We start from the raw sequence: 72,089 nt of genomic DNA, 5'->3' as shown, positions 1-72,089 counted from the left end.
TCTGAATGACATGATGTTTTCGCCTCCGTAGCTAGGAGAATGCAAACAAAATTTCCAAGGGCAAAGAGATAAAGTCTCATTTTGTACTTAAATTCTCTAAATTCACCAAAAACATGGTTTGAACTGAAAAATAAAAAAAAAAAACCTTCAGAGATTTAGAAAGAAACTGTTTTCTAATCACTAATAATTCTCATTAAATAAATTATTTTCTATTTATTACTAAAGTATCATTATATAACAGAATGCTTTTCCAAATACTTAAAATAGTTTATTAAACATTATATTATTATAAATTATATTATTATAATAGTAATAAATTATAACACAACAAATTATATTATTATAAATAATTATATTTGTAATATTTATATTATATTATAAATAAAAATATATTAAATGTTAAGTATCTAATATTATTTTATATTTTAAGTGTGTGTATGTTACATATATATATGAACAGAAATACCATTATATGAAATAGCATAACTTTATTTTAATCAAATAACATTTATTGCCCTTTCTGGAAGCATACTTTTAGAAATGTGTTTCTAAGGAAAAATGCGATCAAGAGGTTTATAGTTTGGTTGAAGAGAGAGAACACATATAAAGGAATAAGGATATGGAGAAACAGAACAAGGGGAAATTAATAGAGAATAAAATAAAACTTGCTTTAAATGATGAGGAAACCGTGAGGGTAGCTGAATTAGCTGACTTGTTTGTGACCAATAAAACCATTATTTCCAAAAACAGCAAAACTCTATTATGTCTATCCTTTCCTTAAGATAGAAGTTCAGAGTTTATGAGACCAAACTGCATAGCATCAATATTTAACTGTATTTTGCAATCCAAATAAGAAGTTTTTGAAGTGGTTCCACACTGCCATTTATGTACCCTGAAACTTCCTGTCACAAATAGGAATATATTACGCATTTGAGTCCAAAGAGGTAAGGTTTATCCCTGAGGTTCTTCATGGGGGTGACTTTCCTCCTCCAGGGGACATTTGGTAACATTTGGAGACATTTTTCCTTGTCACAACTCAGGGCTGGGGGGCAGGTACTACAGACATTTAGTGGATAGAGGCCAGGGATGCATAGAACAGTGCCCAACAACAGTCATCCAGACCAAAATACTGATAGTGCTGACGTTGAGAAAGCCCCAGTCTATCCCCATATATATTTGCTAAACGCTCAAAAGAAAGGTTGGCTCAAAGGAAAAGACTGGCCCCCAAATTATGGAGTTTTTTCTTCAATCGTATGTACATTTTAGATGAAATCAAATCATTTTTTTTTTTAGATTTCCAAATCATTCTTTATTTGAATCTTAGTATTTGAATCAGTTTTCAAAAGCTTCCTCAACATGTACCTCTTACTATGGTCCAGCGAATGTTCTTAGTGTCTCACAAATAGGGAAAGGTTGTATTTAATACCATACTATTGCTTTTATTGTTTTTTTAAACTCCAACCATTTGTTTACTCCTATATCTTTCATTCCTATTTATTCAAATATTTTATACCCTCTGATAATTGGGGAAAATGCCTTTTCTAAATATAACTCCCAAATGTGAACATTTGAACTTTGATTATCTCTACCACATACTTTATTTTTATTTTTAAAAAAATTTAAATATTTTATTTATTTTTGAGAGAGAGAGAGAGAGAGAGAGAGAGAGAGAGAGAGAATGACCAGGGCAGGGGCAGAGAGAGAGAGAGAGGGAGACAAAGAATCTTAAGCAGGCTCCAGGCTCTGAGCTGTCAGCACAGAGCGAGATGAGATGCGGGACTGGAACTCATAAACTGTGAGATCATGACCTGAGCTGAAGTCGGACGCTTAACTGACTGAGCCACCCAGGTGCCCCTCTCTACCACATATTTTAGCATTTAATCATTTCTCATTGTCCTTTGTTGTTTTATGCCTTGCTTTTTATCTAGACTATATGCTCTTGAGAATAAAGATGAGGCATCCTTCTTAAACTACGTGATTCTCTTGGTATTTTAAACCTACATATGCAGGATACAGACCAGCATATAAAGACCAGCATATACACATATATAGACCAGTATATACTATAAACATTGATTAAATTCCCACTTTTTTATTCTTTTTTTATTCATTTTTTTAGACTGATAGGAAAACAAAGGGTGAAAAAAAGATAAGAAGGAAAAGAATAAAACCAGGAGAAGAATGGGCCATGCAACAAGTTTAATAATTTTTTTTCAGTGATCTTTGAACATGTGAGTTACACCCGAATTAACTTCCATTTTACTCTGTCTCAACCTGTACTTATGAAGGTTGGAATAAGTTACTGTTTTCTCAGTAATGCCAATTGGGTAAGAGGCTAGCATTTTCTCTGTATTCACTGGAAAGAGCAAACTCTATTCCGACACTGGCAGTGGCTGCCCTCAGCTCTGGAGACAAAAGACCTGGGTCTGAATCCTAGATTACCCACTTAGCTGTGACATCAGGATCAGGGAAGTCATTTAACTTTTCAGACTCGGAACGCTGCATCTATTACATAGGAATATTAACAGTGCCCAGTTCAGATGTTTGCTGTGATGGCTCAACAAGCTAAGTGATGAGGAGGGCTCAGAACAGTGCCAGGCTAAGAGTGAGGGCTCAGTAAATGCTAGATAGCCTCACTACTAAAAACATAACCTAATCCTGTGATCCCTCAAGATCTTATCTGTTAACACGACCTTAGATCTTAGATCTTCAATTTTTCTTAGCATTTCAAACATATGTTATAATGTCTTTTAAAGGAGATTATTTTCTTCCACAATTACTCAAGAAGTAGCAATTTATGGTTTATTGTTGTGCTTCACACTGGGCAGATTCACATTATTCTCACGTGTATTTTACATTTTTAAATCTATCTAACCTAAAAATCCAAAATAAAGGATAAAAATGTTCTTAATCTCGCATACTATAAATCTGCTTTTGTGTGTTCGTAAACACTGGGTTCATGGTGAAATAAATTAGCGCTGTAAAGTACACATATGTCAACAATTACTGAGTGCAGTAATTTAAGGCCTGATTCACTAAACTTTCCTTTGGCCAATAAGCACTCTTGCACAAGAAATGTGATTTAGGGAGGAAAAGGGCTGAAATATAAATATTGCACTGACTCCATCTTTCATATTCCAAAGTGCTATAACTTTCAGGGTACCACTTCCTATACTTATGGCATACCCAATTAGCTCCCTCCCACCGACATTTATTTATGTCATCATTTTCCCTGGATTAGTTCTGATTTATAAATAAGCATGCTTGTTGAAAGCAAAGTAGAAGTGTGATTTAACCCAAGGTAAGAAAAATGTGTAGGTTTAGTTTATCAAAACTTATAATAAGCACTGCTGAAAAAACTTCACCCACACAATAACTGGCAAAGTGTTTAAGCTTAACCTGTTTGATTTAGAAGGGTTATTAATTTGGAATCCATTCTTCTGTTTTGAAATGTAGAATGTTCATTGACAAATGCTGACTTCCAGTGGTGTAACACAAAACTCCTCAGCATGGCTGGAATATCTGACTTCCTAATATTTCACCTGGATTACATTTTTTAATTTATGGGAATCATTTTGAAAGTATGACTCTAGAAGTATGGCTCTAAGAACTTTATATGTTAAAGATAAATAGCATATGTGCAATCCTACATATAAAAGGGAGGAGGGGACATCACTATATTATTCTAGACTAAAGGGAACTTGAAATCAGCAACAAACTCGTCTAAGTCAGCAACTTAGGTAATAGATCCTTTATAGGTACTTACTTTCCCTCACTGCAAAATAAACACAAATATACATACAACAACAACAATAGCAACAAAAAACACCCAGAAAATAAAATGGTTGGACTGTGTGGAATTTATTGTTACAATTTTTTACTACCAAGAGAATTGGAAAATCTAACTTAGTACTCTAACCATATCAGCAAATACAGGTTAATTCATGCCTACATTAATGAATTATTGCTGTCGCCTCTTTATTTGTAATCTTTACTTACCTGTAGTCTATGCAGTGCATTTTCCCCAGACAATTTTCCCTGGAAATGTTGATTTCATTTCATTCTTCTGCTCTAAACATTTACAGCTTATTGTCTGTATTATCTTGAAAAAGTTACTTTTCCTGATTCTCCATTTCTTCATCAGCAAAATCTCCTGTAAGGGTTTAATGAGATAATGTACACGAACATTACAAAAGCCAAGTAAATGTGAGCTTTATGTGAATCTGAAATATTTCCATTTCAAAGAGAAGTATATTACCCTGCCTAATCAAAAATTCAAATAGGCAGAAATCCAATAGAATTTGAATGAACTGTATTAAGTTGCATTATAATGGTGTCTTATAGATATCTTTTTCCCATTTTTCTAACACCACTGATCTTGATACTATTTGCAGATTAATTTTCTTAAGCGATGTCTCTACAAGGGCCAATCCTCTATATAAAACCTTTCCATGGTTGCTTTTAAATTGCTTAAGTAATGAAGACAAACTCTTATCAATTGTAGTCAAGGCCCTCTATAATATAATCCAACTCCATCTTCCATATCCTCTCCATAGAATCTAATAATTGGAGCCATATTGTACCACAGGTTGCCCTCAAATATTCAGTATTTTCCTGCCTTTGCTTATATTCCTTGCTCTCTGCCATTTGGATCTGTTGAACTTCTGCAGAAGCAATTTCTTAATAACTATTTGATGAACTGAATGAAAGTTAATGAGCTAACTATAATTTGTTCTCTATGTCTATAAGATAATCTGTTATATTTCCTAAAGATTTACAATCCATTGACTCTGAGTGAAAATAAAAATCAGTTTAGTATTTTAAAAAGTTCAGAATTTACTTTTGGAGTGATTGACTAACTTTTCAGCCAGTTGAGCCTGTATCAAAAAGACATGCCCATTTACTAATGTGTCACTTCACGCTTCTCTAGGATTGCCTTGGAGTCCATTTACTGCTATTAATAAATATAAAATATGGAAATTGTGTAGCCCATTTTCACTAAGATTTAGGACACTGGAGGTAAATAACAAACTCATCTTCTAAGCAAACTCATAATTTTATTAAAGCTACTTGCAAATACATGTGTTCTTTCTAAATTTGGATTTTAAAATGAAAAAACATTTATATATACATATATATGCATCTATATATACATTATATAGATATATATATATACACACATCTATATAATGTGTATATATACATCTATATAATGTACATATATATACATCTATATAGATGTGTATATATATACACATCTATATAATGTACATATATATACATCTATATAGATGTGTATATATATATATATATATACACATCTATATATATGTGTGTGTGTGTGTGTATATATATATATATATATATATAAAATACGAAATGAGGGGTGCCTAGGTGGCTCAGTCGATTGAGCATCCGACTTCAGCTCAGATCATGATCTCACAGTTCGTGGGTTTGAGCTCCGCGTCAGGCTCTGTGCTGACAGCTAGGAACCTGGAGCCTGCTTCGGATTCTGTGTCTTCCTCTCTCTCTGTTCCTCCCTGCTCTCACTCTATCTGTCTCTCTCTCTCTCTCTCAAAAATAAATAAAGATTATAAAAAAAAATTAAAAAATACAAAATGAGATTGAGAAAGCAAGAAGCAAGAAGTCTGGTGTGAAGGTCACATGTAAGCAGTCTCATTGCTATGCTCAGATATGATTTGTCCAAAGAGATCACAAATTGAAAATTGAGCTTAAGCTAAAAATTAATCTGAAAATACTGCTCATATAATTCACAGACAAGAATTCTGGCATGTTGAAAGAATACTGCATGTGCAAGAGAGCTTGATCACATTGAATAATTATTATTTAGGTTATATCAATCCAACTCTCTTATGGTCTGATTTCCTCCCAGGCAAGTCCCTTATACATAAGTCTGCATGTGTTTAGGAAGGAACAATTGAGTGTGTGAACAGCCATTTAGCATTCTGGACAGTAATGATTTAGTTATCTTACTTGTATATTTAGTTCAAGATAATTTATAAATAAATCTGAAAATCTCTCTCTCTCTCTCTCTCTCTCTCTTTTTTAACAAGGACTGGATTTATTAATCTAACCCTTACCAAATGCCAGACAAAATGCTAAGGACTAAGGATAAAAATGAATAATAAGGCAAAGTCTTTGCCTACAGGAGCTCACAGTCAACTGAAAAGAAAAACACAAAATTTGAGATTTACAGCATAGTTGTCTCAGGAAATCATCAATCAGGAAAGAAGTTCCATTGAAATTTAGAAGCTACAGATAGGGAAATGCTATTAGAGGAAAATATGAACATCCTGGGCCACTGAAACATTTTTAACAAAGATATATGTACCTATTTTGCAATTTTTGATTTTTTTTCTCAAATGCAGAATTTAGCAAGCTCAGTGAATATAATCATGAGACTACTACTTTTGGCTTTCTGCTAACAAATGACTAGAACAATAAGATTGAAATTGTCCTTATTCTCAATTCCCATTCTTGGTTAACCACCAACACGGAAAAACATCAGGTTAGAATTTCAGAAGCATTATTTCCCTTATTTTAAGATCCTAAGGAAACTGATTATTTAAGATAGTCTTAAGTTTTGGGGTGCTTGAGTGGCTCAGTTGATTCAGTCCAACTCCTGATTTCGGCTCAGGTCATGATCTCACGGTTTGTGAGATAGAGCTTGCATTTGGCTCTGTGCTGACAGTGTGGAGTCTGCTTGGGATTCTCTATCTCCCTCTCTCTCTCCCCCTTCCCCCCACTCTCTCCTAAAATAAATAAATAAACTTTTTTAAAAAGATAGTTTTAAGTGGGATCTTAAAATTTTGCACTTATTTTCATATTGAAGGTTATCTTTGGCCAAAAATGTTCCTAATAAAATAATCCAAGTTAAAAGCAATTGTTAATGCTAAGGGATTTAAGGGCATACAGAGAGGAAACTTCATTTTCTTATTTTACCTACTTCTGTGTTTTTATAATGATTATGTAAACTTTTTGTGATTAAAACTATTTTGTAAAGTGAACATAACACAAAAGAAGGTGACCACTCAGAACTGACATAAAACAATGACACTAACTCCTCTCATTGAAAGCAGACTGGCCTGCAGAAAAATGAACCTGGACCACTTTCTTACAGCATACACAAAAGTAAACTCAAAATGGATGAAAGACCTAAATGTAAGACAGGAAGCTATCAAAATCCTAGAGGAGAAATAAGGCAAAAACCTCTTTGACCTTAGCCAAAGCAACTTCTTATTCAACACGTCTCTGGAGGCAAGGGAAACAAAAGCAAAAATGAACTATTGGGACTTCATCAAAATAAAAACTTCGGCACAGTGAAGGAAACAATTAACAAAACTAAAAGGCAACTGACAGAATGGGAGAAGAGATTTGCAAATGACATATCAGATAAAGAGTTAGTATCCAAACTCTATAAAGAATTTACCAAACTCAGCACCCAGAAAACAAATAATCCAGTGAAGAAATGGGCAAAAGACATGAATAGACACTTCTCCAAAGAAGACATCCAGATGGCCAACCGACACATGAAAAAATGCTCAACATCACTTATCATCAGGGAAATACAAATCAAAACCACAATGAGATACCACTTCACACCTGTCAGAATGGCTAACATTAACAACTCAGGCAACAACAGATGTTAGCAAGGATGTGGAGAAAGAAGATCCTTTTTGCACTGCTGGTGGGAATGCAAACTGGGGCAGCCACTCTGGAAAACAGTGGAGGTTCCTCAAAAAACTAAAAATAGAACTACCCTATGACAGCAATTGCACTGCTAGGTATTTATCCAAGGGATACAGGTGTGCTGTTTCCCAATGTTTATGGCAGTGCTATCGACAATAACCAAAGTATGGAAAGATCCTAAATGCCCAGTGACAGATGAATGGATAAAGAAGATGTGATATATATGTACAGTGGAGTATTACTCAGCAATCAAAAAGAATGAAATCTTGCCATTTTCAACTATGTGGATGGAACTAGAGGGTATGATGCTAAGAGAAATTAGTCAGTCAGACTAAAATGAACAAATCAGGAGACCATAGATGCTGGGGAGGATGTGGAGAAATGGGAACCCTCTTGCACTGTTGGTGGGAATGCAAACTGGTGCAGCCACTCTGGAAAACAGTGTGGAGGTTCCTCAAAAAATTAAAAATAGAACTATCCTATGACCCAGCAATAGCACTGCTAGGAATTCTCTCAAGGGATACAGGGATACAAGAGTGCTGAAACATAGGGGCACATGTACCCCAATGTTTATAGCAGCACTTTCAACAATAGCCAAATTATGGAAAGAGCCTAAATGTCCATCAACTGATGAGTGAATAAAGAAGATGTGGTTTATATATACAATGGAATACTACTTGGCATTGAGAAAGAATGAAATCTTGCCATTTGTATCAGTGAGGATGGAACTGGAGGTTATTATGCTAAGTGAAATAAGTCAGTCAAAGAAAAACAGGTATCATATATTTTCACGCAAATGTGGAATTTGAGAAACTTAGAAGACCATGCGGAAGGGAAGGGAAAAAATAGTTCAAACAGAGAGGTAGGCAAACTATAAGACACTCTTAAATACAGAGAACAAACTGAGGGTTGAAGGGAGGGCGGGGGAGAGGGGAAAATGGGTGATGGGCCTTGATGAGGGCACTTGTATGTAAATGATGAGCACTGGGTATTGTATGTAAGCGATGAATCATGGGAATCTACTCCCAAAGCCAAGAGCATACTGTATGCATTGTATGTTAGCTAACTTGACAATAAATTATATTTAAGAAAAAAATAAATTCACAGCCACTTTTCTTGCCTTTGACTTCAACATTCTTCCTCTTTTTTGTGTCTTTTTTCCTAATTCTCCATGAACTAACTCTTCTTCAAAATATTATCTTAAAAGTATACTTTTTATTTCCTCACTTTCTGCTTTGTTCTTTTTTTAAAGCATTTTAAAGTACACTATTTATGCATATAACACAATAAAGAAAAATACATACTTCCTAAGAGAACAGCTTGATTAATTTGTAGAAAGTAAAGGCACCAGAGAAACCACCTGCAAAAGAAATAAACATTAACAGCATTATCTACCCAAAGATATAACTTGCTCTACTGACTTCTGTCACTTTAGATTTATCTTGTTTTGAACTTTATATGATTGGAATTGTATAGCATGTACCTTTGGTTTCTAGCTTCTTTTGCTAAAAATTGTGTTTGAGAGTTTTATCCGTATTGCTTTGTATAATGATAGTTCATTAATTTTTGTTGCTATATGGTATTCCACTGTACCATAATTTATCCATTTTATTGTTGATGGATGGATATTTAAGTCTCCTTTTTTGGTCTATAAATGAATGAATAATGCTGCTATGAATATTTTTATAATTGTCTTTTGGTACATATACATGCATATTATTATTGGATGTGTACCTAGAATGGAATTGTTGGGTCAGAGTATTTGTCTCTCAGCTTTAGAGAAACTGTTAAATTGGCTTTGCCAATTAACAGTTTTGTCAGCAGAGTATGAGAATTCCAATTGTTCCTCAGTTTTGCTGGTACCTAACACTGTTAAATGAAAAAAGAAAACATTTGTATGTCAGTTTAATGGTATTCCAGTAGGCTGGTTTTAATTTTAATTTCCTTGATTATTAATAACGTTGGGCCCTTTTCCATATCGGCCATTTAAATACCCACTTTTGTTAAGTACCCATTCAAGCCATTTGCCCATTGGGAATGTAGGTAAGTTGGTTCTGTAGTGTCCTTACTGATTTGAGGAATTTTTTACATATTCTAGATTCAGGAACTTTATTAAATATATATATATATATATATATATATATATATATATATATATATTATAAATAACTTCTCCCACCCTGTGGCTTGTCTTTACTCCCATAATTATGTCTTTGGATGAAAGGTAGTTTTTGATTTTAAGGAAGGCTTATAACTGATCCTTCCTTCATAATTAAAATTTGTTATCCTATTTGTTATCTATAAAGTAAGGAAGCTATTCTACTATTTAAGCTTTTGCAGGCTTCATTCTTTTACATTTCACATTAGTTCTATAATCCACCTGGAATTTGTGTGTGTGTGTGTGTGTGTGTGTGTGTGTGTGTGTGTGGTGTGTGAGTTAGGAGTCGAGATTTTTTTTCCATTTAATATCAAAAGCTTCATTTATTGAAAAGTCCATCCTTCCCTTGTGAAACTATGGAAACACATTTGCCATATATCACTTAACAATACACATGTCAGTCTGTTTCTGGACTCCATTCAGTTCCATAGATCTAATTGACTATCTTGGCACCAGTTCAAGCTGTCTTCATTTCTGAGTTTAGAGCAAGTCAGTATCTGGTAGAATATGTTTTTATATCTGCTATTTTGTTTTTCTTCAAGATCATCTTAGCTTTTGTAGCCTTTACATTTACATATAGAATTTAGACTCATCTTGTCAATTTTCACTAAAATAACTTGCTGAGTATTTGAGCAAAAATTTTATTTAATCTATAAATTTTGTCTATAGAGTATTGTCTGTGTAGACCATGTCTGTAGATTATTTAGCACTTTCTAAATATATAATTGCATTAACTGGAGATAATGATCATTTCATATCTGCCTTTGTATTACTACATATGTTATTTATTTTTCCCATCCTATTGCACTGGCTAGGATTTTCAGGACACAGTTGAATAGAATTCACAATGTCAGTCTCCTTGCCTTGTTTCCAAGTGCTAAGGGAAGGTTTTCACTTATTTGTCATTAGATATGATGTCTGCTACATACTATATAATTTAATAGATTATAAGCATCTGCTTCTATTCCTGAACTTCTTAGACTTTTTTTTTTAATCATGAATGGCTTTTGAATTTTATCAATGTTTTTTCTGCATCCGTTGAGTTATTCATACGTTTGGGTTTTTTTTTGGTCTTATGTTAATGGATTGAATTAAATTAATGAACATTTTAATATAAAAACGACCTGAATTTTTGGAATAAATTCTATTTTATTATCTCTTTATGTCCTTTTAAATATATTGCTTGATACAATATGTTAATATTTTGTTTATAATTTGCATCTGGGTTCATGAGAGTTACTGATGTAAAATAGTCCCTTCTTTTAATGTTCTTTTCAGATATTGGTGTCAAGTTTGTGCCAGACTTATGAAAATTAGTTGGCAAGTGTTTCCTCTTTTTTATCATTTGGGAAAATTTTGTTTGTATTTTGTTATTTCAAACTCACACGTTCTCTGGAAAAAAAATGGTTAGGTTAATGTTATACCTTCAGTACATGTTTGAAAGAATTCACCTGGGAATTCTAGGTTAGCTTTCTCTATGATAAATTCTCAGTTGTCTGTGATAAATACTGGATTATTTGAATTTTCAACTTCTTTTTCTTGTTACTTAGGGTAAGTTGTTATTTTTTTCTAGAGTTTTTTTCATTTCATCTACATTTTTAAAGTTATTTGCCTAACTCTGTTCTTTTTTTTTTTTTTTTTACCTATTATTACCTGGAGGATCTGTAAGATGTCTACTTTTTCTTTCCTATTATTAGTAATTTGTATGTATGTCTACACCCCATTTTACCTGCATGCCCTAAAATTCTAGGTGTTACATTTTCATTAACATTCAGCCCAAAATATTTTATAAAATTGATTGGGTTTTCTTCTTTGATGCACAGGTAACCCATAATTCTATTGCTTAATTTCTAAATATTTGAGCATTGTATGAGCTATCATTAGATTCTTATTTCTAGCTTAACTCCTCTGTAGTCAGAGAAGGTACTTTGCTGGGTTTTTAATCATTTGATACATGCTGTGATTTGCCTTATTGTCTAGAATGTCAATTTTGGATATTGTTTCTACCTTAAAAAAAGAATATATGAAAAAAGATGATAATATGTATATTCTTTTTAATGCCTTTTATTGCATTTTCTCAACATCTGTGCTTCAATCTCTGATTATTTTCCTTCTATCTGAAAAATTCCCCTTAGTATGTCTCTCAGTATGGGTCCACTGGTAACATATTATTTCAGCTTTTGGGTTTTTTTTTTTTTACCTCAAACATCTTTATTTCACTTTAGTTTTGAGACATTGGATTTAAGTCTTGGTAGGCAGAGTTTTGTTTTCTTTCAGCACCATAAAATATCATTTCATTGTTTCCTGGTTTCCATCATTTCTGATGAGAAGCAAGTTGTCAACCCTGCGATCCCTGGAAGGTAATGTGTTAGGTGTGTGTGCGTGTGTGTGTGTGTGTGTGTGTGTGTCTGTCTGTCTCTGTCTTTAAGTTTTCTCTTAGATATTGATGTCCAGCAGATTGCTATATGCATGTAACTGTAGTTCCAGTTTTGTATTTCCTGGAGAGCTTCTTAAACATTGTACTTCATGATTTCATCAGTCCAGGAAAGTTCTGCCTCATTCTCTCCCTTTCTTCCCCTCATTCTGAGACTCCAACTGTATGTACATTATAATTTTTCATCTGGTCTCACTTATCTTTTATGTTCTTTTGTACATTCTCATCATTTTTTCACTCTAGCCTCATCATTCATGATTTCATCTGACTTCTCTTTCTGTTTACTAAGCCTCTCCCTCTCTAATATGCTGTTAGATCCATTTATTTAGTTCTTAATATTAGGTATTGTTTTTTCAAATATTTACAATTTCTTTTTATGCTTTTTTAAGACTTTATATTTTGGCATTTGTTCTCTTGAGCATGTTAATCATAGCTATTTTGAATCCATATCTGATAGGGGCTCCTGGATGGTTCAGTCTGTTAAACGTTTAACTCTTGGTTTCAGCTCAGGTCATGATCTCACGGCTTCATGGGTTTGAGCCCTGCATTAAGCTCTGTACGGGCAGTGGGGCATCTGCTTGGAATTCTCTCTCCCCCACTCTCTCTCTGCCCCTCCCCCACTCATACTGTCTCTGTCTCTCTCAAAATAAATAAACTTAAAAAAATAATAAATCCATATCTGATAACTTCAAATATATGGATTATAAGTCGTTCTACTTTTTTTTTCTTCATTGAGCTTGGGTCACTTCATCCTCTCTCATTGAATGGGTTATGTCCACTATTTTTTTCCACAATGACAATCAATGCCAATAAACACCTTGAAACATGTCTTCTTGTGCCCATAAATAATAATTTAGAGTAAGTATAAGTACAGCAGAGTTGCTAAATAAAAATATCACGCACATTATTGCTTTTCTAGAGACTGATTTGTTATATTCCATAGAAATTGTACCAATTTACATTCCCCCCAACTGTATAATGTTTTACATTTTTTCCATAATCTCAGCAACATTTGCTTTTGTCAGACTTTTAAATTGCTAATCTAATACGTGTGATATATTTTTATTACGATTCACCTTCAATTCCTGATACATTCTTAATAATTATTGTTTCCAAATATTGTGTTTCTGCCTCAAAACTGTATAGATACTTTCACTTTGGTTAACATGTAAGTAAATGGATAATAATCAGTAAAACAATCATGAAATATTTTTATGTTGCTTATGGTTGTATAAATTTTATTAAATTTGCTACTTTTGTCTTTATTATGAATTGTGTTTTCTATGTTATATTCTATATTATGAATTTTCTTTATTATGCACTGTATTTTCCCCAAAGTCACTAAGATGAATGGCTCAAAATTGGTTTATTGAAGGGCAAAGTAACACCAAGAATGACAACAAAAATACTACTCAAAGCTAATTTTGAAAATATAGAAAAGATACATAGTATGAATTTAGAATTGGACTCAGTATAATATGGAGTAAATAAATCTGAAAAGTAAGGACTTACATGAGTGGACAAAAAGAAGAAAGAGTGCTAACGGGAATCGTAACCTCTGAACATTGGATTCTATAGGATTGTCATTCCATTTTCCCCTTCGCTCCATTGCCTTGTATGATAAGATAGGGCATCAGGATTTTTGAACAGTAATGCAAATAGATAAATTGCCAAGAATTTGGATTTTTTTCTAATATTCTTTATTCTACATGCACTTTTCTCTACCAGAGTCTAAGGCGTGATTCTATGTAAATACTTGCCATTATCAATATTTTATAGATATGATCACCACTAAGATTGTGAAAGCAAAAACTAAACAATGGTTTTAAATCTACTCGTTGTCTTCTTGAGTTATTATGCCCCATGAATTATCTGGTTTAACCTACAAAATGAAACTATTTTGATGTAAGTAAAAGAAAATTACTTCACATATTTCTTCTATATATGTAGACTTAGAAAGGTGCATATAGATTTATTATGAAACTATTTCATCTGAATTTATTCTGAGGACTCTAACTGGATATGAAGTGGGAAAAAAGTGATGGAATGTATTTTAAATTTGAGACTATTTTGAATGATTTACCTTATATTGAGCAGTATTTAAATACCTGTAACAAGTACACAGTCATCCTCCCCTCCTTCTGAGCCAGTGCTGAGTAATGTCTAAAGATTTTTCAGAAGCATGTAGTGTTTACATGCTGAAATCTACTTCTTATTTTCATGCTCCCTGATTTCACTTGATGTGTTCCTTGGCCTTCTTTTCAAGTGTATTTGTTTGTGTTGGGCAAGAAGCCAGTGGTTTTAGTGCATGGAAACCAGGTAGCTGTCAGAAGGACTGTGGGAGCATGTCTAATTTTGCTATATTAAACCTGTCACAAAGCGTTAAGTAAGAGATTACAGGAAGTATGCATAGGGCACATGGTTTATAACTTAATAAACTTGTAGTATTGGGAACCAGCTAAAACCCCTCTCTTTTATCTTCTTTGCCATTTGGTTTCACCAATCTCTTTAAACCACTACTAGAAGAATGGGTGAAACTATAAAAATATTTCATGACCACAAGAAAGCTCATTCCCAAGTAACAGCCATACCAACAGTTAGTCAGAAATACTTGAGAAGCTAACAAGGATTTTCTTTTCAATCCACACAAATATCTATTTCATATGCCATGAAGTATGATGAATCCTTATAATTGCTGATGTCCAAATATCTTTTTAATTTCCTAGAAATCAGATTCTTTGTATAGCTAGTAGTTTCTGCTGCAGAAACCAGAGGACATCCGAATACATTTTTTTTTTTATTTTTTATTTTTTTATTTTTTTTATAATTTTTTTTTTAACGTTTATTTATTTTTGGGACAGAGAGAGACAGAGCATGAACGGGGGAGGGGCAGAGAGAGAGGGAGACACAGAATCGGAAACAGGCTCCAGGCTCTGAGCCATCAGCCCAGAGCCTGACGCGGGGCTCGAACTCCCGGACCGCGAGATCGTGACCTGGCTGAAGTCGGACGCTTAACCGACTGCGCCACCCAGGCGCCCCCCGAATACATTTTTTTTACGACAGAAACTCTTGAGCTTAGAACTAAGTAGTACCTCTGATTTTTTTTTTCTAAATGAGCACAGGTGGATTTAAGTATTATGGTGCCTGAAGCATATATGACTTGGAGGACACTACTGAAAAAGAGAGAGAAAAAATGTACTACTTCAAATTAGGTACAAGAGTGAACACGTAATTAGAGTGTGAAAGAAATCACAAGCTACAAAGTATAAAAAGCAGAAAAACACAAAAATTGCAAAAACAACATAATATTTTTGAAGTAGCTATCTCACATATCTGCGGTCATGTACTTTGATACTTACTATGTGACAGGGTTTATACTATGATCTTGGAATGGCTACGGCTCACCTTGTTTCCTCCAATTTTCTCAGAGGTTTTTTTCAGTCTTCAGAGTCTAGCACATAATAGGCACAAAAATATTTGTAAAATGAAAGTGGTCTAAGAAATGATTTCAAATTTAAAAAGATTACTCTTCCTGTCTCCCTACCTTATAAATTTACAGGTTTGTCAGGGCTACAAAGAATAACCAAAACAACCAAAGCATCGTGAATTGGATTAATACATGACATTTTGCATGATATGAGGAAGAATTTTTCTGCATTGGGAAAACCAAAGCTAATGAAGACGTATTATTGGAGCCATTTAAGGTAATTTAACCTCTGAAGAAAAAATGCTGCAAAAAGCAAAATGATTGCCTGACCCCCTTTTCAATAATGTGTTTGCTTTTTAAAAATATGAGGGAGGCCAGAGGCTCCATCCTCTACATAGTAATCCTAAAAGCAAATGTAAGATATAGTAATTAGGAACCATGAGATAGGCTTTACCCAGAAGGCAGATATTGGAAACAACGTTCAAGTATGGAAAACTAAGTTGAACAGTAGTCGGGTCAGTTGGAATGCAAGTAGGAGAAGTTCACTGTAGGCCACCTTCATGAAGAGCAATAGGGAGAAGACCAAAGACAAAAATGGACCAAATGGTCAGGTTTAGGAAAAACAAGAGGCAAAAGAATCAGGTGAGGCCCAGAAAGTGTATAACCATGTAATCCTGAACACAGAGAGGTCCAAGATGGCAGATATGTATCTTTCAGCAAGGTAACATCTCTGGAGTGGTGCTAAGTGGACTAGAGTCAGGAAAGTTCAGTCCCAGGTTTGTAGATGTCACATGGCCTTCAGTTCAGCAACATTTGCAAGCAGTCCTTCCTCTTTGAGGTAGCTCAAGGATCTTCCGGAGGTCCAAAATGATGTGCATATTTCCAGAATTTCAGTCCATTACTATTTAAGTCATTCCTCTTCCTCTCCCCTCCCAAGCCAAAGCACAGAACTCTCAATGTTCCCTTCCTTTATACAGTGACTAACTGCCCCATATCACCCAGGACTGCAAGGCTTCCTCACAGGCAGGACTTTCAGTTTTAAAATTAGGACAGTCCTGGGGCGCCTGGGTGGCTCAGTTGGTTGAGAGCCCGACTTCGGCTCAGGTCATGATCTCGCGGTTTGTGAGTTTGAGCCCAGCGTCTGGCTCTGTGCTGACAGCTCGGAGCCTGGAGCCTGTTTCAGATTCTGTGTCTCTCCATCTCTCGGCCCCTCCCCTGCTTGTGCTCTGTGTCTCTCTGTCTCTCAATAATAAATGTTAAAAAAAAATTAAAATTAGGACAGTCCAGTCAAACCAAGATGAGTTGATAACCCTAACTGTGGGTCAAATGATTTTGCAAGTCAGCTCTAATTTCACAATGGAGTGGTAGTAGGGGCTAGCTCATGCTCTGAACGTTAGATTTCCAGTCCAGTGCACCTTTTATCACAGTTTGTCCTGAGAAGATATTAATTGGATAAATGTGCTGGAATTTATTTTCACATTTACATTTGTAGCATATATACGAAGTTCTAGGCTGATAACAAAAATATATTCCTTTATGCAAGAAAGATTTGGGATGCTAATATTGAGATTTTCGTTTTTTTTTTTTTTTCACAATTGCAATTGTGTGTGTGCATGTGGGTGTTTAAATTATAGTGCGCCAAATGGGGCAGGATGAAATTTATTACTAGATACTCAGACACCATAGAACAAAAATTTTCATTCTGATAACTAGTCAATTTTCTTGGAGTGGCACTGCCATGGAAATTGAGCCATTGAGCTACTGAGAGAAAGCATTTTCTGAGCTCTAAAGCAAAGTAGATCTTATGAAACCCATAAATTAACATTTGGAATAAGATTAATGCATCATAATCTCACTCCACTTTACAAATTCAATCCTCTATTTCACATACAGGCAAACTGAAATAATGAAGTGCATCAAAAAGCCCATCTCACCTTAGAAATGCTAAGCCTATGGTGTTTATTTTATGCCGGCATTTACAACTATGTGTGTGTGATGCAAGGTGGGAGAACTGGAAGATGTATGGATGTCAACTTGGTCTTCTTAAAAGGTAAGAAGTAAATTATGTATTTTGAATCTACTTGGGTGTGTGTCAATGACAGGGCTCAGCATTTGGGGGATCTTAGCATTTCAAATGTGAACACTTTGTGTTGAGATTTCATTGGGTAGTTCTCTTCCATTTCTTTGTCAATCATGTTCAGCATTGGGGGAAAAATGCAACCCTGCACAGAAAAATCTGCTGAAGGATTTCAGAGAATATGAGTTGTAAAGCATCGTGAAATATTGACTGTGATAATCCAACAGCCCAGAAAATGATGTATAGAAGCTATGGAGATTAAGGCATGTATTCATCATGGTGTTGACTCCCAGGTTCTCAGCATGATACATAGGGAAGAGCATTGAGATGGAGAGTGGAGGACCTGACTGCTGGTCTTTTCATACTGATTGAAAGTTTATTCTATTTGAGACATTGTACTAAATGCTTTAATATTAATTACTTTATTTAACCCGCAAAACAACTCTATTAAATGGTATTTCCTCAGTTACAAAGGAGGACATGTTGGGTTAAAGAGTTTAAACACACAGTGGCCAAGCCAGGATCCAATCTCAGGCCACACAGTCCAGAATTCTTTCTCTGTAAATGAATCCCTTACTTCATACTGTGAGGCTACATGTTCACTAGTCTACCCATCTTTTGCTTGGTGCCAATGGGATTTGCTAGTCCTACAGGTTCCGTAGAGATAATTTTAAATGTTGTACATATGTAATAGAAACCTTAAAAGGCATTCCATTTATTGGTTTGGAAAACAATATAGTTTTTATCAAGATGAATGAAAACAAGCACAGTATTCGTACTGTGATTAAAATTTAAATGACATATTGATGTGAATGGAAACCAGACATGTAAAATACCAATATTGTAACAGTATCACTTTAGGGTGGTAGAATTATGAATGCTTTTTCTGAATTTTCTATAATGTGATATTGTTGTAATGATGAAAGATATAATAAATTTTCAAATTAAAAAAAAATTGACTAAGAGATCACTGGGGGAGAAAACCCAAAGCAAAGTCCTTTCAGAAATTAAACCTACAATAGTCTTCAATTTCTGAAATGAAGTTCATTTCATATGCCAGGTGAACTATAGAATTATGTTTTAGTCCACAGATTAAAAAAAAAATTATCATTAGTCCCTTTCAGTCTTACCCGGGATGAATAGTAAAGGGTGTGAGCCATTCACACATGAAGTAAATATTAGTGGCTGACTGAGCATATAACAGCTTTGCCTTTTTTCTAAAACATGCACCTACAACCTGTTTTCATATAACGCTGGTCAGAGCCCAGAGCAGTTGTTGTATCTGTGTGAGATTATCATTTTCTTACAGGAAAAATTTCATTCAGTTGTGTGTGTTTAATGTATCATCTTTTCTCCCTCTCCGAACCTTGGAATCATGGAGGACTCTTTGCTAACACTTGTAATTTATCTTGATTAATATTTCAAAGGAAGAATTGCTTGGCACTTTGTTAACCATGACTTATTAGGCTAATATCATTTTCTAATAACAGGTTTGCCACACAGATTAAACCCTGGTGAAATGTTTTAAATTTTAAGTGGTCTGTTAAAGCATATCAACAGTTTGATTATCACACATAAAAGTAGATAGGTTGGATAACAAATATAAGGTGAAATGATTGAGCAATAGACATTTCACAACTTTACACGTCTATGGTATGGTCGGCTTTGATGTGAAAGCTCTTAACTTCAATACCGCCTCTAAAGCAGTCACCTTGTGAAGCTGGTAAAATTATGTTGCCGTCACTCAAAACATTGCTCTTATTTGAGCTACTTTCATAGAACACCAAAAATTAAATTCTGTTCCTATATAGGCCCCCCTCTCTATTTTAGCTGACTTTTGTCAAACCTTTGGCTATTTTCCAAAACATTGAATCTACCCAGGAAGAATAAAGATCCCATTTCAGTGGGTGAAGAAACTACTCTGAAGTCCAATCCAAAAGATAATGTTAAATATTTTAAATAATGTTAATAGTGAGTGTTAAAGTAGACGTACAGCCTTCAAAGATGGAAACTGATGGCAGCACACTCACTTGGAAATTTATGTTTGATTTGTGGAGTGGACAAATGGTTGGCATAAATGCCTGTAAAAATTTCAGAAACTTAAAGTATTGACGATAAACCCCTTTGAACATATAAAGATTCCCTTTGATGAAGCATATGTTGAGATTAGTTTTTATTTAAAACCCTGTATGGAATAAGTTAAATAATTGATGTATATTTAAACTAAACAAGCAATTCAGTAATATTGCTGTTAATATTCATGCCATAGGTCCTTCCACTATGGATCCGTCATCTGTACCACTGTCCTCTTCACATTTCTCCATCTTGTCTCCAAAGATTTTATGAGATCCTTAAAGCCTACTCAAGATCCTGATGCATTTACTTGTCAGAATATTTCTGGTATATCCCTGTGTAAAAACTAGTTTATGGGTTTAGTACTAGAAGTGTTCAGGAAAGGAAACAAGCACTATTAACTGAAGTAGTTCTGAATGTAATTTCTGAAGAAATTGGGACTTAAATTGCACTTGGAAGAATTTGAAGAACTAGCAAATTTATGGATTACTGATAAAAGAGTTAACACACCTAACTACTGTCTATCTACAGTACTATGTGTATATAACTGGGTGTGAATTTACAGAGATTTGTCTTTAATTTCTTCAATATTTATGCTATCCTCAAACTTCTGAACAGAAAAGTAAAACTAGATCTATCTGACATAGTCTTCAGGGCCCAACTTAATTCTCAATTTCTTAGTAAGCATTTCTCTAATTAAAGCAACTCTGATTGTCTTTCCGTCCAAAGGATGTCTCATGTAACATCCTTTGAAGTCCTCATTTTGGCATTTTATGAAACATCATCTTTACAATGTCACTAGCTCTTTTATTATGTTTTCCATCTCCCCAAGAGAGATCATAAGTGTCCAGGGGAAGATGGCCGTATTACATATTTTTTGGATTCCCTGCATAGCAGCTATCACAAGAGTAGACTCTTAATATATACTGGCTGAATAAATGGGAATAGCCAATACAGTTGTTTTTTGTTTGTTTGTTTGTTTGTTTTTACTATAGCAAGGGTTTTGGTATTTCTACATAAATGTAGGTGAGTGAATGCGTACGTGTGTGTGTGTGTGTGTGTGTGCTTGTGCACGTGTGTTGAAATTTATAGTTTCCCAGTGTGACTTTTAAACAACAATTTAAATGAAGAGAAAACCAAGAGCTCAATTAATATGACACGTATAACAAATTGTAAACCATCAGCTTTACATATATAATACTAAATATCATTAAATTAATTCCAACATTCATTTGCATTTCTGGGGTAAATTGGCTTTTTTGTGCTTTTTTATGTTTATCCTATCCCTGTAGTAAGTTATAAAGTTATTGGGAATGAAAGTTGGTCTTCAATGTATAGGTTAATTTTCAAAACAAGCAAGAAAGTTTTCTACTTTCAAAGTGTGCTGAGAGCATTTGATGAGCTTCTGTGGTCATGAGGATTAAATAGAAACGAGACTTCCACTCCCCTCACTAGTGACAAAGGCAACCTGGAATCCACCCATGCTCCTCTCTTTAGGATAGAGTTCGCTGATTTATCAGTTTATTTTCAGTCTATCTGTTTGATGGTCATTTTCAAAAGGACCTGCTGCAAGTCAGTGTTCCCTCTTCCTCCTTGATTTACACCTGCAGTTCTGTAATGAGATATCAGCAGGTGGAATACTGCCGAGAATTATTCTTCAGAATTAGCTCAGGAAGTGTTGGCTTCCCACAGCTGGAAGGCAGACACTGAGGTATGTCAAAGAGAGAACTTCCTGAATTGGGTGTTAAAGGACCTGGTTCTATTTCTGGCTTCACCATGAATTAGCGTGTGACCTAGGATAAGTCACTTCGCCTCCCTCGTTTTAACTTAATTTTCTATAAAGTTGAGGTGGTGGGAGTGGATTACTTTTGAGATCCCATCGTGGTCTAAAACCCTAGAAAGCTGGTTCACAGGTGAAATTGCTCCTTTAGAGAACTGAGACAGACTCTAATAACAAAATCTTCAATAGGCATGAAAAATCAGTGTTGCTTCCTCTTTTTGAAGGGCAGAAAACCTGTACCACCCCCTTTGTTTTTCACATATCTTTTTTTGAAAATAGTGAAGCCTGAGAGCTTTTAGGAAAGAAACAGCTTATGGTTTTTCCCCATAATAATAATAATACATAAAAAACAAAAAATAAAGTGTACAAAGCCACTCAAAACATGGCTGTCTACCATTCTAGAATTACCAGCGACATCACAGAGAATATAAATCCTCAATTCATGTGTTTACATGTAAGGGTGAAGATTTAATCTTTGCTTTTGTTACTAAAAATTAGAAACAAGCATTTAAATGGTACGAAGTTGTAGGACTCGGGGATCTCTTCGAAGCTTTTTCTAAATACAACTGTAAAATGAATTTTTGTATTTAAAAAAGCGTGCTTATAACTAGGGCACATGTCACAGTTTGGCGACCACAGTTTGATAAGTTTTGCCCCTGGGAAAGGCAAATGGACTGCATCCAAGCTGTCACACAGAATGCCACTTTGTGTCCCCAAAGAGGGTGCTGCTATTTGACACACTGGAAAAGTCTCTTGTAAGAAGGATGCTGTATGGGATTGCAATGTGATTCAAGGTTTTGGTTCCCTTTGGGTTGGGTCAGGTTTCTTACTACTCTGTTCATCTCCCCATTTGTCATAAACATAGCCACTTCGTCAGTTTGGTTAGTTGAATAATTAGCACGAAGAAAAAAATCATCAGAATCATTTTGGACTGCTGGGAAAACCCAAGCAACGCTGGCTGTTAAAAGCTGTTAATTGCAGTTTACAAAAGAGAAATCCCTTATCTTTGAAAGTTCACTTGCTTGAGTGACTCATTCTTCCTGGGAGGGATTAATGCTTAATTAGAAAAAGATGCTAAACAATCTGATGTGCTTCCTGTATGAAAACCTTACCTTAATTTTAAAGATTCTTACCAAGGTAACATGTTAATTATTTAATGAACGATTTGTGCTGAGAACTAGAGATATGTGTTAAAATAGCAATGCTTATCGCATTGGCACGGCTCCCAGAAATCCATGCACCGACTGTTCTAGGTTTTGGTGCCAAAAGCCTGTTTGTTGTTGTTGTTGTTGTTGGTTTTGTTTTCATGCCTCCGAGTGTAAACACGTTTGTTAAAGCACACTGTCGGGAGGGGAAGCCAGGAGGACCAGGGTCGGTGAGCCTGGTGGTCAGGAAGGTGAGGGTGGGAGAAGGACAGCAAAGAGGACGACAAGCAGCCAGCGGCCATCCTACTTTCGGAGTGCGACTGCATTCTACGTACAAATACCTGGAAATCGCTGGACGCCAGCCTCGCTGCAGGATGTAAGGAAGTTAGAAAGAGGAGCATGTGCACTCTGGAGGAAGGTAACAAGGCATTGCAAGCCCAACTTCACACTTTGCTTGTCTGTCAGGGAGTTTTCTCCTTCACAACAATACCCCAATGTTTTGGTAGGCAGACTCCAGTTCACTTAGTAAGTGAGAGGCACGGGTGGAATGCCAGGTATGTCTACAGAGCGAAGCAGTGCAGGCAGGCTGACGCCAGGAGAGAATAGGCAGGTACCTATTGAGTTACAGGATTTCTACAAATCTAATCCGCATGTAATGTGAGACTTATTACAGAGCCAGCCTCTGCTAGGGCTGTGAAGTCTGAGGCTATGAACAGTCTCTGAAGCAATGATCCCAGTTAACCCATTGAAACCCAGCCTCGCTTGACCAAAGCCAACAGCCTCTTATCCTTGTAATGCTGTTGAAGGGTGATAGTGATTACAAGCTGCCTCCAAATTGTATAAAAAAAGAATCCTCAGAGAAAGATATTATTGAACTGAAACAGAGATATTTAATATGCCTGCAAACAGTGAACGCACGATTACAACCACAGCAACTAGGGCTATTTTAAGGTACTCTCTATTTAATATGTCTGACACTGGATAGTCTATACATTACTAATGATGGGCATCTATAATTTATGGTACATTTTTTCACGTGATAAATTTGCTATGAAAATTTTAAATAGCAAAATTATTTATCAGTATTTAAAAAGCATCTACTTAAGGGAAACATTTTTTTCCCTAGGTCATCTTCATTAATTATTATAATAAATTGATGATAACTTTATTAAGGGAAGGAAACCAGAATTGCTAATACAAAAAGGAAAGAGACCCAGGCACTAGAGTCTCAAATATTCATGATGTATGTCATATACTTTTCTTGATCATCAGCTAACAAACCTCCTTGGAAAGTGGGCAAAAGAAATGAAAGCATTTCTATACCTAACATATGATCTTAAAAATTCCCTAAATGAGGCTTGAAAGGTTAAAAATGATCAGTCTTCCAGCCCTCCCCTAATTACACACAGATAAGAAAATTAAGACAATGGTTCTTACATTATCAATGTAATTGGGGTAAAATCCAACCATAACCCAAATAATTCACATTACAAGATAATCTTAAGGCGGATTCACTAATAAATAGCATTTAAGTTCAGAAATATTCTACGAAGGCATGGCTCCAAATTACTTTTATCTGGTTGATACCTTCTTGGATATGGTTATATCCATTACCATATCCAGATATCTTGAATATTCCTGCAACATTAACTTTCTAAAGTTTTATCTAATAACACAAAGATGCTAAAATCAAGGATTTAAAAGTCTGTGCACTGATATGAGAATTCATATTTGTTGAGCATCTTCTGTGGTCCATGTATTCCAATAGGTACTTTCGGTGTGTTAACTTATTTACACATTTTTATGATTCCTACTTTTTGGATGAAGAAAAGGAGGCTAAGATCAAGTAGCCGGTGAGAAACAGGTGCAGAATTTAACCCAGGAATGGTCAATTCAAAGCACGTATAGAGTGGAACTAAATGTGGGAGATAAGACAGCAGTCCTCCAAAGAGGAGGAAAGTCTAAAACTGAAAAGAACAGTAGATTTGTTAACTGGAGATCTGGGTCGAAAAAAGCCTCTGCTACTTCCTTGTTTCTGAACGGACATACATTGCTCAGTTCCTATGTGTCTAAACATGCTCCCTTTTGAGTAGGGATGGGTAAGTTACATCATCATGCTTTTGTGAGGCCTGAAATCACAAGTGACCACAAGTGTATAGAAGATGTGTGGTGGGTGATATTAAAGTTAGCTTAGCTCTGTGACATATCGCACAAATCTCTCTATGTGCCTTGAACCGTGTGCTTTTCTATATATGCACAGTGCGTCACAACAATGATTCTCTATGTGGAACGGGTGGCAGAGAAAGGGATAAAAAATGAGGCCATTTCCCCTGCTCCTGGATGAACTGCACAACTCGGGGAGAATGTATTGAAGGAGGCTGCCTCAGAACAACATTACAAAGTTTGCTTTTAAGTTGATCTGTGACATTAAAGCCAACCCAATCCTAAATTTATTCACTCCCCAGCACTGCTTATTTCTTTCAAGCTATTGCCAACTTTATCCCTGTTTAACCTTTGTGGTAGATAAGAAGATGCTATTAAATTTTGGACTACTGAGTAGGCCTCTTGAAAACAGCAGTCAGATTTAGAAAAAGCATGTACAGTGATGTTCTAAGCAGCTTTTTAAAAAGCATAAAACACTGATTAAAACATAAAAGGCTGATTAAAACACTGCAGAAGACATTTGCAGAAATAGCATCTTTTTGATGCTGCTTCTAATCCCCAAGTTATTAATATCTTTAATATTTGGTAAAAATAAGAATTCTCTAATGTGAATGAATGGTTTTACAGAGTGATAATATCTTATATTAATTGTTGCTTTGACTTTGGTTTTAATATGGCATGAACATTTAGGCCAGATACATATTTAAAATGCCGAGATATCTCTATAATTAGGTATATTTCTATATTTTATAGGTTACATTGAAAATTCCCAATGAAAATAAGGCTTAAAAGAGTTCATTTCTACAATAAGAAAAGCAGCATTCATGCTTGTAAATTAATTTTTTAAAGAAATGCTCCAAAGTTTGAAAGCAAACATTAAAATCTTAAAAAATAGTATCTGGGGCACCTGGGTGTCTCAGTCGGTTATGAGTCCGACCTCAGCTCAGGTCATGATCTCGCGGTTCGTGAGTTTGAGCCCCGTGTCGGGCTCCATGCTGAGAGTTCAGAGCCTGGAGTCTGCTTCAGATTCTGTCTCTCCCTCTCTCTTTCTGCCCCTCCCCTACTCGTGCTCTCTCTCTCTGTCTCTGAGAGTCAAAAATAAATAAACGTTAAAAAAATAGGATTTAAATCTGAACTGTTTAAAATTCAACTTCTTGATATATTTTCTGTGTGTACTTTAAAAGTGTGTATTTTGCCATTATTGGGTGGGTGTTTTACCAATATTAAGTTGTTGGGTAGTGTTGTTCAAATTTACCGTATACTTGTTGACTTTTTGTCTACTCATCCTATAAATTATTGAGAGGGCAGTATTGAAACCTATACCTATACTTGTGGATTTATCTGTTTATTTATCTGTTTAGGCACATCCTTGTTTAAGATTGTTATGAATTGATGCCCTTTGCATTATAAAATGATCATCTGTATCCTGGAAATATTCTTTGATCTAAAATCTACTTTGTCATATACTGATATAGCCACTCTAACTTTCATTTTATGAATGTGAGCATAAGTTTGATTTTTTTTTCATATTTTAATCTATTTGTTTCCTTTTACTTTAAGTGCATTTCCTATAAGCAGCACACAGTTAGTTGGGTCTTGACTTTTGCATTTAATCGGACAATATCTGACCGTCAATTATGTAACCCAATTAAAAGTTAATATGATTATTGATACTGTTAGGTCAATTAATGTGCTTATTGATATAGTTAGCTTTATATACATCATGTTCCTATTAATTTGATATATCCCCTATCTTCTTTATTTCTTCTTTTCTCTTTATCTGGCTTCTTTTAGGTTGGGTGTTTTGACGATGCCATTTTATCCTCTTTGTTGGTTTATTATGACTCTGTGTTACTTAATTTTGTGAGGTTGCATAGTACATATTTAACTTACCACAGGCTACCTTCAATGAATATTATTCCACTTCATGTATAGTATACAATCATTTCTTCTTTCCTAGACCTTATACTCTGTTATGCATTGTATTTTTGTCTGTATTATAAACTCTAAAATATATTGTTTTGATTGGACAGTTCTATTTTACAGTGATTTAAATAATAAGAAAATAGTCATATATTCTCCTTCTTTGGTAATCATTTCCAATATTCTTCATTTCTTTGTACAGCTCCACAAAGGATTTCATCTAGTAATACTCATCTGTATGCCACCTCATATAATTTTTCTTCTGTTTGAAGGGCTTCCTTGAACATTCCTTGCAGTACAATCATGCTAGTGATTAATTCTTTCACTTTTATGTGTCTATTTTTCCTTAGTATTTGAAAGGTATTTTTGCTGAATACAGAATTCTAGGTTAACAAATTTGTTTTCCAGTACTTTAAAGATTTTGTTCTACTATCTGCTCATGTTTATTGTTTCCAATGAGAAACCTGCTCTCATCCTTTTTGTTTCTCTGTATGTAATATGTCTTCCCCCCCTCCGCCCCCCGGTTGCTTTTAAAACATTCTTTCTATCACTGTTTATTAGTACTTTGATTATGAGGGGTCTTGGTGTAGTTTTCTTCATGTTTCTTGTGCTTGGAGTTCATTGAGCATCTTAAGTATATGGATATATTGTTTTAATTAGATCTAGAATAATTCTGGCCATTATTAAAAAAAGAATTCCTGTATCCCTACCCTTCTTCTTCAGGGACCCCACGCACATTCATATTAGGTGGCTTAGGTTATCCATGAAGACACCGAGGCTGTACTAATTTTTAAAATTTATTCTGTTCTATGTTTCATTTTAGATGGTTTCTGTCGTCATGTTCACTAACCTCTTCTGCGATACTTAATCTGCTTAATCTGCAATACTTAATAACATCCAGTTTATTTTTTTTATCTCACCCATTATAGTTTTCATCTCAAAAATTTGACTTGTTCTTTTTTTTATGTCTTCCAAAATCTCCAATTCACTTTTTGAACATATGGAATACAGTTAAAATAACCGTTTTAGTGTTCTTGTCTGCCAGCATCCCTGTCAGGTCTGGGTCAATTTCCATAGATTGATTATTCTCCCTATTATGGGTCCTTTCTTTCTGCTTCTTTGTGTTTTTGGACATATTTAATGGATATCAGACATTGTTAGGTGAGAGATATTTTGCATTCCAGTAAATATGCTTTTTTATAAAAGGTCTATTTATTTTTGAGACAGAGACAGAGAGAGAGAGAACAGAACCAGGTGAGGGGCAGAGGGAGAGAAGGAGAGAGAGAACCCCAAGCAGGCTCCACACCACCAGTGCAGAGCCCTACACAGGGCTTGATCTCACAAACCATGAGATCATGACCTGAGCAGAAATCAAGAGTTGGATGCTTAACTGACTGAGCCACCCAGGTGCCCTGCATTCCAGTAAATGTTCTTGAACTTTGTTTTGAGATGCCATTAGGTTACTTGAAATAGTTCAATCATTTTGGGTATTGTTTTATAATTTTTTTAGGTAGGTGTGGCTCAGTGCTCATTTTAGGGGTAATTATCCTTCATTTCTAAGCAAGATCTTACCGAGTACTCTACCCAGTGCTCCTTGAATTATAAACTTTTCCAGTACGGTAGAAACAGGCATTCTCCAGGCTCTGTGTGAGCTGCAAGTACTCTATCCTTGAATCATTTTAGGTGGCTCTTTTCTTAGCCTCATGTAGTTTCTTTATGTACATGTGCTGATCAGTACTATGCTAAATATTTAGGTAACTTCTGTAAACCTCTGAGTTTCTTTCTCTGTGTAGTGTCCTCCTCTCCAGTACTTGACCTGTGAACTCTTGCTCCCTTGGTTTTCCCAGATGCTCTGCTCTGTTTTCTCAATTCAGGGAGATCCCAGACTCCGAGTGGCTTTTCTTTTTCTGTGCTGTCGCCTTGAACCTTTTCAAGATAGAAAGCTTGGACAATCATAAGGTTCACCACACTCTCTGTTTCTTCAGGATTTCTATAAGTTGTTGTGTAGTGTCTCGTGTCTTGAAAACCACTGCTGTATTTCATGAGTTTTGTCTTTTTGTTATCGTTTCATTCTAGAAGATAAACCTAGTCACTGTTTCTTCATCTTGGTCAGACACAGGTAAAACTCAATTTCTAAACCACACAGAGTAATGTAATAATTCTAGGAACTGGAATTGTTCTTATCAATTTCTAGTTTCTCATTGAATAGTTGAGGACATTAATGCACAAAAAAATAAGTAGTGTTTATAATATATCACACAACTAGTTATGTTGAGAGTATTAAGAATTTATGTATTCTTATGTCCATATTCTAGAATTTGTCTGTATATGTTTTAGTCATAGATACATTTGAAAGGAATCCCAAAGTCATCCCTTTTTCCATTCCCACTTCTTAATTCTCAGATACTGTGCAGAAACCAGAGGCTACTGTGGATCTGGGCAAAGAAATAGAACTAGTTTAACTATTTCTTCTGTTTCCTGATATGTCTAAACTGAAAGCAGAAAACCAAAGGTTAGCCAGGGAATTTGCCTCACTGTGCTGATTCTCCTTCAGTCATAGTTCAAAACTAAAACAAAAACAAGAAACCTTCTATGTGAAGAGAAATCCCACAAGACCATTTAGCCTGAGAGAGTTAGAAACTTAGAGTCAATGTGGACTCCCAAACAACAGATTAATTATCAGTGGCATTGCCCAAGGTAATCAATAGCTCTCCAAGGAAAGGTCCATGTTAACCACATGGAAAAGGTTAAGGATAGGTGGAAGTTGAACAAGTGAATGAGACATGTAAGGACAACACTCATACTACAAAATTAGTCCTTTTATTACCTTGTTATTCTTTCAGTTCTTTCTTCTATAATACCACCTATAAAACAATCTCAAAGAGGTACTGATTCATACTACAGATTAAATCTCTGATAGATAAACACTGGTGTTATCCAATCTAAGGTATTTATAATTTAAAAGAACAATCTTGGTAATTCTAAGGTAGCATTTCTGAAAGTGTATGCCATGATCATTAATAAATGCTCATGAAATTAAAAAAAAAACCTTCTGATTTAAATATTTGGCTTCTCAAAGTTAAGCAATTTGCTTTATTGTGGGCCCTTCAGTCTCCAAGTCAGTGATGGACAAGTATACATCTCTAAGAGAGCAAATAAAATATTCATCATTTCCCATGGGGACATTATTTCAAACCTAGTGTTCTATAAAAGTATGTTGAAAAAGTTAACCTAAGAAATAAATTCTATGGTTGCATTTTCAGATGTTATAATAGTTTGGTGGGAAAGTATTTTTGAGGCCAAGAACTCTTTTTTTGAGATCTAAGAAAGTTAACAACTTCAGTCCTTCCAAAGGTGACCTTATGAATTTTTCAAATCAGTTTGTTGAATACTGTTGTTGAATACATAGAAACTATGCTCCAACAAGAGAAATTAACAGACATTTTCTACCCATGATACTTCCCAAGCAGGAACCATTACCCCTTAATTACAGAACACTGAAATTGTATTTTGGGGAACAAAGAGGAAAAACCTTAGATGGGTGGCATAAGGAGGAGGAATTAGGGGTTCATTTTCATTTCCTTCCAAACTAATTGCCTAAAGAGCTTTTTATTTCATCAGGAAGTACACTAACAAATGGCCTCCTTGACTTTTGCTAATCACTTTATTAATGCTTTAGCCAGATTTTAAAATATGCAGTAGTATTAATATCTGAGGAGAAAAACCTTTATTGTGCATAAATTACAAATTTACTATCTCAATTGCCGTTGACTTTTAATGTTTCCTTTCCAGAAAAGCCCTAGTGCATATTCTTCAGGGAGCAATTCTGCACTCTTAAGGGAATGAACTGAATGACCTAATAGGTCCTTCCATCTTTAATTTCTGTAATTCAGGAAAGCCTCATAAAACACAAGCTTCCTTTGTGAATTAACTTTTCTCTGAAAGTATTGAAACCACTTTCTTGCTTTCTTTGGAAGTACTTTAAAATGTTTAACAATATTAGAAATATTTACTGGACTTACATTGAAAAATATCAGCTAAGTTATACTTGATGCTTCAAGTGTACTTCTCCTGAAAGATACAATATATGACCCGTGACCTCTTCACTTCTTTTCCAATTATAGGAGGCCATCCATTCACAACAAGAAAATGATTTGGGGGAGAAAGAATCTTTAAGAAAAGTCAAATGAAACTAACAACTAATTAATTACCTTTTATGCAGAAAGTATGGTGCTAAAATACCATTGTTAAAAGAGCAAAGGCATTTATAGAAACTCAAAAGTGGTATTATATCCCTGTTTTAAACTTTCCAACAAACGTAATAAAATATATATAATAATTGTTATTGAAAATAATGTGTGCTAGGGAGCATGAAAACTCCAGAGGAGATATAGACCTTGAATTTTTACCATAAATGTTTGCAATTTAAGAGGAAAAGCAAAACTTACTGTTATAGAATAATTAGTCGCAACATAATGAGTCATGAATTTTATGAATACGAGTGTTCTGTTGGAGCTATAAAGGTGGGGGTATGCATAAAGACGAATGAGTTGAAAGGTCATGTGCAACTCCTATCTCTACCTCCCAGAACCTGTGGTCAAATACCTATCACGATAAAAATTCTCTACCTTGGAATTCAAATTTCGGAAAGGTTTGGGGTTCCATGAAACACAATATCATCTGCAAAATTGTGTGTTTGTGTGTTTTTGTGTTACCAACTTTTATGACATATTCACGGGTGCTTGTGACCCTAGAATGTTTAAAGAGAGTAGATATTGTCTTAAATGGTTATAATTTTAAACTGGCATAAAAATTCATTTAAATAGCATAAATTATAGCATTCAAAATAAAATCTATTTAGATGATATCAGTAAATTAATAGTAGCCCCATTTTGTGACTTACTTGGTAGAAAATGTCAACTTATTTCCAACTGCATATTATTGAATATTTTTCAATATCATTTGATAGTGGTAAACCACATAATAACTTTGTTTTTAGCACATATCTCCCCAAAGTTCAGATATAAAGCTATACCAAATAGACATGAACTTTGGTATTGACTTTGGAAGGACATAGTACTAAAGAATGGCATTTCCAGATTTAAAACACAAGTCAATCAATAGATGATTAGATAAACAAAACACAGTATATAGATCAAATGGAACATTATTCAGTCATAAAAAGTAATGAGTTTCTCGTGGATGCTACAAATGGATGAAACTTGAAAACATTATGGTGTGTGAAACAAGCTAGACACAAAAGGACACATATTATATGATTCCACTTATATGAAATATCTAGAATAGGTAAATTCATAGAAACAGCAAGTAGATTAGAGGTTACTAGGGACTAGAGAAAAACAGAAATAGAAATTTATTGGTTCATAGGTATAGACTTTCATTTTGGGGTGATAAAGATTTTTAGAAATAGTGGTAATGCTTATACAGCTCTGAATGTAATTAATGCTGTTGAATTGTACACTTAAAATGGTTAAAATGGCAAGTTTTGTATTATGTATATTTTACCAGAAATGTTTAAAAATAATTGAGAATATTTTCTTGCTTTGCCTTTCTTATATGGATCTTAGAGTTTAATTATCTTCACCCTGAAAATCCAGGGGTTATAAAACATTTACACAAGCCAACTACTCTACAGATAGTGGCATTAAGAGTAACTTGTTTTGATTAGTAACCTATGTTTGTAAAAGACAAGATGAAATATTGACCAAGATATGAGTATCAGTGAAAAATAAAATAGAAGACAAGTAAGCAAAAGACCTTTGATCCATGTTAGCAGTGGATGAAGCATCACAGTTATACCCATTTCTGGGACATTGAGCTCTTTGGTAAAAAGAGGAGAAATGCTATGGTTGATGGAGAAGAGAGGGTTCTAGGATAAGAATCAGGAGATCAACATCCTAGTCTGAATTCCATTGTTTCTATATATAGTAATTCTGGAAGCTTACTTCTCTGTGTTTTCCTACTCTTACTTGTAAATTAAAAGGGTTAGTTGACTATTTTTAGGTATTCTAGCTGTAAAATTATACAGATATCTAATTTCAGGCATGTAATTCAATGAGAGATCACTTGTTGAAGCCAATTCTTTAAAATAAAATGTTGATGATTTTTAGAATTCTAATTCTTATTTATCACTGTCAGTACTGTCTAGAAATTTGACATTATCATTTGAGTCTAATAAGTTAATTTTTGTGTGTGTGGATACATTTCATAATTTAAAATAATGACTTGATTCTATCAAGATGCTCTTATGAAATTCTCTATCAACATATTCTTCTAAGAATAGGGTGTGGCATTTAAGCTTGGAGACTACAGAGTATAACCAAACTATGTACCATGAACTCAATTTGTACTTTTGGCCATGTTAATCAATTTGAAAAATAATTGTTGATTTTAAAATTCACTGGAGGGGCGCCTGGGTGGCGCAGTCGGTTAAGCGTCCGACTTCAGCCAGGTCACGATCTCGCGGTCCGTGAGTTCGAGCCCCGCGTCAGGCTCTGGGCCGATGGTTCGGAGCCTGGAGCCTGTTTCCTATTCTGTGTCTCCCTCTCTCTCTGCCCCTCCCCGTTCATGCTCTGTCTCTCTCTGTCCCAAAAATAAATAAAAACGTTGAGAAAAAAAAAATTAAAAAAAAAATAAAATAAAATAAAATTCACTGGAAATTATTAAGTTCTGAAAAAGTTAATTGAAGACTCCCTTCTTGCTATATGGCAAATATCATTTTCTTCTTTTTCACAAAAGAACTACAAAGGTATCTTTAACTTTACAAGTAATATTCCTTTTGAATAGATCATCCATCCTGTGTAGCTACTATTCCTCGTATTCTTTCAGTTCCATCTCAAAATCCTTCCCCAGAAAGTTTTCAAAACTCCCACCAAATTAGACACTTGTAGAAGGTTGAAGCTAGGATGTGTTTTCAAGTCCACTGCATGACCTGTCCATACAACTTTTACAAAAGCCATATAGTTTTGAGGTTGAAAGTGGCAATGGTAAAAACAATAATCCCATACAATTTGTAAGCACAATTCTTAAAAAATTTCCCTTTGAATATACATCTTTAATGTGTAAAATTTATTATAAACATTTATTTTTTAATTTTTTTAACATTTTTTTAATTTATTTTTGAGACAGGGAGAGACAGAGCATGAACGGGGGAGGGTCAGAGAGAGATGGAGACACAGACTGAAACAGGCTCCAGGCTCTGAGCTGTCAGCACAGAGCCCGACGCGGGGTTCAAACTCACGGACCGTGAGATCATGACCTGAGCCGAAGTCGGACGCTTAACCGACTGAGCCACCCAGGCGCCCCTATTGTAAACATTTAAAATATTTTACCACTTTTAGATGAATCACTTTGTTTAGATATTGGGTTCCCCAACATATTTCTAAAAGAAGGAAAAGATGCCTTCTAGTTATTATTTGATCCTACCCTAATATAGTAGCCATTAAATCACATGATAGGCATTAGTTTTGTTGTTCCTTCTTTTTTTTTCTCCTTTCATTGCTGTCCTTAACTTCTTATAGCTATTTCTTGTAAGAAACCTCAGTTTCTCAGTGAGTTTGAAGTACACAAGGTATATCAGCAAACTCACAACAACTATGGATTATGGCATAACTTTTAGTCATGTTACAGCAATCCCAGGGTCTAGGTTCTCCAGCTTCCCCAAATGCACTGTATTGTCAATCATATCTAGGGTTAAGGATGTCTAAATGGCCTCTCAGTTATGGCGCAGGGTAGTATTTGGACTCAGGTGATCCAGTCAATAATCTTCATTGACTTACTACCTAATGTCTCAGAACTTGTCCACTCTCTTTGGGACCAAAGCTTTACCTTTACTGCCCTTGGGACGTTTGAATACCATTAAGTCCTCCTAGACTCCTTTAACATGGATTACATTATCTATCTTCCACCTAGGGCACACTACAGTAATATGGGCAGGTGTTCTATTGAGTAAACCCTAACTTTTTTTTTTCCAAATTATAGTACTTGGTCATATCCTTCACTACCATGCCTCACTCAAAACTTTAATCCTCCTAGAATATATAGTAACTGATGCAGAGTCATTGTTCATTCACTGTGCAATAAACAGGCATACCTAACAATGTATCTACAGTCCTTTAAATTTCCTCTATAATAGTGTTCTTTTGGTGATACAAGAAAATGGTGAATTATTGTTCCTGTTGGGACAAAAAGAGGTGCAAAACAACTTAGAATTAAACAACTTTGAAATAGACATTTTATTTTTATTCTTTTTTTTTAATTTTAAGTAATCTTTACACCCAACGTGGGGCTCAAACCCACAACCTGGAGATCAAGAGTCACATGCTCCACAGACTGAGTCAGCCAGGCACCCCAGAAATAGATATTTTAAAGAGTCAACACAAATTTAAAGCAATTCCTTTAAAGAATCCAGTAACTTGTTATTGGAAAAATGTCTTAGTCATCCGAACATATAATGCCATCAAAGGGCTTTTCCATTTGGTAGATACATTGTCATAGGGAAACTACATTTCTAGGGACATTATCTACAAATGTTTCCCAGAAAAAAGATAAGGAAAGCTATTCGTTTTTAAAACAAATATGTCTTCTCACTGGTCCTCTATTGAGCCTTACATTAGTGGATCAACAACTTTGTGAGATTCCAGATTTGTCTTAAAAATGATATACTCACTGGTAGTCAGCTTACAAAATGATTTTATAAGCACTGAGGAGGGGGCGGGGTAAGGCAGAGGAACAGGTATTCAGCTTGCTGTGAGTACACTATGTCATCCCATCCAGCACTCTGATACAGCCTTCCTGCTTTAAAGTGCAAAAGCACAATCTGGGAAGTCTTCCAAATCCGTTTTAAGAAAGAGGAAGCACTTGCCAGGATACAGGAAGCACTAAACACAGTACTGGTATTTTGTTGTGTTCTTTCAGCAAGCATTGCCAGAACTCTCCAAGAACGTTTAGTAATGACAAATAATGGGAAATTTGAAATTTGAAATGGGAGATTATCTCTTTTTTTTATTTTTTTTTCACGTTTATTTATTTTTGAGACAGAGAGAGACAGAGCATGAACAGGGGAGGGTCAGAGAGAGGGAGACACAGAATCAGAAACAGGCTCCAGGCTCTGAGCTGTCAGCACAGAGCCCGACACGGGGTTCAAATTCACGGACCGCGAGATCATGACCTGAGCCGAAGTCGGCGGCTTAACTGACTGAGCCACCCAGGCACCCCAGAAATGGGAGATTATCTTAGCCCAATTCCAACGAACTATTTTTTTCTGGAGGCAAATAGTAATTGTCAAGTATAAAATAAAAGTTTCTTAGGATTATGAGGGCATGTATGGGCATAAGATCTGATCCTCAGAAGTCTAATATATACGTTCATTAGTTTTAAATTTCCTGTTTAGTTTCAACAGTGTGGTTCCAATATTAGGTTTATAAGAAACGTTAAAGAGAGGTTTTGTGTTTTTGCCTAATTTCTAGCTCTTCACAGACTTTGGAAAAGTATCCTTGATTAAAATTTTAAATAAATAAATAAACTTAATGTGGTTTTATTAGATGTCAGCTTACCTAGTCTATGATTAAATTATTTTATTATTTTACAAAAATTTATAAATAACTGTTGCATTCATTGTATCCTTTTCAGTGTAATTGGGGAACTAAAAAAACTTAAAATAATATTTATTATTATTATTTTATGTTCTTAAAAGGAAGGCCTATTGAAATAAGTATATGTACAAAATAAGGTTAAAGGGAAGGTGAGGTTATTATCACTCCATTGAGGTTAATGATGGGATTTTTGTCTTTGCAAGTTCTAGAGTAACTGCAGCTTTTATACATCCAATTGAGCATCAGTATTTGTGTGGCCAAAGTGATTGGCTTATACTCTTCTTGAAAAGAAGCCAAAGATTGCAGGCAATACAAGTTAGGTAATTGTTGATTTTTTTTTTCTAATATCTTATGGAATTTGGAAATGGTTCCAGAAATACTAAATTTCTGAAATGTCATTTAGGGAAGAGTAAAATCATCTGTAGTGGAAATAAATTAACACAGTAATGAAAAGTCTACATGGCTTAGCTAACATATTAACAGGGTTGAGATTAAAACTGTCTGCATCTGGGGCGCCTGGGTGGCGCAGTCGGTTAAGCGTCCGACTTCAGCCAGGTCACGATCTCACGGTCCGTGAGTTCGAGCCCCGCGTCGGGCGCTGGGCTGATGGCTCAGAGCCTGGAGCCTGTTTCTGATTCTGTGTCTCCCTCTCTCTCTGCCCCTCTCCCGTTCATGCTCTGTCTCTCTCTGTCCCAAAAATAAATAAACGTTGAAAAAAAAAAATTTAAAACTGTCTGCATCTGCCTGAATTTTAGTCATTCTTTTATAACCTATTTCTTACTTGATACCTTCTTCCCATTCAACCTCTTATTGCAACTAGACCAGTTCAGACCCACATTACTTCATCCACAGAATACTGCAATGGTCCTGGCCTTTGTCACCCCAATCCATCTTGCACAGTGCTGTTAGAGTAAACTCCCGCAATATCCCCAATGTTCTTGTCACACTCTGACTCAAAAATATTCAATTACTTTATCTATTAATTTGATTCCAGTATACCAAATATTTCTGAAAACTCTTTTAAAACAAGCCTCTATACTTCAACTGGTCTACTCAATCTATATCCTGAATACTCCTTATAATTATATTACTCATTCCCATGTGCTTGTTCACAGTCACCCTTTCAGTGACGGCTTTTACCCTATAGACAACTAATAAAATGACAATAAAAATCATACTTTTAATAATAAAATATATATCTTTAATATTTAACTCAAAGGTTACCTGTTTTATGAAGAGTTCTATGATGTACTCATAATCTTTCCTGAACTCCCTTTAAGCCTCTAATGCCTATAACATTCCTGTGTGCTAATGATCACCTGATTCTCTAACTGTCCTGAAACAAAGTGTAAAGGTATTATTGCTTCTTCAACCATCTTGGTATTGCTGCCCTGAGTCTTAGGATAAATGGGATGGCAAAACCAGTTTTTAAGGCAGTGGAGGCAGAGAGGGCATGTCAGAGACATTCTCTTTGATTCAACAGCTGATGGCAGACATGTTGAAATGCGCCCTGACTGCCCCACAGCTGAGCGATTACGGGTTGTCTCCTAGATTCTTATTTTGACACAAACAAATGGAAAGCCAAGAAAATCCTCCAAGGATTTTTTTTTTTTTTTAGAATTCTTAGGAATCTATAAAGACATTCAAAAGAGCTTAAAATTAAACCCTTTCATAAGCAACTTACACGAACAGAAAAATTTTACTCCAGCAAATCTCAGTGGAAAATGTTAAGCTTAGTCCTTAGAACCAAAAGTGGTTTTGGGTTATGGTTGCTCATAAAATGGATTCACTGAAACAAAGTAGAGGGTACAAATTATCTCAGGATGATTTGAAGTATTTATCTCAATTTAATAGCCTTTAATTTAAGAGCAGACCCGAAGAAGATTATTGAAGGGATTTTAATAAAGAGACTATTTGCAAAGATTTGAGGTTTATGGCACCAAAAAGAAATGGTGCAGTACCCCAGAGGTAGCAATATCAGAGAGCCTTACCCATCTCTAGGCCTGAAGAGGTAAGTGGAGGGAGTTGTTACCATAACCTGGAAAGAGTTATAGCTGTCATTGTAAGGGAGGACAATCTGCCTAACAGGAGCTGTGGCCTATAGAAGAATACAGTCACTGACAAACTGAGGACAAACAAGAAGGAAATATAATTTCCCTGACCTTTCTCTCTTTCCACCCTCCATCTTGGGTCAGGAGGACCCAAATTGATGAAGATTATAGAGTTCAACCTCTGGGGCACAGGATAAAGTGGAGAATGGATATGAAGGGACAAATAGAAAATATCTAGCATATCCCCAGAAGTCATGCCAAATGGGAACTAATTACCCCAGTCACTATATCACATCTGATTAATCACTTTAAGTTAAAAAAAGACCTTAGGTGCGATCTACTAAGACTATTTAAAATTTTCTCTGTGGTATGGACACTCATACCCTGCATACCCCTTTACACTAATTCTTTGTGTAAAGTCTTTCACTCAAAATGCAGATTCCCTAAAGTTAGGTTGCAGAATTTTGCCCGGTAGAATCATAAAAATCTACCTGAGAGTACTCTTCAGGGAACCATTCTTTAATTTACTAGTCTGTATGATTATTAGATTTCACAATTTCACAGCTAAGTTAACCTATTGCTGTATTCTATTATATCCAATTAAGAAAATGGATACTTACATAACTTAATATTTTGTATCATTGATTAATCTACTAGACTTTGATTCTGTGATTTTTGTGGGGAGTATCTGTCCTTGAGCTCAGTGGGATGAGTTCTATGTGGGTTCCAGGCTTTCCATGAAGCTTTGAATGCTTACCATATGCATTTACTCATTCATTATTTATTTACTCATGGTCCACTACATGCCAAACATTCTGCTAACTGCTGAATGAATGACAGAATCAGAATAAGAAATGGGGTTTTGATGCATCCTTAAACAGTATGAAGTTTTCATATGTTCAAGTTTCCTTCTCTTGGGCAAGATCTCATGAGAGCTTCCCAGTATTGACTTCAAACATCACCTATGTTCATCCCCCTCTTCAACACACTGACCCATGTGTTTTTCTCTATACTGTCTTCTCCGGTCCTAGCACTGATTAGTTTTTATTAGTTGGAATATGCAAAATAATTTATTTAGAAAAAGTATGAGTGGCACATTTTATGAGTTTATGTTGTTTGAAATATTAGTAAATCAATATTACTTAATATATTCCACCTACTTCCTTCAATGAAATTATGTCATAAATCTATAACTCAAGATTCTTTCAAAAAATGTTAAGCTTTTTACATTTTAAAATAAATTTATGCCCTGTTTACCCATTTCTCCCACCCCACCCCCCAACCTGGAAACCACCAATCTGTTCTCTGTATCTATAGGGCTGCTTTTTGGGTTTTGTTTGTTTTGTTTTTAGATTCCAAATATAAGAGAGATTATCTGATATTGGTCTTTCTCTGTCTGACTTATTTCACTTATCATAATGCCCTAGATCCATCCATGTTGTCACGAATGTCAAGATCTTAAACTTTTTATGGCTGAATTATATATATATATATATATATATATTCATATATATATATATATATATATATATTCTTTGTCCATTCATCCATTGATAGACACTTAAGTTTTGTCAATATCTTGGCTGTTGTAAATGATGCTACAATAAATATAGGGTGCATACATCTTTTTGAGTTAGTGGGGTTTTTTTTTGATAAACATCTAGAAGTGGAATTTATGGCTCATATAGCAATTCTGTTTTAAATTTTCTGAGGAAGTCCCATGCTGTTTTTCATAGTGGCTGAACCAATTTACATTTTCACAAACAGTACACAAAAGTTTCCTGTTTCTCCACATCCTTGCCAACACTTGTTATTTCTTGTCTTTTTTATCATAGTCTCTCTAACAGATGTGAGGTGATATTTTTAAATGTCTTACCATTTTTAGATCAGATTATTTTTCTTTGTTGTTTTTTTGCCATTGAGCTATATGAGTTCTTTGTATGTTCGTGACATCAGCCCCTTATCATACATATGATTTGCAAATATTTTCTCACATTCAGTAAATTGTCTTTTCATTTTGTTTCTGATTCCTTTGCTGTGTAGAAGCTTTTTAGTATGATATAGTCCCACTCATTAATTTTTGCCTTTTTTGCTTTTGCTTTTGGTATCAGATTTAAAAAGTCACAATATATAATCTATTCTTAATAGTCTAATCTTTGCCCAATAAACATATCACCTATGTATTTTAGTCACATAAAATGGAGGTGAGGCCAGCATAAGAGACTTTTATGTGAATTCTAAGAAAGTATGCTCTTACATTTTAATGGATGCTAAACTAAATTTTGACATAAATGAAGTTATTAGGGGCATGTAAACATATGAAATGAATACAAATATTACCAACCACTGTTTTAGTCTAGTATTTTTTGGAATACATTGACAAAGGTGATTATTAATTTAAATTTTTTTTTCAATGTTCATTTATTTTTGAGAGAGAGGGGCACAGCGCTAGCAGGGGAGGGGTAGAGAGAGAAGGAGACATAGAACATGAAGCAGGCTTCAGGCTCCGAGCTGTCAGCAGAGAGCCTGACAAAGGTCTCGAACCCACGAACCGTGAGACCATGATCTGAGCCGAAGTTGGACACTCAACTGACTGAGCCATCCAGGCGCCCCTGGCAATTGTTAATTTTTAAAGTCAAAGTTCAACTCAATATTGAGTTTGCTTGCAACAGAACCAAAAATTTCAGTTGATTTCTGTCTAGTTTATGTTGTTAATCCCAGGGATTTGTTTTATGTAGGGAATAATAAACCTTATATGGCATGGCAACTGTTTCAAATAGAGAAGTATCAAATTATTTAAACTCTAAATTTAGATACCAGAAGATTTGTTTGCTGTTTGAATGGACAGTAAGAGAGATTCCTGTTTATTTTACATCGTTGATTTACCTGAATTGACTGCAGTTACATGTGCATCTGGGAGTGGGACTACTCTAATATCTGCCAACTGCAAAATCACAATGTTAGATAGGAATTCAAATGATCTCTGTTCTTTTTTCCCCCTTAAAGTAACACTCTCCCTGACATTACATGACCTTTATTAAATTCAGCAACTTCCCTCGGCGTGATTAATGATGAAAAAACTCAATTAATGGATGTGTTTCTTTGCAGCATAAATAAGACCTGCATCTTTAAATCATTCAGTGGATTCTTACAGCTTCTGGGAACAAGTCCAAGTTCCTTAGCATGCCACGCAAGACCCTTCTCAATCTTGCCCTACGTTCTTTCCTTTTCACCTTATATTCCAGTTATATTAAAATTCTCTCTCTCCCCTAGATCACCAACTTCTCTCTTTCATCTTCCACACCTTTATAATCACTGCTCTCTCTTGTTGGACTGCTTTTGCTCTTTCTCTAGCCCTTTCATCTGGACAACTCTTTGTCATTTAAGAACAAAATAGCAAAACTACCTTCTCTTAAGAGTTTATTCTGACCATCTCAATATCAATGAAAATTAGGAGGCATTCTTATGCCCTGCAATAACATGCAATACTTTTCTGGTTCATAACACTTATAATAACAAATTATAATGATCGGTTTATTTGTCCACCTCTCCCGGTAGACTGTTTCTTGATAATGGAGATTGTGTCTCATTTACCTTTCTTATTTAACGCTGAAAATATATATCTATTGTAATGCCTATTCCATGTGCCCCACCCCACCCCAAGAAAAACCCTTAACTGATAACATTTGAAGCAATGTTGATGATATGATTCTCTTGAAATTTTGAACGTTTAAGTTTTACTTCATTGTCATTATAATGAAGTCAACCTTCACTTTGAAAAGACCACATCATAAAAATTGGAAAAAAGGTCACAATATCTCTGTTTTGGTTTTGGTCATACTAACTAATTGTGTAAAAATGAGTGATATGTTCTTTATAGTTTTGGTTGGGGGAAGTTCTAGGATACCAAATAACTAGTTTGATAGACTTTCTCATATTGCTACTTTATTATTGTTTAACTCTAACTGAAAAGTGATAATTTATGTAAGATAAATCCCTTGACTTGACAGAAGGTGAGTTGGTCTAGACAAGTATTTTCATATTCTTTCTCATTTCCATATTGAATAGCTATGTTCTTTATTATTAAACCTCTCTAGCTCAAGAAATAGAATTTTACTCTTCAATATTGCAAGAAAGATCCTAAGAATTTTATGCTTTTGGGGAACACTATTTCCAGATGCCAGGAATAGAGTATATTTATTTCTTGTTCCATGGAATATAGTCTCTGTATTGGGTTTACGTTACAGATCCTCCTCTTAGGAGCATTAAGGATGATCTACAGAAGAAGTGTTTGAGGGAATCCTGGACGCTCATCCTCTGCCTGTGGTGGAGGGAAAAAAAAACCTTTGGGACTACAGAAGAGTAGCATATCCCATATCTCAGTTTAGGATTAGCATAATGATAATAATAACATAGAAGTTCTGACTGGGTGTTGGAATTCTCTGTATAGTTTTTAAAAATACAGATGACTCCATTTTCAGATCCATTGAGTCAGAAATTCAATGCTTGCACAACTGGTATGTTGTGTTTTCTAAAATCCCCAAAGGCCACTCACACTTAATGCTCACTTGAAACCTACCGTATTATTTCATGTTTTATAGCACTTATAATTTCCATGTTATTTTCCCATATTTTTTCTTTTAATTTTCACAATAGTACCAAGAGATAAAATATATCCTGTTTCATGAATGAACAAGCTGAATCCCAGAGGTAGTTGGCAATCTTGAGGGTACGCAAAATCCGTGTTCTGATTGTAAGCCCCAAACTTCCTTCTGCAAATACAGAAGTTAAATATTTCAAAATAGTTGCAACCAAAGTACCTGTATTTGTTTAATTCTCTGACACTAATCATTATACTTCTCATTATACAGAGATTGTAAACGATTTTACTTCATTTTGGTGTAATATGAAAATACTCTTAAATGTTTATGGGCTTAAGATTTTAAATTATAAGATCAGGTATATGATAGTCAATTATTTTTATCATGGTCCTTTATAAAAAAATTTTTTTAACGTTTATTTATTTTTGAGACAGAGAGAGACAGAGCATGAACAGGGGAGGGGCAGAGAGAGAGAGACACACAGATTCGGAAGCAGGCTCCAGGCTCTGAGCCATCAGCCCAGAGCCCGACGCGGGGCTCGAACTCATGGACCGCAAGATCGTGACCTGAGCTGAAGTCAGACGCTTAAGGGACTGAGCCACCCAGGCACCCCTATCATGGTCCTTTTTTTAAGTTCAAAGTCATTATCACTAGTCATCACTACCAATGAGAATACTTTAGATATTTTAAATAAAACAATTAAAAATGGAATCTATTCCTTTCATCTCTAATTTGAACTTATTTAAGAATCTTTGTTTCAGTTATTCCGAGAAGAAAAGTAAATGTACGATATTTTAATTTTTGATTAAAATGTGATTATAGATACATGTAAGTTACAATATGTATCACATATCTTAACTGTACAAGCTTATATTTGGTAAATAGAATAAACACTGACAATATAAAATACACAAATTCAGCACAGTAATTCGTAATTGTTTAGGACATTATTTCTTTGGGAAAAGATAATATTTATACTAAAAAGAAAAATGAAAAATATATTCTTTCAATATATTGAGTCAACTTCTCAATATAAGAGCCAACTTCAAAGGCTATAGTTGATGGGCAGTATGATATTGAACCAAATTTTCCTATTACAGAATGGCTTTAAATAACATCTCTTTAAAATTCATGGCCTAATTCTTTCTCTGCTGTGTGTTTGCTTCCATGTCGGGAAGAGGATGAAAGAAAGGGTTGAACATTGTTAACATTTCCATCTGAAAAAGGCACCCATATCTTTACACCCAAAATATCCTTATTTTTCTCAAAATTGCTTTGCCCACCTTTTAAAATTCTCATCTTGAGAAATTTGGAGTGTGAGCATTTGTCTACTTCTGAACTGTTCTTTAGAGTAGATACGGTGAATGGCCTATGACAGTCAGTTTGTAACACTATGAATGAATAATTTAACACCTTTAATCTTAAGAATACCACCTGGCACCAACAGACAAGCGGGACACTCTTTTACCTGTCCTCCTGCTATTCTAAGCTATCTCCTCCAATAAAGATGAATTTACTTACAGACTCTTACAGACTATAGAGATATGATATTAGCTCTTAATCTAGGAGCAACTGTTACCAGATTCTGATTACACTTAAAAATTTTCCTAGGAAAGAAGATACGTTATTAAAATATGCTTAAACATTTTGTGTGTGTGTGTGTGTGTGTGTGTGTGTGTGACAGAACTTTTGAAACATAGCTTTTAACCTAAATGCAGATGGGTAGGTGGCTACGTTTCTTCAAAATATTATTTAACCAAAAAAATTTGTATACTCACAATTGACATTCCATAATTTCCTTACAGTGATAATAGGAAATGGTCATAATTACAAAATTTCAAAATGCTTTTTTCTGGCTTTCCCAAGTGGCTGTTCCTTCACTTTTTATTCAATAAGCTTCCTTCAAAAGCCTTCCTTCAAAACTTCCTTCAAAAGTAACACTTAGTGTAATAATATAAGATCCATAAGGCACATTGAGATTTTTATTTGCTCTCTTCATTGACCTATTTCCAGTACCTAAAACAGTAAGTCTTTTTAGGTGCACACAACAAACATTTGTTGAATGAATGAATAAAATGTACATGAGATGTCAGTGTTCCATAGCTAAGCATTTTCAATATGAAGATATAATAAGAAATGATCATAAAACTTGAGTTCACAGTCCTTTCTTTCCCAAATTCTATTCCAAAACAAACCTCCATATCTCTAGGGAAGCTATGGTCGGTCTACACAATAGTATTAGAAGAGGGTGGGATTCTGGAATACAATTAGGGATACAAAAGCTCTATGCCCACTTTAACTTCCAATATTGCCACTCTATAAAGTTAAGCCCTTTCACTAAATATTTGCAGGAGTAACTTATTTCATTTTATCTTTTAAGGTTTATTTTAATTAGAAACATAAAAATCCATACCCAGTTGGGAAACTAAAAAATATTTCATATGCTACATTCAGTCAGATTAAGGCACTTCCTGAAACACATTTATAGTTCATTTGCTTTTCCATGTAAATGTAATTCTTATGTTTTTTTTTTCTTTTCAGAATTTTCTTGTCCAATGGATGGCTTGTTCAAGAAGCTTATTTTCTTAGGAGTGCCTGGGGTGGCTCAGTCGGTGCGTCTAACGTCGGCTCAGGTCATGATCTTATGGTTTGTGGGTTCAAGCCCCGCGTCCGGCTCTGTGCGGACAGCTCAGAGCCTGGAGCCTGTTTCAGATTCTGTGTCTCCCTCTCTCTCTCTGCCTCTCCTACATTCACGCTCTCTCTCTCTCTCTGCCTCTCAAATAAATAAATAAATATTGTTAAAATTTTTTTAAAGCTTATTTTCTTACAAATTAAAAAAAATCTTCATTATCAGAAACTATTTTTTTAGAAAATAAGCACACTTTAATAATAATGTATATAGATGAATAAACACTTTTGGGGTGTTTATTGTTGGCTCACTAGAAAGACTTAACTCTTCTATTTTACATAGTACATTACTATGTAATTTATTGTGGCGCATCAGTTGCCTAAAAGAACAAATACACCCCATAGATCATAACAGCATCTCTGATGTGAGAGAATTAATGTGCTATTTACAGACAGAATATTATTCTCAAGTATTAAGTTTCATATACATGTTAATGTGCAATTTCTCATACAGTGGATTTCACTGGAAAGTTTTGCCAAATTTAATAATCTTCAAAATTATGTTCTCAGAGAAACGTATTTCTGAGGTGTTAAACTAATAAAATAACATTCCCACAACATGTTTGGGGCACAATTCTGAAAATCAGAGACTTCCTCACTCGGGCTGAAGTAATGTTATGCCAACTGGTTCTTAAGAACTTCAGGATGTTAAAATATTTAAGCAATAAAATTGACTTTCGATATGTCTGGAAAACTAGAAGAGGAAAAAATGGTACCATTTCATTATGGTAGTTGAAAATAGCCACTATTTAAATATTAAAGTGATGCTTTACAATTGAAACTAGAGAAGAAAAAAAAGTTTTTCTTTGCTCTGTTAATGAAAGTTGGATGTCTTTACCCATTTGAAGAGGCCACTTTAAAATCATAGGTGTGCACTTTATTTTCTGTGTATAGGTCACCTAAAAATGTTTATGATAATGTCCACAGATGTATTTATTAACAAAATGTGCACAAACATACCCTTGTTCCTGATTACTGGAAAAGTTGAAGTACAGAGTTACAAATCCCCTTTCATCCTTTCAACATATAAGACCCTCTTGTCGTGAGTTGAGGATTTAATCTAGTTTGTTGCGCATATTGTCTGCAGTCTTTTGTCCAGCCTTCTGTAAATGTAAGCAAAACTGACTATTTACTCTGTGCTAGGCTTATAATCCTTTGCATCCAAGAATAGGATTGCTGACAGTCTGCTTACAAACCCCTTTCTGTGTGTGGTACTGTCTGATATGACCATATATGAACTGTAGTTCAGACCATCCTGATTAACCAAATTTTTTAGCCTCTGGATAGCAGGCATATGCTTTTTTTCACTCTTCTCCTGGAGAGTTCACGAAATCAAAAGGACACTAACAACCAGATGTTTGGAAGAGGGGGGGAACCCTAAAGCTAATTGTACAATTTTAAATTCAATTAAAAAAAATAGTTTCATTTGGTCTCTACTTGATTTGATCCCTGGAGGGGTTAACAATCTCCCATTATTCTTGATGTAGTGTTTTCCTGCCTTATGTTCCTCCATCCTGTTTAACTTTTGTTGTTTGACATTCTTCTGATGTGACGAAGTCTGCTGAACTGAGCTATATGGAACACGATTTTATGTCTACATTTAACGACTTTTCTACAAGTCCATCTGTTGCTATTAATGAAACATATTTATGAACAAAATATGTCAGTAATAGCAGGCATAAATCTCACACAAACTTCCTATTCTCTCTGCTTCTGATAATGGGGGCCCACCAGAGCTGTTGTAAATTTAGATTCCCCCCAGAAATCTTGGACTCACTAACTACAGCAGAGGGTCATTGTAAGCTTCAAAGCACATTACTTGATCTCTCCAAAATGGCCTCTAACTTGAGCCTTCCATTGAATGCTGACAACACTGGATCCTCCAATAATCAAATAAACCCTAGCTTGACCCCTAGCAATAGTACAACCATCAGCCATTCTGAAAAGCAAATTTTCCTTTCATAAACTACAGTACACCATCCTTCCTGTTGATCTAGAAGGGATAGCAGCCATCTGTCAACAGGGATCACACTGAAGGCAGCACTTGGGAGAAATTTTAGTGCTCCCAGGGAAAGATTTGCTTCATTTAAGAATCTGAATAGGATAAATTTCATTTGTAACACACTTCAAATTCTTTTCTCTCTTGTCTCTGCACATGGTAGTCTTTTTTCCTGGTTTCTAGTTTCCTTTGGTTTCACATGAAATTCTAGCTATCCAAAGTCCCCAGTATGAATCCCAGTTTTAGCTTCCCCAAAGGTAATTTACATTATTTTACTTTATTTTATTACTTTTTTAGTGATCTCTATATCCAATGTGGGCCCAAACTTGCAACTCTGAGATCAAGAGTCACAAGCTCTATTAAGCCAGCCAGGTGCCTCTTAAAGGTAATTCACATTGAAGTAATGAGGACTTATAGAGTCATTCTCAGTAGAGGGGCATTTGGAACCTTAAAGAGGAATTTTCATTTCTAACATCTCAATATATGTACAAAGATAGATGTTAGATAACTACTTGAATAACTAAATAGATGGATAGATATAAAGATACATAGACAAAAACTTCTTGATGCCTTTTGTGTGCTCATATTATTGCCTCAAACCTAAGAGACATAGATCACAAGAATCAACAGTGGATACTTCATTTAGGAAAGCTTGCCCATATCTTCTCTGAATAATTCATTATCATATAAATAAAAGCTGAAGGTTAGTGTGTCTGCTGATGTACAATACAGGCAACATATTTTGAATATTAAATCTTTAAAGACATGTTTGGTAATATGTTTTAAATAAAAATGTGATTTTTATGTTTTCTCAATAGCAGTATATCTGACCACAGACAGCAGTACAGATTATTCACTGAATAGGCTTCCGTCTTTATGCATATTTTGCATTAAAATTATAACTAGATCAACAAAAAAGAGCATCTTCAAGTGTTTCAATATCCTCCATGATACAATTAACATTTACTGCTTTTTTTTGGAATACAGCTGGATTTCTTAAGGGCACAGTCCCATTGATACTGTAATACATAGCATGAAAACATAATGCTGGTTTCTTTAATTTTTCTAACAGGGTATGACTTTCCAATTGTCTCTCCTATAGTCATCTGAGAATCTCTTATTTATGTTAATAGTGGGAGCCATTGTTGATAAGCTACTTGTAACAAATGAGTCAAACAAAAAGGCATGAATTCTGCAGATGGTGGAATAATTCAGTGGGATAATCTGCATAAGCAGATTCATATTTTCATAGAAAACATTTTAATTTAATGTTTGGCTTTGATCACTAGCTTACTGAACATCCTTAATTTTTTTTCTAGTTCCCACCTTTTTTAATTAAAAATTGTACTGCAATTAGTGATTAATCTTTTTCTGAGTAGCAACATGGTTATATTATGCTATGTTGTATGATACAGATTTTCCATTGTTACAATTTTATTCAGATATATAGCTTTATGTCACCAGCTGCCTTTGTGAAATACCATTCAGTATGAAGGAAAAGCAAACAATTCAATGTTACCTTGTATTTTATTTATCTGCAAAGAAAGCAGAGTTTCTGGTCTGGCATGCAGTAGGTTAGAAGTCACTACTCCATTTTAACAAGTAAGGAGCTGAACATGCAAAAATCAACTCTTCCTAGATCCAACAGAGAAGTAAGGTCACAAGACAAACTATTGCCCCCAAAACTGGGAAAACAGACAGGAGGAGACAGAGATACACAACTTACCAGAGCAGAAATCTCAAAGCAGAAACGTTATAGGAACTAGTGCTAGGGTAGGAAAACCTGAACTGTAATGGATGAATTGCTGAATATCTAAGAAAAATCTTCTTTTACTTTCATCTGGGGAAGAGGAAAATAAACCACTTTGAAATAAACTAGAGCATCTTGTCCTTAACAAGGCCTACCCTCAGGAAACATTGTTTTACCAAAGCGTAAACCACTGGACTTTTTTTTTATAAGAGGCTAACCTAACAGGAGGAAGGGAAACAGCCAACACCTCTAGCCATCCTCATACACCTGAGGGGGTAGGGGATTGAGAAACCCTGGTGAGAAACACTGGTGAAGTTCACAGTCCAGGGGCACAGACTCACCAATGACTAAGAACCAATCATATGATTATAGAATACTTCCTCTCTCCCTACACCTTGTCATTATATTATTGATGGCTTATTTACCCAGTCTCTCATGTCCAACTTCCAACAAAAAGTTACAAGGCACAATAAAAGCAAAAGTAATGTTTGGAGAGACTGAACAAGGATCAGAATCAGACTCAGATATGTCAGGATTGTTGGAATTATCACACCAAGAATTTTTTTTTAATTATGATTAATAAGCTAAGGACATTACTGGAAAAAGTAGACAATATGTAAGAACAGATGGATAATGTAAGAGATGAAAAGTCTAAGAAAGAATCAGTAAGAAATGCTAGAAATTAAAAATTCAGACACATAAATGAATAATGCCTTTAATGGACTCATTAGCAGACTACACATGGCTGAGGGAAGAATTTCTGAGATTGAAGATTTGAGAGTAGAAACTCCCCAAGCTGAAAAACAAGGGATGAGAGAAGAATTAAGAGGTACTTTCAATACCCGTGAAGTAGTATAATGATATTTGAAAGTGGACTTGGACTAGGTATATTGCAAACTCTGAAACAACCACCAAAGCAAGTAAAAGAAGAAATGAGGAAGAAAAAAATGGGAACAAATAACAAAAGCAATATAAAGAAAATAGTAGCAAATATGATAGATATTAATCCAACTATATTAATAATCACTTTAAAGGCCCTATCTATCTGAGTACATCAGTTAGAAGACGTTGTCAGAATGGACCAAAAAAACAAGACCTAGTTATGTTTCCTACAAGAAACTCAAATTTATTTATTTATTTATTTATTTATTTAGAGAAAAAGAGCACAAGCAGAGGAGGGGCTGAGAGAGAGGGAGAGAGAATCTTAAGCAGGTTGCATGCTGTCAGTGCAGAGCCAGATGCAGGGCCTGAACCCACAAATCATGAGATCATGACCTGAGCTGAAATCCAGTTGGATGCTTAACGAACTGAGCTACCCAGGCACCCAAGAAACTCACTTTAAATACAAATACATATAGAAAGTAAAAGAAAAGGAATGAAGAAAGATATACCCTGCTAGCACTAATCAAAACAAGCAGAGTAGATACATTGATTTCAGACAGAAAGACTTCAGAGCAAGGAAAAGTTATCAGGGATAAAGAGAAACTTCACATAGTGATAAAGGAGTCAATATTCCAAAAAGATATAACAATCCATAATGTACATACACCTAACAACAGAGTATCAAAATATGTGAGGTGAAAACTGATAGAACTGTGAGGAAAAATACATGGATTCACTACAATTGTTGGAGACTTTATCATCCTGCTACCAGAAATGGACAGATCCAGAAGACAGAAAATCAGTAAGGACATAAATGAGCTGAAGAGAACCATAGATCAACTGGATGTAATTGGCACCTATGAAATACTTCATCCCAACAACAGCAGAGCTCTTCTCAAGCTCACATGGCATATTTTTCCAGATAGACTACATTCTGGACCATAAAACACACCTTAAGACATTTAAAAAAGTAGAAACCAAACAATGTGTTCTCTTAGATCACAGTGGAAGTAAACTAGAAATACTTGGAGATTAACAACACACATCCTTTTTTTTTAGATTCAAGTATAAATAACGCACAGTGTTACATTAGTTTCAAGTGTACAATATAACAATAATTCAGCAATTCTGTGCATTTCTCAGTGCTCATCAAGATAAGTGTACTGTTAATCTTGATTTATTTCAACCATCTCCCTCACCCACCTCCCCTCTGGCAACCACCAGTTCTCTATAGCTAAGAGTCTGGGTTTTATTGTTTGTCTTTTTTTTCTTTGTTAAGTTTGTTTCTTAAATTACATAAATGAGTTAAATTATATGGTATTTGTTTTTCTCTGACTTATTTCACTTAGCACTATACCCTGTAGGTCCATTCATGTTGTGGCAAATGGCAAGATTTCATTCTTTTTTATGGCTAAGTAATATTCCAGTGTGTATATATATCACATCTTTTTTTTCTTAAATCTATTCACCTACAGATGGGCACTTGAGTTGTTTCCATGTCTTGGCTATTATAAGTAATGCTGCAATACATATAGGGATGCATATATCTTTTAGAATTTTTGTTGTTTAACAACACTTACTTCTGAACTAATACATAGGTCAGAGAAGAAATCTCAGGAAAATTTTTTAAATATTTTGAACTAATGGAAATGAAAATATACAACTTTTCAAAATCTGTGGCATTCAGAGGAACAGTATGAGAGGGAAATTTGTAGCATTGAATGTATATATTAGAAATGAAAGAAGATTTAAAATCAATAATCAAAGCTTATTCCTTAAGAAACTAGAGAAGAAAGAGCAAGAAGTCTAAAGTAAATAGAAGAAAAGAAATAATAAAAATTAGAACAGAAACCAATGAAATTGAAAACAGGGCATGAATAAAATAAATAAACAAAACTAAACATGGGTTCTTTGAAATCACAGTAAAATTGATAGGCCTTTAGCAGGGTAACTAAGAAAAAAAGAAGATACAAATCATTAATATCAGAAATGAAAGAGGGGTCATCCCTACAGATCTCATGGACATCAAAAGAATAGAGGAATATTATGAACAACTCTATCCCCACAAATGTCTAGATTAAACTGACCAAATCCATAAAAGATACAATCTGCTAACACACACACACACACACACACACACACACACACACAATCAGAATAGAATTATGTCTTTTATATAAATTGAAGTGATAAATAATAACCTTCAAAAACAGAACCCCACCTGGGTTTACTGTTTAATTTACTGCACATTTCAGGAAGAAATTATACCAATTCTCTGCAATCTTTTCCAGAAAATAGAAGCAGAGAGAATATTTTCTAACTTATTCTTTGAGGGTAACATTATCCTAACACCAAAACCAGATAAAGACATTAGAAGGAAAAAAAAAACCTTGATAGAACAATATCTCCCACGAACATAGAGGCAAAAGTCCTTAACAGTATGTTAACAAATCAAATCCAGCAACGTATAAAAAGAATTATACGCCACTACCAAGTGGGACGTACCCCAGGTATGGAATACTGGCTCAGTAGCCTTTGTGGATAGGAAGAGTCAACATTGTCAAGCTGTCAGTACTTTCCAACCTAATTTATATACTCAATGCAATCTCAGTAAGTTCCTAGCAAGTTAATTTGTGGATCTCAACAAATGTATTCTATGGAAAGGTAAAAGACCCAGAATAGCCAACTCAATATGGAAAGAGAAGAACAATGTTGCAAGACTGCACTACCCATCTTCAAAATAAATAACTTGCTCAAGACTGACCATCAAGCTACAGTAATGAAAACAGTATGGTATTGGTGAAGGAATAGTTGAGTAGACCAACAGCAAAGAATAGAAAGACCAGAAATAGACCCATAAAAAATAGTCAACTGATCTTTGACAAATGGGTAAGGACAACACAACAGAGCAAAAATAGTCTTTTCAACAGATGGCGCAAGAACAGTTAGACATCTACGTGGAAAAATTGAACCTAAACACAGATCTTACATCCTTTATAAAAATTAACTCAAAATGTATCATAAACCTAAATGTAAAATGCAAAACTATAAAACGCCTAGAAGATACTATAAGAGAAGAGCTGAAGGAATTCTGGTATGATAACATCTCAGATACAACACAAAGGCATCAACTATGGGAAAAAAAAACCACTGATAAGCTGGACTTTATTAAAATTAAAAACCTGTTCTCTGTGAAAGGTAACGGCATGAGAATAAGAAGACAAGTCACAAACTGGGAGAAAGTATACACAAAAGACACGCCCGATGAAACACTGTTACCTAAAATATAAAAAGAACTCAAGAACTCAACAATAAGGTAATCAACAACCCAATTAAGAAATAGAAAGCACCTGAACAGATACTCATCCAAAGAAATATTCAGATGGCAATTTAGCATTCGCAAAGATGTTCAACATCCTATGTCATCAGGGATTGCAAATTTTTTTTAAAAAAGTGAGCTATCACTGTGCACTTATTACAACAGATGCTGGTGTGGCTGTGGAACAATAAGAATGAATTAAAGACTTAGGTCCACACAAATCTGCACCCGGCATTTATAGCAGCTTTCTGCATAATTGTCAAAACTTGGAAGTAGCCAAGATGACACTGAAGTGCACTTTGGTGGGTGAATGGATAAAGAAACTGGCCCATCCAGACAATGGAATGTTACCAGTGGTAAAATGAAATGAGCCATCAAGCCAAGAAAAGATGTGAAGGAAACATACATGCCTATTACTAAGTGGCAGAAGCCAATGTGAAATGGTACCTAGTATATGATATGCGACATTCTGATAAAGATAAAACTTCAGAGAGGGTAAAAAGTTCAATGGTTGCCAGGGTTTGGTGGGGGGAAGGGGGGGTGAATCAACAGAGCACAGAGGATTTGGGGGACTGTAACACTATTCTGTATGATACTACAATGGTGGACGAGTGTTGCATACATTTGTCCAAACTCCTAGGATGTACCAAGAGTGAACCCTAATGTAAACTATGAACTCTGGATGATTATGATGTGTCAATATGGGTACATCAATTGTAATAAGTGTACCACTGTGGTGCAGGATATGGATTATCAGGCAGTTTGTGCATGTATGGGACCAAGAAGTATGAGGAAACTCTCTGTACTTTTTCGTCAGTTTGACTGTGAACCTAAAAGTGCTTTTAAAAATACAGTTTAGGGGGCGCCTGGGTGGCGCAGTCGGTTAAGCGTCCGACTTCAGCCAGGTCACGATCTCGCGGTCCGGGAGTTCGAGCCCCGCGTCAGGCTCTGGGCTGACGGCTCAGAGCCTGGAGCCTGTTTCCGATTCTGTGTCTCCCTCTCTCTCTGCCCCTCCCCCGTTCATGCTCTGTCTCTCTCTGTCCCAAAAATAAATAAACGCTGAAAAAAAAATTAAAAAAAAAATACAGTTTAGTAATTTTTTTATTAAAAGTTGTTATAGACCATACACATTTGGCAGTTCATTTCCATAGGAAAAGAATATGCATGGCACTCAAAACCCTGCTTCTGTAGATTTGTTCTTTAGTTCACTCAACAATATTTTCTTTGGGTGACAAATCTTTTCATACAGTAAGCTGAAATTCCTCTGACTTAAGAGAAACAATTATCAACGGACTCTTTCCCCTGTATTATTTCCACATTAGGGTGATGATTGAGTATCTAGGAGAATCCCAAAATTCCCTGAAGTAGATGCTAAGCAACACAAGAATGATGTGAATAAAATCTCAGGTCTCTGTTGCAGTAAATCACGTTAAAGAATAGCTCAAATCATAACATGATGTGAGGACATTTTAAAAAGTTTTAAACAGTAGCCTAAGTCTGACCTGACCCTCTTATATTTTATGCTCCTCTCCACTCACTTTAAGTATGTGTTTATGAGTTAGTTGTTGTCTCTGTCACTTTGGGTTGCTGTAACAAATTACCATAGACTAGGTGACCTTTAAGCAACAAAAATTTATTTCTCACAGTTCCAGTGGCTGGAAATCCTCTGAGATCAGAGTGCCGGCCAGTCTGGTCAAGTTCTGGTGAGGACCCTGTTCCAGGTTGCAGAACAACTTCTTGTATCTGAACATGGCAGAGAGCAGAGGGGAGGCAGGCTTTCTCCTGGGCACTAATCTCATTCGTGAAGACCCCATCCTCATGACCTCATCTAATCCTAATTACCTTCCACAGTTCCCACTTCCTAATACCATCACCTTATTGGGTAGCATCACAACATATGAATTTGGTGGAAACACAAACATTCAGTCCATAACACTCTTCAAAAAGTAACCATCTTGCTTGCCATTGTTTTCATCCAATGTGTATTCCAGATTTGCGGAATTTTATTTTTATTGTTCTTGTTTTCCTCTTTTGTTTTAAGCTTGCATTGTTAAATAAATCAGTAAAAGGCACAAAAGTATCTCATACCCTCATGTGGGAAATGGGAATTAATAGAGAAATATATTAAGGAAGCTTCAAAAAAGTTTTCACAATATCAAGAATACAAATACATTAAGGGAAATGAAATCCTACTACTATACCTGGAAGCAATAAGCTCTGACCTATACCAGAGAGCAGCTGCTTGTATTTCAAGGGGGAAAGGTGTCCTTTGATCTCTGTAGAAGGTATATCTTTGGACCTCAATAGGAATATATTTCAGCAGGAAGGTTCAAACAGGTTGTTGCTTATATTTGAATAGCAATTTATTTATCTTCCTTCAATTCACTGGATAGAACTATGGTTCTCAAGTTTTAATGTGCATTAGAATAGCCCAGAGGGTTTGTTAAAACCAGATTTCTAGTGCCCAAACAGATCCTGATTCAATCGGTCTAAGGGGCCTTGCTTTTCTAGCAAGTTTCCAGGGGATGCTGATAGTCCTGGTCAAAAGAACATATGTTGATAACCAGGGGTTTGATATACTGCTGGTTGAATGTACATGTATCCTCATAATGTACTAAATTGTTATTTTTGATGCCAACAGTGACCATCTTTCCCACTTTATATAAACAGCTCTTCAGATGTGAATTGATTTTTTTTAATGAGCTTGTCCCACAGGGTAGTAACTTTTGTACAAGAAGAAATATACCAGAGGAGCCCTGAATTTGAGGCAAAGAAGTTTGAGTCTCAGTTTTTTCACTTTTCTGTGTTCATTGGCTTGGAATGGTCAATTACTATCAGAGCTTCTCTTTCTTTTTATATAAGATGAGAATGATACCAGACTCCCAAAGCTGTTGTGAGTGTTAAATGGGATGAGGCATGTGAAAGTGTCTTGAAAACAGCAAAGTACTCTCTACATGTAACAGTTTATTATTATTGATCTTATTATTGATTTGAGAATGACTTCCCACCTTCAAAAATTCTGATATAGAAAAGACTCCTCATAGTGGGTGAGTTTTGTTGACTGACTACAGTAAACAATCAATGAATATTTATAGACTAATTGATAAAATAAGATAGACTAAGTGCTTGGAAGATATCTTACAATATAGAGATAGATTAAGAGAATTCTACTATTTACTTATAACAGCAGAGTAAGGGAAATTAACAGAATTCAATTGAGCAAGAATTTATTAAGTGCTTATTCTGTATTAGGTTCCATGATTAACCGTTCTCTGTTCATGTTTTAAGTTATTTCAAATATCAAACATCAAATGAGTTTCCCATTTGAGGCTCAATTGCCTCTTTGAAAACAGGCCCAACAGAACAGAGAATTTAACCCAGGTAACTCTGCTTTGAATTTGAATTTATTCAGTACAAATCTTCGTACATTGTCTAGTATAGTTAAATTTCTATCTCTAGCTTGGTGATCTAAACAAAGGATGTTAAGTGAAAAAAAAATAGCAGAGCAATATAAATTTATTATAATCTCATCCCTACATATTTTTAAAGTTCATTATACATGCATATATGGAGAAATGAAAAACAGGAATGATACGTAACAGTTAATGAAAATTACCTTGGAGGGGAAGAGTAGAGTGGAAATTTAACATTTTATTTTGTACACTTCTTATAGCAGTACTTATTTATTTAAGAATATTATACTGAGAACAATTACAAGTAAATGATTATTTATAATATATACATATATACATATACATATGCATATACATACACATATACATATATATATCACTACACCCACAGGGGGCTCCTGCTTAGAAAGCAGTATTTTCCCACTTGATGAGTTTGTATTTCCCTTCAAAAATATCAACCTGTAAATTAATCATTAGGCTTCCTGTCCTTGCTAAAATAGAATCCCAATCCAGTTCCTTTAACAGGTTATTTTTCCTTCAGCAATAGTTCACATGGTTCCTGTGCTTTGTGTCAAAATGTACCACTGCTGAGCACTGGGCTTTCCTTTGAGCGGTCAGTGAGAGTGATGTCTAATCAAGAACAACTTTCCCTGCAGGATTCCTTCCTGTAATTTACTTCCCACTGATTCTCAGGGAGGTGATCCCACAGTACAAACACATTCTCTGTTTAATCAGTTCCCTTGATTTCTTTCTGAAATCCATAAGAAGATAGCATTGCAATAACACCTTCTCTCTGGGGTGGCTTTAGAAACTTCCGGCATTTTGTCAACCCCGCACTAGGCACTATAGTTGGGTAGAGAAGAGCAGTGAAATAGAAAACACGGTTGACACTCTGTCTCTGTCTCCTAGAACATAAAGCCAGGAGAAAGGAGTGAGAGATCTAAGGAGACAAATCAGAATAGGGTGGAAGGCAGCTGTGAAAAGGAACAGAAGAATTAAGAAGGGTGAAGGAAAGGAAAAGCAAACGGATCACATTTTGTGGCAAGATTTTTTTTTTTAAGCTTGAGTGAGGATCAATGAACCTAACTTTGAAATTTAAATTATAATGTAAAATTGAAAACATGGCAAAAGTTTCTAAAGCCACCCTAGAGGTAAGATGTTAATTACCCAGAGAAAACTTAAATAGATCCTGCTTCCACGTTCCCTCATCCACCTCAGAAGTGCCTCCGCTAGTGATCGTAGTCTACCATCATGGTTTGTCTGAACATCAGTCCCTGCTCTGGACCACAGACTGTTCAACAGCAGAAATTCAGCTCTTTGTATCAGTTTTGCAACGATGGCTGTATTGCCCAGATTTCATAAATATATTGAGTAAATAAATGAGAACCTATGTTATTGTTTTTTTTTCTTGAAAAGTGAGTTCCTGAGGCAGTCTTATGCTGAAAGGTCTTCACAGTTCTTTTAGAAAAATCTTGGATGCTACTGCATCAGGCCCTGTATTTCTAAGTTGCTATTATTAAGAAGTCTGTATCTTCTATTCTGCTCACAATCTCCTTCATCCTTTTTCCTTTATGTGGAATCTCTAACATATCCCTCCCTATCTTTTCATTTTTCCTTAGATTGACTTCCAAACTCACCTTCTCACTCATAAAGTGTGCTTCTGAATTGTCAAGGCAATAAAACTTGTTGGTCCTTTTATTTCGCTTCTGCTTTACTTTAAACCAAAACAAAATGAAATTGAAGGAAACTTATCAAGGTAGCTGTTGAGAATGGAACTCTGAAAGAAGATTGCTGCCCACAGATTTTTTCTTCTGAGCCAGAGAAAATCACTATGATTTTGTTTTCCTTTTCTACACATTGATTGTCACTATGGCAAGTAAAAGGAAGAAGGCAAAGGCCATTTTAGGACAAACTGGGCAGTGTGCAGGTGATTTGGGGAACAGAAGAATGCCAGACCCACCCACCTGTAATAGAAGTAAAGAAACCAGAAGGTAGGAAGAGGCCAGAAGGAACAATGGAAGGCCATTCATTCCAGGCACGAGATCAGGCCTAATAAGCAGATGCCAGATGGAAGTCCAATTAATTCAGAATGGAATCTGGGGCAAGAAGAGAAAAGCTGTTAGAATAAATGAATTAATTTCAGATAGAATTATAATGCCACACAGATCCAAGTTGACAATCTCAATGTCAAACTGCAATCAATTGTCAAGCCTAAATCACACTTTGTGGAATTCTTTAGGGACAACCCCAAAGGGTTTTCCTGAATGCCTTTAGTTATCAGGATATGCACTACCCATTAGATAGCCACCGATCACTACCTTATGTTCCGGTTATTTTTCATGTGTGGTGTGTGATCTCTTCTTCTGGAATTATACGTTTCTTCCTTGAAATTATCTACATTGTTTATCTATCACATAATAAATATAAAATTACTGGGATAACAATTATCCTGATATGATCAGATCAGATGATAATATCAAAAGCCCTCATATGAATAATATTGTTAGGCCATCTCAAGTCAAGTTCAAAAGCGAAAGCCTCTATTCTCTAGTACCTTGTACACTGCACAAAACTGGTTAGAAATGGTGTCATGTCATTGGTACAGGGAAAGTGTTCATAATAAATATGTTGCCAATGAGCTCCAGACTCCGAAATCACTGTTTTTTTTTATTTTTTTTTTTAATTTTTTTTTTCAACGTTTATTTATTTTTGGGACAGAGAGAGACAGAGCATGAACGGGAGAGGGGCAGAGAGAGAGGGAGACACAGAACCAGAAACAGGCTCCAGGCTCTGAGCCATCAGCCCAGAGCCCGACGCGGGGCTCGAACTCACGGACCGCGAGATCGTGACCTGGCTGAAGTCAGACGCTTAACCGACTGCGCCACCCAGGCGCCCCCGAAATCACTGTTTTAATTTCCTTCACATACTTCACACTGTTTGAAATTGTTGTGTTCTCTTTTTAACTGCCTCCTCCTCCCCACTCCCCCCACCACTGAACTATAAGCTCTGTATGTGAAAGGCACATGTCTGTCTTGCTCACTGCCAAATCTTCAGGGCCTAGACAAGTAGCACTTAATAGGTGTTCAATAAATATCTATTAGATTGAAAAAGTGTTGTTGATTCTGACCATACAATAGGAATTTCCATAATTCCAAGGTCTTGAAATTATGACCCTAGTAGAAGAAATTAGGCAAAGGCCTGATTGATACAAAAAGATATTAAATAATGTAAAAGTAAATAAGCCATAGACCCATAAACAAAAAGCAGAAATACTTTTAGGAAGAGCATAATACAACTGCTCAAAAGCTAATGTGATGAGTCTGGCTCATATTTACCCAGTGTTTTATGCCTACCACCATGGATATTCAAAACTGTCTTTACAATTAGGTTATATATTTAATTGCGTTACTTCCACAATTATCCATAATAGAGCATTTGTCTTGCCCTTTGAAGTCCATCCTTCTGTGTTATCTTCTTGACTGGTGTTCATTATAGAAGCAACTCACAAAGGACAATACACTCACACACTGGTCTCTACTCCCTACTGAACATCAAGAGTAAAAGTATGTCAGTGGGACCACACTGGAGATCAATTTGGTACCATTAATATAGATAGAGGAAATCACGTCCCAAGCATTGGGAAAACCAACTTGTGCACGAGGAGGCATATATCAGAAAGTCTTTGCAGCCTTGCCAATAAAAGCAAAAAAATGAGAAACAACCTAAAGTTTCATTAACTTGAAAATGGATGAATACACTGTGATACAGTCACACAGGGGAATATTTCATAGCAGTGAAAACAAATTAATTACAGCTATATCTATTAACAAGGATGAACCTAAAAACACAATGTTAAGTAGGAAAAAATATAACATGCTTTAGAAAACATAGGAAATCTTATCTATCAATTTCTTGGAAGAGAGGAATCTTCAATGAGCTAGGCTGTCATTTATCAAATGGGGATTTGCCCAAAGGTACCATAGTTTTACTTAAAACAACTAAACAAACAACAACAACAAAACCCTCCCAGGAATTGTTACTCACACTAACTCTCTCCACTGATCTGTTTACTCTTGTTTTCAATTAGGGAACAGAAAACTAGGCATCCTTTCATTATAGAGTTTTTGTTTTTTTTTTTTCCTAAAGCAAGGTAAGAACAGAGAGAAAGAGTGAAACAGAGAGTGAAAGGCAGAGAGGTTAAGAATAGAAGGGTCCAATGAGAATGAAGTCAGTCATTGAGAAAATGTTGATAATCATATTTGTTAAAGAGAACACAGAAGCTTTGAATCTGCAGATTCCTGGGTGATCGCTCAACTCTGCACTTCCCTCTGCTTTATCCTAAAATAGCACTAAAAGATACGAAGTAGTTCCGATGAGTTGATTAACTACCATTAATGTTCTTGTTAATTGACTATTTAGATGTGACACTTTATTTGAAAAGGGAAAGACAACCTCTTTTTGGAACAAAGGACTCTTTTTCAGAATTTTCAATGTTTTTAAAATAAATACATAGAATTTGAATAATTTAAGACCGTCAGTGTTAGTCCTTGAAAAACTTAAAAACATAAGTAAAAACGCTTGTGGATAGCCTACAGTTACCCCTTAAGTGGGATTACTAATTATTGAATTGTCTGTACTAGATTAGTTATTTTGAGTTGTTTTGACTCAATTGTGCAGCCTCATTCTCAGTGGTGATATTTAGTTCCCTTTAAACTCTATTTTACAATCATCTTGCTTCAATTTCATGAAGTACAGATTTATCCCAAGCCATTTGGAGGACATTTGCACGCACTCAGTTCCCTAATGCAGCAGTCCCCCTGTCACCTGGCTCATTTTACTACAAAGAAACAGATGTGACAGAAAAGGTGATGGGGGTTGGGGGAAGGCAGGGCAATTGACTCTTTTTATTTTATTTTATTGTCTATTTACTTGTTTATTTCTAAAAGTTTATTTTTTTGAGGGGGGGCATGAGTGGGGGAGGGGCAGAGAGGAAGGAGATAGAGAATCCCAAGCAGTCTCTACGCTGTGAGCCCCATGAGGGGCTCTATCTCACAAACTGTGAGATCATGATCTGAGCTGAAATCAAGAGTCAGACACTTAACTGACTGAGCCACCCAGGTGCCTCAATTGACTCTTTTTAAATATCATATTTTACATGGAAGGTAGCACACTTGATTTTTGCAATAATATAGAGGGGTATATTTATAATACCACCATAACATTTATGTCTGGGAATGACATGTCAGCAAGTTAAACAGCTCCTCCAAACTATGTCCTCATTGTAGAAAGTGAGAGGCCTCAGGGCACCTGGGTGGCTCAGTTGGTTGAGCATCAGACGTCAGCTGGGGTCATGATCTCATAGTTCATGAGTTTGAGACCCACAACAGGCTCTGTGCTGACAGCTCAGAGCCTGGAGCCTGCTTTGGATTCCATATCTCCCTCTCTCTCTCTGCCCCTCCCCACTTGCACTCTGTCAATCTCTCTCAAAAACAAATAAACATTTTAAAAAATTTTTTTAAAAAGAAGAAGAAAATGAGAGGCCTCTAGAAGCTAATCTCTTAAACCAGCTGTCATTGAAATGGGGCCTCGTTGATGGATGATATTTTGAACAGTTCGAAAATGTGAGGTATGGCCAACTTTGTAGAAACAGCTGATTCCACTACTAGAAAAGTCCTACAGCCCTAAAAGTCTTCCTCGCATCAAGCTTCAACCTGTTTCACTGTGGTTTACAGCCTTTATTTTCTATCTGCTCTTGGAAACAATCTAGTTCCAAACTCTTACTTCTAAGGGCTTGATAACCCCCAAACTAATTCAAGACAACTTTCTTTTCTTTCTCTAATCTTTCTTACTTTTGGGTATTTATGGTTAAATTTTGTCAACAACTCCTCCTGGGACACATTATACAGAACCCCCATTACCTTGACTGCCACTCTTTAGACCACTTTTGTCTAACTTTCAGATAGTGGTTAAAATTCTTTTTTTTTTTTTTTTTTTTTAATTTGTTGTCAAGTTAGCTAACAGTGTAGTCTTGGCTTCAGGAGTAGAGTCCTATGATTTATCACTTACATACAACACCCAGTACTCACCCCCCCAAGTGCCCTCCTCAATGCCTATCACCCATTTTCTCTGCCCCCCCAGCCCCCCACCTCCATCAACCTTCAGTTTGTTCCCTGTATTAAGAGTCTTTTATGGGGGTGCCTGGGTGGCTCAGTCGGTTGAGCATCTGACTTCGGCTCAGGTCACGATCTCGCGGTCCGTGAGTTCGAGCCCCGCGTCAGGCTCTGGGCTGATGGCTCAGAGCCTGGAGCCTACTTCCGATTCTGCGTTTCCCTCTCTCTCTGCCCCTCCCCCGTTCATGCTCTGTCTCTCTCTGTCCCAAAAATAAATGTTAAAAAAAAAAAGAGTCTTTTATGGTTTGCCTACCTCTCTGTTTGTATATTATTTTTCCTTCCCTTCCCCTATGGTCATCTGTTAAGTTTCTCAAATCCCATATATGAGTGAAATCGTATGGTTTTTGTCTTTCCCTGACTGACTTATCTCAGCATAATACCCTCCAGTTCCATCCACGTTGTTGCAAATGGCAAGATTTCATTCTTTTTCATCACTGAGAGCATTCCATTGTGTATATATAAATAGTGCTTACAAATTCTTAAGTTTTAGAGTCAGAGAGAGCCTGGGTAGCTCAGTCTGTTAAGCATTCGACTTCTGCTCAGGTCATGATCTCACAGTTCATGGGTTTGAGCCCCGCAGTGAGCTCTGTGCTAACGGCTCAGAACCTGGAGCCTGCTTTGGATTCTGTGTCTCCCTCTCTCTTTGCCCCTCCCCTGCTCACACTCTGTCTCTCTCTCAAAAATAAATAAACATTAAAAAAATTAAAAAAAAACCCTCAGCCTCACTGCATTTTACCTATGTTACTCCACAAGATAATGTTGGTTGCACTAGTCCTCCTTCATTGAACTTCCTCTTCCAATTACTAGTAGCAACCCTAGTTTCCCCTGCCAGAAGCATCTTTGGATTTTAGAAGCCAGCTTTGTCCAGAGTAGAAAGTATCTAGGAATTTACATTCCCCCGGGGGGAAGCCTCCATAAATTACTGCGCAGTGAGGAGGTATGAAGGATTGAGTTCCCTTGCTTCAGATTTGGGTAACATTGAGGCTCACCTCACATGCCAGAGCTACCCTGTGCTCATAGGCTAAAGTCACCCTCTGAGACCTTGTCAAGTGTCTTCCTTACTGGCTCTTTCCCCTTCCCTGCTCTGCTTCTCCCACTTTCATATTCGTTTCTCCTGGAAGTACTTTCGTAGTAAACCATTACCCTAGAATCCTCACCTCTGGTTCTTCTCCAGGGAAGTGTGGCTGAAGATGAGAAATTATTGTAACCTCTTAACTCAATTTCTGTCATTGAAAGTGGGATCAGGGGCGCCTGGGTGGCGCAGTCGGTTAAGCGTCCGACTTCAGCCAGGTCACGATCTCGCGGTCCGTGTGTTCGAGCCCCGCGTCAGGCTCTGGGCTGATGGCTCGGAGCCTGGAGCCTGTTTCCGATTCTGTGTCTCCCTCTCTCTCTGCCCCTCCCCCGTTCATGCTCTGTCTCTCTCTGTCCCAAAAATAAATAAACGTTGAAAAAAAATTAAAAAAAAAAAAAAGAAAGAAAGTGGGATCAAAATTGTACCTGCTTCTAGAATTAATGTAGGGTTCAAATGAAAAAAAAATGCACATAGCATGCTATCCTTCCTGACATGATGTAAATGCTCACTGAAAGGTAACCTACTGTCAGACTCTCTGGGCCAAAAATTGAATGTGACATTCAAGATGCAAAAAATTCAGGATAATAGTTAATCCAATTTTTACTAATGAAGCCTAAGAATGCGGTTTTCCCTGAGAGGGGATGACATTGATGGCTACCATGGAATTAGAGCTCACTGCAAAGCTCACCACTCGGGACTTGTGCACGGCGCCCAGAAACCGTTCAGCAGCTTTTGCTGCTTTTTGTTACTCTTGGCACTGGTTGGCAGTGAGACAGAAAGCCCAGATTACCAGTAGCATTATTTTGATGTCCTCTCTGGGGCACCCAGAGGAAGAATGTTTCCAATATAAACAAAGCAATTTAAAATCTCGAATATTTGTCCCAAATATTCATTTCAAAGAGCTCTCCAAAAGATTAAATGTGATATAAATCTATATGCCAAAAAAGTATAGAAAAGCGGGGGTTTTCTGGTGTTTGTTTGGCACATCAGACCGCATATTTGAGAGGTATAACATTGTGTGACCAATTATGAGATGAGATTGGTATTCGAGGGTTGCATTCACCCAGCTGCAGAGATTAATCGGGGTTATATGTGCAGCTGAAGGAAGCTGGGCAACAGTTTTAATTAATTGGCAATTTTGAGCCTCTCATGCTAAAGCTACCTTAATGATGGGTAAAGAAATGATATGGGAAGGCAACACAATTGGAAACATGCAGATTTCCAACTCTGAGCTTTTAAGCAGCAACCTACCATTCAAGTAGTGATTATATGCTAAATATTTTCCACTTATAGAAATCTTAAATAAATAAAAATCAACTAAGAATTTTGAGTTCGCTAAAAGCTTTTTGGCTTCTAAAAAAATAATTAACTGGATTCTAACATTGTTTGCACTTGAGTAACAACTACAACTGTTCTATTTGTTTGTGTAATATACCTACCATGATTGCCAAAACGGAAATAGTGCTTTATGATTTATAAAGTTCTAGTATACATTATCTCATTTAACCCTCAAATCAAAGAGTCGAGAAAAATATTGTTACCATCAACCCTAATTAGAGAAAAAGAAAATAAAGTCTTGACTGTTTTCAGTGGTGATGTGAATCTATGGACCCAGATCTCCTTGTGCCAAATTGCATCGTGGGCTTACCTCACAACAATGTATCTAATAATCTTGCTTTTTTTTCTAACCTAGAAAAAGAGATTCTGTTATATCATGACCCAAATGAACTCCTTTGTAATGTTTACCCCAGTTCAATTCCTATTTTTAGTGGTAAAAAATAATCATCTTTCCTTCAATCCTGACCCAACTGGAGTCCCAGGTTCTACCTTTCTTCTCCTGTTAGATGTTGAAGTCATGTCACTATCACACTCACATTCTTGACAAGCAAAGCTTAATTTTTGCTTGGTAATATGTTTCCTAGATAAATAAATGAGTTTGCCTGGGAATGCACAAGAGAATTATCATGCATGACTATTGCTGGGGAAGAGTTTACAATCTTGCTGAACTTAGAAAAAAATATATATATATATACACACACAGAGACATAGAGAGCAAGAAAGTGCAAATCTAAATAATGTTGGAGACAGGTTTAATGAGGCTTGCATCCACAGAGAGCTGCAGTGTTAGAGAAGGGTCCGGAAAGCTGCAGCTGATGACATAGCTGTGTAGCCAGCCCTGATGGCGTTACCAGCTTTGTACTCACAGGCTCAGTGTTGCTTTCATTCCCAGCAGCCAGCACTCAGGTGTCTTTGTCAGAGGAAAGTTGGGAATACTTGTGCCTTTTTGTCCCTCCCTCTAACCAGGGACGTCACAACACTGTCTCCAGAGCTCCCTTGTGAGGCTGAGCCCAAGTGAGCCTCTGTGGGACTTCACATGGTGCCCATGCTTGCTCACTTCTCCTCCTGGATTGTACTTCCTCCTCCCCTACCTACTTTTCCCTGAACCACTGTAATAAATACATCACTTTCACACGAATCCTCTTTTCTGGGTTTGCTTTTAGAAAGCTCAATCTAAGGCAGAGAAGTCTGAAACTTATCTGGGCCTTAAGTATGCTTCAGATTTGAGTGGGATGTTGAAAGTTTTGTCCCAGGGAGAGAGAATGTTGTGAGCAAAGGCATGGGAGGTACAAAATTGTTTATGTAGGTGTCGGGGATGGGGGGAGGCTTTCTGATAGCTAACTGTGGGTGGGATAAAGCCAAGGGGCATAATTTTGGCTAGGTAGGATAATAGGGCAGAATAAGATCAAGTAGGTCCTAAAGGGGTAAAAAAAACCACAGAAATTTGAACTTCATAAGTGGGAAGCCATTCTGAGTCCTAAATAGGAGAAGAACATGAGGAAAGCAGGCTTTTCGAATTGCATTTTTAAAAACATAGTTACAGATCCCCAGTTTCTGAGGGTGCTATGTGAAAATAAAAAGGTTCTCTGGTCAAATAACCTTTGAAAACATCTTCTACTTCTAGCACATTGATGATTACCAAATCACCATAAGCCTAGGAAAGCTGGGGTCAAGGATTAGTTTTGGATTTAAAAAAGAATAATCTTTCCCAGATTGAGGGCTACACTCTAGTGTAGTGCTTTTCAAAGGATGAGCCACTGCTGGTAAAGAATCCTGTTGTGCTTTACCAAGCGTTCCTAAACGCTCGCCCACTGAACACTGTGGGGGAGTCATTCTCACTATTACAGTGTAGGACTGGTTTTCCTGTAAACCTACTTTAGGGAATGCTGTTTTAGGAAGCTCAGTGAAAGCAGGAGAGACTGGATGGAGGCCAAGAGCGTTGTTACGGGCAAGACTAGACACGTGGCCAGAGAAATGGAAAGTAAAGTAAGAATTGGAGACCATCTAAAAAAGTCATTGAATAGTGTGGATGGGGAGGTGGGAAGATTAAACAAACTTGAATTTTCCAGCCCCACCAATGGATCAGTCTTGCAGAACACATTCTCTCAGATTTCTGAGCTAGCTAACGGAAATATAGGTATCTCTAATAGAGGTACCAAATGGCTGATATCTAATGGAAAATAGGAAATTGGACAGCACCCTGAAGTGAAAACAATTTTTTTAATTAAAAATTAAATGATTCAGTCCAACTGGCTATATTATCCAGCATCGTTTTAGCAATATTAAAAGGTAGTTTTATTGAATTTAAGCATTGAACCTTGACAAAATTGTTAAAAGCTTGTCTGTAGTTTCAGTTGTAAGCTCAAGTAACAAAAATAAGTTTTGATATCATTTTCTGGATAGGCTTGGCAGGGTTTTTTTCAAATGCTGATGAGCCAATGAAACAGCCACACATTCAATTAAAATGCAGATTTCAATCTCATGGGTCTAAGTAAGGTCTGAGATTTTGCATTTCCAACAAGATTCCAGGTTATGCAAGGTTGTGGTCCAAGGAACACACTCTGAGGGGCCAGAGGATCAAAGATAAAGTCCAAGGTATAATATAAATGCAGAGACTCTAAATTAGAATTACAACAGAGGGGCACCTGAGTGGCTCAGTGGGTTAAGCGCCCCACTCTTGGTTTCAGCTCAGGTCACATCTCAACATTCATGAAAGCAAACCCCACTTTGGGGCTCTGCACTGACAGTGTGGACAAGAGAAGTTAGAGTTAGAGAAGAGTTAGAGAAGGATGAATGATAGGGAGAAAAGATGTGGATAAAGGAAATTTAAATGAGATGTAAATACTGTGGGAAGCTCAAGGGAAGATTAGTGGTATACTTTCAGAATGAGAGTTTGGTACAAGTGGGAGGTTCCCATGGCTAATTTACAAGTTATACCGGGAAAGGGAACATTTTATCAAGATATATTTTTAACTTTTTTTTTTCATTCTGAGTTCTTTTAACTGTTAATTTTATACATGCTGTGGGCTGAGAAATATGAATTTCCTTTTAATAGCAATGTTACCTAAAGCCAACCACACCAATTTTTAACAGAATCTTTCTGCTCTATTGTATTTTGTTATTTCAATAAACTTTATTCTCTGAGGAAGTTTCCAACTTCCTTCATTTTTGTATGTCAGTACCCTCTTGATTCTAAAAGCATGAGCCAATGTCGAAGAAAAAAGAGAATGAACATTCTTGTAATCATTTGTATTCAGAACACGATGGCAAAAGAGAAATGGTTTTCATTGTTTTTCAGATGTATCTTTGTTACTCTGTGGAAACAAAAGCAAGGGGATTTAAATAATAAACCTCCTGGTGGTTCCTGAAATAGCAAGGATGAAAATATAAGCTCTACCCTTTTGTTCTTCATAAGATGGTCCTAGTGGCCATACCTGAATATTTTAACTCAGAGGTCCACCTTAAAATTAATAAGGGAGTAATAAAAAGAAAGGCTCATTTTTAAATCCTCATGTCATTACAGGATGTTATACATAAAACAAGTTCTCGTTTTACTTTTAAAATATGACTCTACCTTTATTAGATATGCAATGTATTTTTCAAGATTTATAGGTAAACTTTGTATTATATTATTAGCCAGCCATGGCTTCCTCTATGGATTAAAGAATTAAAATGTTAATGGGAAATTCATGGCTCAGGAATTAGAAAGCTTCCTTTTTCCTCTGAATGACTAAGTATATATTTGGCTCTTTTCAATATCATGACCCAGAAAATTCATTAGATTTACATTAGCAAAGTGAGCAGTGTATATTAATTTTCTCAGTCTAGAAAAAAGGTAAGAAAACTAACAACTCTTGAGAGTCTCTAATGTCCCAAGTGCTATTGAAGGTGCTCTCATTTAGTTATCTCATAAAACAGCTGAAATGTAGGTGTCTAAATTAAAGATAGAGAAGTATAGACTATCTCCAAATAAGCAGTGTAAAACCACTGATAGAAAATCCTAGTTCAAGGAATGTAATTTATTCTGACAGTAAATAATTACTGTGCTCATCACAGGCAACTTGACAATTAGAGATCCAAGATACTGAAAAGGAAGTCCACACACAATGGGGGTCCACCATATACCCCCTTCTAAGACTAGATCATTGACAATGGATCTGAGAATTTGGAGTTAAATGAAACCCTCACTTTCCTCTCAGAGCCTCCTGAATTTTATGCTTGTATTTCTTATATCCAATGGCAAAAGAAGACGACACAGGACTCTGCCTTAGCTGGAATGTTTCGTTAACACTTGACTTGAGTTTGCAAACCCAGGTATTAATAAACAGTTCACGTGAGAACAGGTCAATCTGTAAGAATTGAGTTAATAAAGGAATTAATTAATACCTATGGAAAAATTTTAAAGTAGAGAAAGCTACCCAACTATTATGAAAATACATGGAAAATTGGACATGAGAGTACTTGAACAAAAATAAAACAAAGCAAATAAAAACAAATAATTTAAAAATTGTATCTGGAATTTTAGGAGTCAAAAATTTGATGGCCAAAGAATCAATTCACACATATTTTTCCTGTTGCTTTCCATCGGGAATCATTACTATAACAAAAAAAAATAGGGGAATTTTCAGACGGAATCCCTTCACATTGTTTTACTTTAGTCTTGAGCACTTATAGTTTTGTTTTGTCTGGTTTATTAACAAATTTACATTGAAATGGTTAAATTATTTTTAGGTTTTACCAGACATATGCACGCCAAAATGAGTTCAAAGTTTTTCATAATATGTTGTTTGTTGTAGCTATATATGGGAGAGAAGAAAATATTTGTACTTACATTAAAATTTTCCCTTTTATGATTAGATTTTAAAATTTCTTTAAACTGCCTCTTAATTTGTGAATTATTCTTTTTTTTTTTTTTAATTTTTTTTTTTTTCTTTTCAACGTTTATTTAGTTTTGGGACAGAGAGAGACAGAGCATGAACGGGGGAGGGGCAGAGAGAGAGGGAGACACAGAATCGGAAACAGGCTCCAGGCTCTGAGCCATCAGCCCAGAGCCCGACGCGGGGCTCGAACTCACGGACCGCGAGATCGTGACCTGGCTGAAGTCGGACGCTTAACCGACTGCGCCACCCAGGCGCCCCATAATTTGTGAATTATTCTTATTCTGTGAAACATTACCTTATCCTCCACTAAATTTTTGTTGTTGTTGTTTCATTTAAAGTTTATTTACTTATTTTGAGAGGAGGGGATGGGCAGAGAGAAGGAGAGGTAGAGTCACAGCACAGAGCCTGGCGTGGGGTTTGATCACATGAACCGTGAGATCATGACCTGAGCTGAAATCAAGGGTCAGATGCTTTAGTCACTGAGCCACCCAGGCACCCCTGGTCTCACTTTAATTGCTACAGTTACCTTTATTTCAGATACAAAATTTCAAACTACGGTCAAAATTTGTTTCATGAAAGATGATATTTTCCAGCAATTCCAGAAAATACATTGAGATTTTGGGTGTATACACCCAAAAAAGCCCAACGTCCATAATTTTACATGTGATTAGGAAAAAGAAGGGCTGAAATAATACTACGGGAGTGTCACCAATGTACCACAGGAGATCCTGGGAAGCACCTGACGTCTATAATCTCATTTAATCCTCATTACAACACCATAAGGTGGAGTCTATTATTATTTCAAGGAACCAATGATAAGAATTATTTTAGTTCACTTCTAAGAACAATATGTTCCTATAAACATTATACATTTTTATGTAAGAAAAAAAGCAACTTACAAAAGTGCAAAGAACAAGGCAAAATATCTCCAAGATCTCATTACACAGGGAAGAAGAAAAGGTATTAGTATTTGCTGAAAAAGATTTCAGATGTGTCTTTTTGCATGTGTATGAAAAGGATATTGCTATACATTATGGCCACACAGATTAACAGACAAGCAATAAAATGACAGATGAATAGATAATATAGATTAACATACAGAATGCTGATAAATAACAGATAGAACTCCAGCTGATAGGGGGCGGGGGGTGCCTGGGTGGCTCAGCCGGTTGGACATCCAACTTTGGCTCAGGTCATGGTCTCCTCCTAGTTCGTGAGCCAGAGGCCCACGACGCGGCTCTGGGCTGACAGCTCACAGCCCGGAGCCTGCTTCATATTCTGTATCTCCCTCTCTCTCTGCCACTCCCCTGTTCATGCTCTGTCTCTCTCAAAAATAAATAAACATTAAAAAAAAAATCCAGCCAGTGGTTTGAAAAATAATGTATTCTACTTTCTTCTCTTTTCATATACATAATCAACCAA

The sequence above is a fragment of the Lynx rufus genome, unplaced genomic scaffold, assembly GCF_022079265.1.
Source record: "Lynx rufus isolate CCGP_SWC_20201006 ecotype Redwood Valley unplaced genomic scaffold, mLynRuf1.p SCAF_1, whole genome shotgun sequence".
In the NCBI taxonomy this organism is placed as follows: Eukaryota; Metazoa; Chordata; class Mammalia; order Carnivora; family Felidae; genus Lynx; species Lynx rufus.
Note: the sequence above shows the minus strand (reverse complement) of the source record.